Source organism: Schistocerca cancellata, chromosome 4 (assembly GCF_023864275.1).
Source record: "Schistocerca cancellata isolate TAMUIC-IGC-003103 chromosome 4, iqSchCanc2.1, whole genome shotgun sequence".
Taxonomy (NCBI): Eukaryota; Metazoa; Arthropoda; class Insecta; order Orthoptera; family Acrididae; genus Schistocerca; species Schistocerca cancellata.
Genome location: NC_064629.1, coordinates 280,390,496 through 280,462,584, shown reverse-complemented (window position 1 = coordinate 280,462,584; position 72,089 = coordinate 280,390,496). Strand labels below are relative to the sequence as shown.

The following is a 72,089-nucleotide window of genomic DNA, read 5'->3' as shown; positions in this document are numbered from 1 at the left end:
GACTGCATTTAGCCATGAAGTCATTAACATGTCGAACTACAAAAGAAATGGTATCGGACTCTTGAGTTGACTTTACAGCTCAGATGAAACAGATGATAATGAGAAACACCCAAACATACAAGAGAATGTGGTATCGAACACTTCAGTTTATATCACCTCAAATGAAGCATGTGATTCCCATCAACCCCTGAACAATGAAATAAAATGGTATTGTACACTTCAATTGACCTCTTATACACCTCAAATGAAACAGATGAGTCCAATCAACCCTCCGACATACAAAACAATACAAGGAAATATTACCGAACACATATTTTAACCTATAAAATACCGCTAAAAGACACAATACACCAAAAACCATCCACACATATCATCAACAACAATAGGAACTACACTACAAAAATCTTTTTTAACCTTGTTTGGCTCCTGAAATGGCATAGATGATGGGTGGTATCCCGTGCTTCAACTGACCCAGTTTTTAATACAGCTGAAAATTTATTTAACTATAAAACTACAGTGTAACTTACATTAATAGCATTACAACAGTTTCCAAACTGACTTTAGTTCATGGCTGCTGTAGCCTTCACGCCTTCTTACTTTACTCTTGCTATCAGTAGCAAGATGTCTGCCTTTCATGAACCAATAACGTACATAGTCCATAGGCTGGAACAACATTAGTGGAGGACCAACCAGCATCGTAAAAAAGTTACTTTGTCGAGGAAAAAGTTTAGGGGTACGCATCCCCCAGCGTTCCCCCAGAAAAACAGCACTGAACAATAACATCTCTCTCACTCGCGAATCACTCATCGTCTGTTTGGGAAGCAGTAGGCCAGTGTCCGGCGTCTTGCATGCGCGTGTCACACCGACTGAAAGGACGCACTCGTCATACGCGTCTCAATACGCGCAGGATCACGCGACACGTGTCGAACGCGCGCGTCGCGCGGCAAAATCGTGTCACTTCACACGTGTTATACGCGTCTCAGTTTGAGCCTAGCCTAAAAGACGTCCGACATCTGTAAAGAGGGGTGGCCGCCCAATCCCACGACGTCTGAACGTGGTTTCACCTCTGTTTCGCGACGTGTTGAAGATACTCACCACAGCATTCCTCGAAGATCCGACAAGTCGTGCAGTTTCTGAAATGCTCGTGCCGAGACTCCGGGCGATCGCAATCTGTCCTCGTTCAAACCCAGATAGATCGCGCGCCTTACCCATTCCACACAAGGACAACACGCTCACTAAATAATACTATATGCACCGTGCGTATGTCTGACTAGCAGTCATTACTCGGCAGGTGACGCTGCTATCACCTAGACCAGAGGCGTGTACAGATTCCGCTTTTAACCTGCCCGTGCTTGCCTCTTAGCCGACACGCAAGCTGCCGCACGTTATCAACAGAACGGACGGACTGCTCTACTCCCATCCAAGCCAAGCTGTGCCCAACCCAAGCAGACTAAAGAGTCTTGCTTTCCTACCTGTCTTCCCGCTGTGCTACGTTACGTAGCAGTTTATTCTGTACGGTTTAATGGTAGTGTTATAAGTACGGTTTGTAAGTCGATGAAAAGTTTTTTTTTCCGTCGAGTATCACAAGACGAAGCTCAACGAAGTGTATATTCATTTTTGGTCGTTGTATGCCAGGAAATGGTGGATTTTGTCTTTTTCTTCCTTTACAGTGGGGGTATTTATTTATTCCGATATTAACTGTTCCCTCCTCAACTTCACCCTCTTCCGAAATAGTACTGGCTATTCTCAATTCGAACCATCGTCAGGTCACCTCTGATACATGTTTTCTATAGTAAGTAGAACCATCTCTGAAAGTCGAGATCCTTTGCACCTAAGAACCTGGAGATATCTGTTATACTGCAACGCCACCTAAAGTAAAGTTTTGGTAGTCTAGTTCATTTAATTTCAGCCATATTGACGCCAGTTATACAAAATTTAACTTTTTTTTCCAAGACGTGTATTGCAGGTTCGCTGAATTTATTCTCAGTGGCTAAAATACTTTTTATTCTCAATTTCTCAAATGCATTTTAGCAAACACAAAGATCGTTTTTCATATTATGTTAATCTAAAAAGTACATGCAGGGAAGAACAAGCTTTTCTTTCATACTAAGCTTTCTTTGCACGACGTTACGTACCACCGGAATGTGGTTTTCGATGTCCACTGAGCCATGTTTTCTTCCTATTTCAGTTAATGTTCGGCCTAAATTTAGAAAACCTATATACTGCTAAATGGCTTCAAGTCCTTAGCACACATTTCTGTCTATACGATATTGTAGTGCCTGTATTATTCTGAATACGATGCAAAATTCCTTTTGACATGCCTGCATGTCCAAAGGAACTTTGCATTGTATTTGGAATAACACAGGCACTGCAATATTGTAAGTATTGGGGTAATGAGGGTTAGGCACCGATGCTGGCGCGATGACGCATATCTGTGGTGAGGGTCCAGCACAGAGAGAAAAATGTCACAATGCTTCCCAAAATAGCATTCCTCCTAGCATTCCAAACGGAGCAGCCCATCCGTCACCAAATTTACCCGTCAAACTGCTGCTGCTATTGGTGTGGGACGGTCCTATTAAATATACAGTTTTCGATCCACTGCAGAGGTCAGTTTAAGGTTTCATCAGCTGTACTGTAGAGGATGATCGTATCCTGCGGACTATATTGTAAATCGCAAGAGACACTCTCTGTGGCCCTGTCTTGTTGTTTGAAGCATTATTTTTTTCTGCTGTAGCACGCTTTGTACAGTCTTTGACATAAAACCCGACTGGCGGTCGGCCGCTGGACAGGCGAAGTCCGCGCCGATCGCAACATGGGAAAAATAAACTGACCAACTCGCTAATAGAGTTACTTAAGTCCGGCTATGTGCACAATCTGGCAGCACTGTAGAATCGGCACTTCCTGGAGGAAGTCTTGTCCCATGGTACAGAAACCACAGACTGTTTACGCCCGTGGTCTAGCGATGGTAGCTCAGCGTGTTCGGTCAGAGGGTTCGCTACCCTCTGCAATAAAAATAACTGAGTGAACAGATCAACGAAGAACTTGAATGGGATCATCGGACGTTCCCCCCGAACAAATTCAACGAACAATTTAAAACAAAATGAAGTTAAAAAAATAGCGGTAGCGTGCGTTGTTTGTGCGTGGATCGAGACCAGCTGGCACAAAAATATTTTATAGCATCTTCTGCCTGAATGCTGAAGACGTGAATATAATGGTAGCGCAGATTCAATCTATTTCACATTCTGACATACCGATAGAAAAATTTTATCCAGTAACAATTCAGTGGCAGATTTCTTGCAGACTGTCCTCCTCTGGACGCCGTACGCGGCAAAGCTCCGGGATTCCATTTGCTGGCTACCGGCAGTGGCTGTGGCGACAACAGCGGCGCTGCACTCCCCCGTTCTGTATCGAAAGCGCCTGCTACCGCTCATTGCTTTTGATAACGGAAAATCTTTATTATTATTATTAAATCTTGCTCCACAGAATATTTCTACGATTTCCATTCACGCTCGAAAGCAACGGAGACAGACGCCCTGATTAGTAGATGGGTACTGTATTACATTAATCGGCAAGAGCTGAGTATGGCCCGAAATTAATTTTATAGACTGGGACGAAATCAAACCACGTCACTACATTCGATGAATTTATAAATGCTTCATATCCCGCTTCCTTTCCGTTCAAAGTCAATTATTTGTGCAACTTTTGGCCAACATTCAGATGTTTTCGTCAAGCCAGAATGAGCGTCCGTCGTGTAAAGTGTATTACAATTCTTGTTTCATACCTTATGTAAGCCTATGCGATAAACTGTCAATACCTTGCAACGCATGCTCTGTAGCAGTGCAGGAACACTGCACATTTGGAGTTCCATGTATGGATTCATGAAGTATTTGACGTTGATCGGAAGTGATAGTTAAGGTCATCAGATTTAAACCACAAATATTTATCGTTTTTGAGGTTACAGAGAACAGAAAGGAATTCCTAACGCTGGTGTCAGAAAACGTCTACAGCCAAATGCTATTGCAAAAATTTAGAAGAGAGGAATTATATTAATCAACATGTTCACTTCATAAACAACCTCCTGACATGTTAGACCTATATGACGAACAAAGCTCAAATTCGTATCGTTGACAGTCGGTTTGAATTTTTTCAGAAACTATTTTACAGTGAAGCACCTTGGCATTTTCAAAGTAGACATTCATGATATTAACATAATTTACTAAGTCGAAATTGCACGAAGATTTATGTGTAAAGGCATTCTTCAGATTTCGTATAAGTAATTTTTACTAGCAGTTTGAAACTCTATTAATTAAAATGGGTCCGCAGCTCGTGGTCGTGCGGTAGCGTTCTCGCTTCCCGCGCCCGGGTTCCCGGGTTCGATTCCCGGCGGGGTCAGGGATTTTCTCTGCCTCGTGATGCCTGGGTGTTGTGTGCTGTCATTAGGTTAGTTAGGTTTAAGTAGTTCTAAATTCTAGGGGACTGATGACCACAGATGTTAAGTCCCATAGTGCTCAGAGCCATTTGAACCATTTGACTGTCCAATACGGTTCTTCAGAGGGGAGACGCGCGCGCACGTTTTGTTTTTATGCGGCGTTCTCCCCTGATAGTTTCTGATGTCGCCTTGTGGGCTATGCTATGAGACATTCAGTTATAATTAATCCAGAATGATACAATTTTCTGCTTCCGGTATGGAAGTAAGTTCAGATGGCTGTAAGCACTATGGTACTTAACATCTGATGTTATCAGTACCCTAGGCTTAGAACTTCTTAAACCTAACTAATCTCAGGACTTCACACACATCCATGCCCGCTACGGTCGCAGGTTCGAATCCTGCCTCGGGCATGGATGTGTGTGATATCCTTAGGTTAGTTAGGTTTAAGTAGTACTAAGTTCTAGGGGATGATAACCTTAGATGTTAAGTCCCATAGTGCTCAGAGCCATTTGAACCAGATGCAGTCAACAAATATTCGATTCCTCATGGCATTCATTTCATTTGAGATTTAAGAAGAGGTAAAGCGGGATATTACTTTCGCTAACACGAAAGATATGCCGTACATATGGATAACGAGGAAGTCTGAGTCTTCATACGTTTCCTCCTTGAAATCTGTATGTTATATTATATACGAAGTAGCCTGATCATTGTCTCCGTAATGTTACGCTTTTGTTTGGCCCTCAAATGATGAACAGATTCCAAATGCATGTCTCTGCATGAAAGTAGTTGTTCGAACCCTTCCTGCGTTGTTTTTTTGCTTGGAATTCATGAAGCAGACCGCTGTTCCTCCCCCCTCGATGGTTAGGCCTCAAAACTAAACCGTTTTTTATCTACTGGCGTAATTTATTCAGACAGCATCAGCACAAGACTATCAAACAAAGCCTTCCATTTACAGTTGCAACACTCTAACCAGCAGCTGACCCAAGGGTAATCCACGGTCATGGTCCGAAATTAGCAGCTCTCTGCTACTGTGGCAAAGTCCGTGCAACATTTTCGATTCCGCAGAACCAGTTTATTTGGAAACACTGTGTTCAGTCAACAGGAATAGTTGCAGAGTTGTGCCAGCATATCTGTCCTCCCATTGTCAACTTTATGTATCTCACTTCTCCTGTAGCGTTGATCACTAGGTGCCGAAGTAAATGAGTGTATTCTGCATGACGTAACGTTCAGTATTCCCTTCTTTCATAGCCACTCTTCGTGTGCATCGATACCAAATAGGGATGTGAAAACTCTTGCGAGTGAGAGAATGACAATAATAATCGTAACAAGAACAAGCAAATAATGAATGAAGTTTATTGCAATGCAGAACGAGAATGGCTGTGAAAATAAAAATCTATAAAAATAGGTTAATCGTTGAGTTGGCACAATGCAAACATCTTAGCATTTTGTTACTGAATTTAATTCTGGATGTTTGTAGAGAAAAAGGAAAATTCGTTACTTCTCCCTAGTGTAATATAATGTGAACCAGCAACTAGCCTTTCCTTAGAACACGACTCAAGTAGGTCCCTAAGTAGCTACCAAGGCACTGCTGCATTCTGTTCACTGACATTGCTCTGATGGTTAATGCAGATAGTTCGGATTATGAAATACAAAACGTATTGCAGGGTAGTTCCTAGGATTGTAGTATTAAATTTGCGGTGTAGATGGCACATGAACGTGACGACTATCCAGGTTACTCATCAATTCTAAAAGACAATATTACTTCAGCTTAGCAGGATTACTCAACATGAATTCTGAAATTGGGTGACTGACCGCACAGGTGCTAAACGTCGTTAAGATTATACGAAGTCCCAATCGCACTAACAATATGAAGATCGTCTTCGACAGCTCGCAACTTTCGCATTGCTATCTCCACCCTACTCCAGACAGCCCTCGGTGGAGCTGCACGAAGTTGCCGATGTAATGGAAGGCCTTCAAACCGACAACGGACCACACATTGAAAAATACAAGCGATATCTCTTGCAGCATAAGCTTATTTTAACTAAACTAAAAATGATTGGATAGCAACATTGTTCTATTCAAAAAACGTAAAATGTTACAAACTGTTGACGTCAAACGGACATTATCTACGTCCTGGCTTGTGTCCTACTCATCTATATTATCAGGTGTACTATCAAAATGATTAGATATAATGATGCTAATGTAATGCCTTGATACCCGATCGTGGGTTCATAACACTATTGACGCGAAAATAAAACAGAAGTTTGCAAACGTGCAGTTGTGTATTTTCATACGTTTTCACATCCAGATCTACCACAGATAATGCATACTAGCAAACTTGGTCATTGTCCCTGTAATTTTTCCCTTCTTATTTTAGACCGTGTTGATGAACAAAGTACTGATTCGTGAATCTTACAGATGCTTCGAATCGGTTCAGTAATTTTGTCAGTAGTTTTGATGTGACTTAAGATTAGTGAGGTCTTAGATCATGGCAACTCCTGCGAGTTTGCTAGGACACACTTACATGTGACAGGTATCACCTGATTTAAAACTTATCGAAAGGAATTAATAAGACACATCTTTTGCCGCAAATCTGGAACTGCTTTCAGAGGCAACTATCGTTTTATAACGTCACTACTTTGCAACTATGTTGACAATGGCGGCTGCAGTAGTTATCTGATAACTCGCAACGTGAAGGATGAGACAAAGAGTAGCTTCTGCATGAAATGACCTTGTACTCATAAAATATTACTAACTCAGTAAGATATCTTCAGAGGAAATATTCAGAATATTTCATACAGATGACAAGAAAATGCCCCGCGAATTTAGCAGGATAAATCGGTCCCACAGCTGCAAATCATTGTTATGCCAACAGCGTTGCCAAAGGATGCCTACAACGTTGCAGTCTGGACCACGCTGACAGTAAGGAGAACGTGTTTTCATAGGCTGAATATTTCATGATAGGATCCAGACATCCAATCTATCGCGAGAGATTCTGCTCTCCATATTTTAAATATGTAGTGTGGCCATGTGCCTACAATTTAGTAATAACCCTCTAATTGTTATTCCCATTTATGTTATTTGGATGACGAGAAAGCCCTGCCATGGGTTATCTATACGTCTACTGAAAGCAAGCGACATTACATAACAGCAGGAAGCCTGTCGTATACTTTCAGATAAGGTTTCCTGAACCTGAGATATATATGATATTAGCGTCCTTAGCCCATTAGAAAGGATTTCTTGTTATTGCATTTTGCATACATTTTACTACTGAAGGTCTAAGGTTTCTTGCTTCCCACATAGCAAACAATGGCTACCACTCTCACTGTCGCATATCATAACCTAATTCCTTCAACATCATCTGGTTTAATTTCGACTACAGTTCGTTATCCTTAAGCATATGCCTATACTTCAAAAACTACAAGTATCATCTCTACGTAATGTTCACTACAGGGTTACTCAAGAAGCTTTTCGAATAGAAGCGAAAATCGTTTAGCGACTGAGAATTTTATTTCGTGGTACACCTCAGAACGAAAGAAACGAAATAACAGTAACAGCAGTAGGATCATCATAATGAGCATGGGCACAGTCAACGCAGGGCCCTGAATTTGGCCATATTCCTCCGAATTTACTTCCTGGTAGCCCAAATGCGCTGTCACTACAAAAATATCAGCATATTCACACGGGAATTACTATCCACATGTAATTACTTGAATACTTTGCTACGTAGGTATCAGGTAGCTGCTATTAGACGCTCGATTTGAGCTGTTTATTTTTGTTGAACCAACCTGCTGTGTTTAGGAAATTGATCAGAGCAACTGGTTGAAACAAAATGGTTCCAGTGGCTCTGAGCACTATCGGACTTAACATCTGAGGTCATCAGTCCCCTTGAACTTAGAACTACTTAAAGCTAACTAACCTAAGGACATCACACACATCCATGCCCGAGGCAGGATTCGAACCTGTGACCGTAGCGGTCGCGCGGTTCCAGACTGAAGCGCCTAGAACCGCCCGGTCACATCGGCCGGTTAACTGGATGAGTTTATTATTTTGGTATAATGTATGAAAACCCACTTTTCCCACTTATCCTATCCTAAATAGTCCACAATTTGGTTGAGAGCAAGGTAAGTAATATGCATTGTGGATAGAATGGGAGTGAATATTGAAACGAAATTATTAGAATCATGGGAAGCAATGATTTATCGATATGCAGCGACATGAGAGTTTTCTGAGGTAAAGGTCTGTCTGACATTCGAGAGAAGCGGCCTAGGTTTGTCTGTATTCTTACGTTAAGCTCATTGAGTAGAAAAATGCGGGCAGATTACATTATGTGTTGGGGAGAAGAGAGCCGGGAGTTTCAAATGCTTGAAATTCTGGAGCCTTGATTGGCCAGGGTGCACACCACCTTCGCCGTAGGCAGGGAGAGAGCGATAGCGTGGTAAGATAAAGGCACTTGCCTGGGGACGACTGAAGCAGCCGGATGGACTGAGGAAGTGACGGAGCAAAATGCTCTCCGCAAAGGGAAACGAAATAAGTTATTTAAGGCTTTAATGTTCCACCTTACGTGGAAACCTTCTCTTTCAGGGTAGATTTAATTTAATATAATATTTTTGAGGGAACCAAATTGTTTATAGGCAGTGATATGAAGCTTCATGGCAGATTAAAACTGTGTGCCGGACCGAGACTCGAAATCGGGACCTTTGCCTTTCGCAGGCAAGTGCTCTACCAACTTTTTTTGTTGTTGATCTCATTTTGTTCTATATTGTTTGTTGAATTTGTTCGTGGTGGACGTCCAATGACACTCGTTCAGGTTGTTCGTTGATCCGTTTACTCAGTTTTTTTGTTTTTGTTTGTTTGTTACAGAGGGTAGCTAAACCCCCTGACTGAATACGCTGAGCTACCGTGCTGGCAACCAACTGAGTTATCCAAGGACGACTCACGACCCGTCCTCACAGCTTTAATCCCGCCAGTACCTCGTCTCCTACCTCTCAAACTTCGCAGAAGCTCTCCTGCATACCCCTATCTTCCAGGAGTGCTAGTTCTGCAGGGTATGTAGGAGAGCTTCTGCGAAGTTTGGAAGGTAGGAGACGTGGTACTGGCGGAATTAAAGCTGTGAGGAAGGATTGGGAGGCGTGCTTGGAAGGTAGGAGACGTGGTACTGGTGGAATTAAAGCTGTGAGGAAGGATTGGGAGGCGTGCTTGGGTAGCTCAGTTGGGCCAGTCTGCTTTCGGCCGGTGAGCGGCGAGGACGTCTTGTTCACGTCCCGTCCGCAGAGTCGCGAGCGCGCGTAGTTTGTTTACTTCCTCGCCGCAGCTAATACTCGCGTCCGTTGACATTGAGTCGCCATGGCTCATTCGTGCCATCAAGATCAGCTTCCAGCCCGACTACGCAAGACCACGAGCCTTTGATGTCTAACGATTCATCCGTGACGAAGTTCAAATACCAACACAGCACATCATCGGTATCCACCTATCCATCACAAGTAGCGTCGTTTACGCCAAGATGATCGATGACGAGTTATGTCGCGCAGTTGTGAACAGATGTGCGAACACTCTCAAGTTCAAACACTTCGATGGTCACATCAGAGAGGTAACTGTTGACCATACTGGACTGGGATTAGGCACACTAAGAGTCTTCGAACTCCCTTTCGAAGTGCCACCGGACGTAGTTACCTCAGCTTTCCGCCCTTATGGGACGGTATTTAGCCACGTGGCCGAAAAATGGAACACCTTCGAGACGTACCATGTCCTCAACGTCGTCCGACAAGTGAAAATTGAATTAAACATGTGCCATCCTACTTAGTCATAGGTGGCTGTCGAGCAATAGTAATGTACGACGGCCAACCTCGTACTTGTTCTGGTTGCGGCCAGGAGGGTCATGTGCGCTCGGCGTGTATTGAACGTCGGGTTACACAAATTCCATTACATGACACAGCAGCACTTCCTACGCTCACGGCCCTCCGCCTCAATTACGCAGGGGTGACACGATCGGCCGCCATGACAGACGACAAACCACTTGGCAGACAAGAAGCGTTAGAATGCACACCTGTCGCCAGTCCTGGATTGACCAACAACATTACCGTGTCTGCAGAGATTGAAGAACGCCGCCCATCGACTCCATATGAAGATTCGGACGAGAGAATGGAACTCGACGCTAGGGTTGTACCGAACATTTGCCTTTCTCCCTGAGTGGGATGCGATACGGGAACCACAAACTCTTTCGGACACAGAAACCCACGTCCGCAAACAAAGATCACCGAGAAAACATAAAAAGCGACGTCGCACGCCCTCAGACGATTGCCTCCAGCGGACGTCTTCTCCAGTTGACGACCGGACGGCCGACGAAATGACGAGGAAAATGGATGACACAGGATCGCCCTCACTTGTCACTTTGTCTGAGTTTGACACACCCGATTCCGCTCTCTCGGGCAAACAGATGGCAAGCACAGCGCCCGCCGTTGGTACACAACCAGACACACCTGCGGATTCACCCTTAGTCACTCAGCCTACAAGTGCTCTACCGCAGCCACCGTTAACTTACGGACCTTGGGAGGATGACATTGAAGACGTTTCTACGCCCGCTGTGGAGGATGAGGAGAGGGGTCTCTCAGCCCACACCTCGGCCCCTCCTGAGTAGCAACAGATGACGGCGCGGACGCGGCCTACAGATTACACACCCCACCTTTTACGGTGACACTGACGACGGCCCCAACCACAGGAGACGATCAGCAGACCTATCGCTTAACGACCATCAACATTAACACCATTCGTACACGTACGAAGTTGTCGCTGCTCCAAGACATGCTCAATGCAGCAGACGTTGACATTGTCTTTCTCCAAGAAGTCTTCGTCGCCGATTTCCCGGGTATGTACGGTTATACGGCTCATGTGTCCCACGCCTGGCCGACTAACAGCGGAGTCGCAGTTCTCCTCAGAGAGGGCCTCGAGGCGGACGAAGTCCGATATCTCCCCGACGCTAGAGGAATGGCCGTAACGGTGCAAGGCGTCCGGTTTATCAATGTGCACGCCACTTCCGGGACGAATCGCCGTCGCGACCGATTGCTCTTCTTCGCAGAAGGAATAGCACCGCTTGTTCAGGGCAGGCACGATGACTTGATGTTAGGGGGCGATTTCAATTGCACCCAAGCACCTAAAGATCAGTTTCCACGCCATTCGCCGTGCCCCGAACTTGGGACACTCATCGGCGATCTCCAGCTGGTAGATACATGGGAACATGTCCGAGGAAATAGACCGGGATACACCCATTTCACGAGTCACTCGTCTAGTCGCATCGATAGGATTTACGTCTCCCGTTCTCTCGCGGCAACGGTGAGTAACGCTGAGGTGTGGCCAGTAGCCTTTTCTGATCACGAGGCCTATGTATGTGCCATCACCCTTCGTCGCCAACGGGTGTGGCGCAGCCGACATCCCTGGAAATTAAATCTTGCTCATCTCGCTTCTCCGGATTGTCGACGCGCCATCGAAGGCACGTGGAGTTTGTGCGTCCACCGCCTCCCGACGTATCCTACGTCGATTAGTTGTTGGTTAAACTGCGCCAAGCCAGCCCTACGGAGAACCTTTATTACGTATGGTCGTGAGACTGCTGCTTGGAGGCGGCAGACCCACGACTTTTATTTCACCGTCCTTCGCGAATGCGCCTCCTTGCCACCCACACCGGAACGACAGTTGACAGTTCAGCGTGCGAAGGCACAGATCGTAGTCCATATGCGCCGACACCTCGAAGGGACGATCGTCCGAGCGCGAACACAAACAGACTCGCAACGGAACGACCCACCATGTACCACGTCATCCGAGAACGTACACTGTGAAGACGGGCGCTGATACATGCCATCACCACTGAGGACAGCCGTCGTCACACCACACAACCCGATATTGCTGCAGCCTTCTTCGACCATTACGCACGACTTTATTCTGCTCAATGTTCCGACCCGACGACGGTGACAGCAGTCTCACAACTGGTTTACGGCATTGTCCCACAAGATTTACAAACTGAATTATTGAACGACATTACGGAAGACGAAGTTATCGACGCCATAGGTAAAGGAGCGGCGAATAAGTCTCCTGGCCCCGACGGGCTCCATGTGGAGTTTTATAGAACTTTCCAGTATTTATTGGCTCCCAAGTTGACAGACATCTGTCGGGAGCTTATGTCCCCCGCAGTGCCGCTCCCTGCGACCTTCGTAGAAGGAATAATTATACCGGTTCACAAACCTAAAGGTGGGGCTCGAATACAAAATTACCGCCCGCTAACACTCGTCAACTGCGACATGAAGATATTCACCAGACTATTAGCAAACCGTCTACGACCGACCCTACCTTACGTCATCTCACCAGAGCAGACTTCCCTAGGGGGTATCAACAACATCCACACAGCACTGTGTCGATACCGTGACTTAATAGCCCTAGCCAGGGCACGCCGCATCCCGGGAGCGCTGGCATCACTAGATTTTAGCCAAGCTTTTGATCGAATGGATCACGCGTACCTAACGTCCGTTCTCCAGTACATGCAGTACCTACAGCAATTCACAGACGTCGTAATGCGCCTCCTCCGAGGGGCGACTTCCAAAGTCTCTCGCAGTCCCTCCCGATTTTCCGCTCCGTGCGTCAAGGCTGCCCCTTGTCGACGTTACTAAATGCTCTGGCACTGGAACCGCTCCTCTGTGGCCTCCGTCAACGCCTCACCGGTCTTCCCCTACGTGACGTCACATTTCGGTGTACAGCATATGCAGACGACCTGGTTCTTGTGTTCCGCAATCGCGACGATGTCATCAGAGCACTAGAATGGATTACCACGTACGGTATGGCTTCCGGCAGCTGTCTCAACGTCGCCAAATCGGTCGCCATGGCCATAGGACACGGGTTGACCCCAGCGTGTGTCGACCCCTACAGCTTCGTAGCACTATCAAATGTCTCTGAATAGAGTTTCACGACGACATACGGCGCACTGCGGCTCTTAACTACCGCCGCTTACTACAATAAATTCGAGTCCAAATCTTCAATCTTCGTCTGCGGACCCTCGACATTCTGCAAAGGACACACTTTGTCAATGTTTACCTCCCATAGCGCCTTCCACACACAACGCGTGTTCTTCCAATACCATTACTGATGGCTCGACGTCTATTAGCGGCATTCGGGGCCTACGTCAGCACAGTCATGCTCTTCAAAGTCAGTTATGAGTCGCTGACCCTTCCCCCAGAAATGGGAGGTCTTGGTCTAGTCCATGTCCACGACAGAGCTGTGGCCCTGTATGTCAGCTCACACATCAAGCTGTGGTGCCACCACCCGGAAAGTCTGACAGTTTGCTGTTGGAGTCCTTAGCTCCGCCCTCCCTTATGCCCCCACTGACGACGCAAGACATACCCCCACCCTTCTACTACTTAGGGAACTTTTACGTTGGACACAGCTATGTCCGTATCGCAGTACCACCGACGAAACAGGCGTCGGCGCGGGATATACACTCCTGGAAATTGAAATAAAAACACCGTGAATTCATTGTCCCAGGAAGGGGAAACTTTATTGACACATTCCTGGGGTCAGATACATCACATGATCACACTGACAGAACCACAGGCACATAGACACAGGCAACACAGCATGCACAATGTCGGCACTAGTACAGTGTATATCCACCTTTCGCAGCAATGCAGGCTGCTATTCTCCCATGGAGACGATCGTAGAGATGCTGGATGTAGTCCTGTGGAACGGCTTGCCATGCCATTTCCACCTGGCGCCTCAGTTGGACCAGCGTTCGTGCTGGACGTGCAGACCACGTGAGACGACGCTTCATCCAGTCCCAAACATGCTCAATGGGGGACAGATCCGGAGATCTTGCTGGCCAGGGTAGTTGACTTACACCTTCTAGAGCACGTTGGGTGGCACAGGATACATGCGGACGTGCATTGTCCTGTTGGAACAGCAAGTTCCCTTGCCGGTCTAGGAATGGTAGAACGATGGGTTCGATGACGGTTTGGATGTACCGTGCACTATTCAGTGTCCCCTCGACGATCACCAGTGGTGTACGGCCCGTGTAGGAGATCGCTCCCCACACCATGATGCCGGGTGTTGGCCCTGTGTGCCTCGGTCGTATGCAGTCCTGATTGTGGCGCTCACCTGCACGGCGCCAAACACGCATACGACCATCATTGACACCAAGGCAGAAGCGACTCTCATCGCTGAAGACGACACGTCTCCATTCGTCCCTCCATTCACGCCTGTCGCGACACCACTGGAGGTGGGCTGCACGATGTTGGGGCGTGAGCGGAAGACGGCCTAACGGTGTGCGGGACCGTAGCCCAGCTTCATGGAGACGGTTGCGAATGGTCTTCGCCGATACCCCAGGAGCAACAGTGTCTCTAATTTGCTGGGAAGTGGCGGTGCGGTCCCCTACGGCACTGCGTAGGATCCTACGGTCTTGGCGTGCATCCGTGCGTCGCTGCGGTCCGGTCCCAGGTCGACGGGCACGTGCACCTTCCGCCGACCACTGGCGACAACATCGATGTACTGTGGAGACCTCACGCCCCACATGTTGAGCAATTCGGCGGTACGTCCACCCGGCCTCCCGCATGCCCACTATACGCCCTCGCTCAAAGTCCGTCAACTGCACATACGGTTCACGTCCACGCTGTCGCGGCATGCTACCAGTGTTAAAGACTGCGATGGAGCTCCGTATGCCATGGCAAACTGGCTGACACTGACGGCGGCGGTGCACAAATGCTGCGCAGCTAGCGCCATTCGACGGCCAACACCGCGGTTCCTGGTGTGTCCGCTGTGCCGTGCGTGTGATCATTGCTTGTACAGCCCTCTCGCAGTGTCCGGAGCAAGTATGGTGGGTCTGACACACCGGTGTCAATGTGTTCTTTTTTTCCATTTCCAGGAGTGTATATCATATCCTACAGCAGAGGCGCCCACCAAACATCGTGGAGACCAAAAGCCCTCAGGTTAATTGGAAGGTGGTGTGGAAGACGATTCACGCGGTTACACTGGCGACAGACGTCCGATCCACATGGTACATCACAGTCAATGGTAAACAGATCACCCGATCACGCCTCCATATGATAAACATGGCGGAATCGCCTCTATGTTTAGACTGCGGGATGTCAGACACGAGCGAACACCGTCTCACATGTGGTGCGGCAGAAGACGTATGGCGCTTGGTGCGACAAATTTTGTCGTATTTTCTACGAGTGACTCCGGAACACATTACACCTCGGTTTCTACTATTTCCAGATCAGCAGTATTTCCCGCGCAACAAGACCAACGCTGTCACGTGGATCCGTACGTATGCGGTACACTACTTATTTCACGATGGACCTAAAGATGTATTCGACTTTTGGAACTACCTACAAGAACGTCATTGCAAGATCGTACGGAACCCAAAATACAGACAGTAATTTTCTAATTACTTAGGGAGTGCCCTACGCGACCCTCCACGCAGCTGGATCATCAACAGGTAGGAGAAGACACCCATTGAGTGAGCTGACAAGACTAAATTCGATTCTCGGTGGAAAAACATACGACATCCGTGAAGACGTACCTGGATGATGAAGCGTAAAGAGAGTAGCGGCACACCCTTCTGCATCATATACCCAGCACTTTTTTTTTCGTTTTCCCCATATACATTACCTCGGTGTAGGAACGTGCCGAGATATTGTTTTCTTTACTCAGAGCACGATGCTGTGCTAGGTACATTTATTTTTGTTGTGGTGTAAAGTAAAACCAAAATAAGAATATATTAAAAACAGTAAATAAAAATAAATAAATCAATAAAAATTGCCACAAAAGATTTTCTCTTACCATCCCTGATTCCTCGATTCATTGGGCGAGGGGGACACTGTGACCAGGCTTCGGGTTACGACCCCTGATCGCTCTGCCCTCCCCGCCCTCCTAAAAAAAAGGAAAAAAAAGTCAGTCGAGCACTTGCCCGCGAAAGGCAAAGGTCCCGAGTTCGAGTCTCGGTCCGACACACAGTTTTAATCTGCTAGGATGTCTCATAGCAGCGCACACTCTGCTCCATTTCATTTTGTTTATAGGCAGGTAAAAGAGAGGCGAATGTGAGAATACTACACTCCTGGAAATGGAAAAAAGAACACATTGACACCGGTGTGTCAGACCCACCATACTTGCTCCGGACACTGCGAGAGGGCTGTACAAGCAATGATCACACGCACGGCACAGCGGACACACCAGGAACCGCGGTGTTGGCCGTCGAATGGCGCTAGCTGCGCAGCATTTGTGCACCGCCGCCGTCAGTGTCAGCCAGTTTGCCATGGCATACGGAGCTCCATCGCAGTCTTTAACACTGGTAGCATGCCGCGACAGCGTGGACGTGAACCGTATGTGCAGTTGACGGACTTTGAGCGAGGGCGTATAGTGGGCATGCGGGAGGCCGGGTGGACGTACCGCCGAATTGCTCAACACGTGGGGCGTGAGGTCTCCACAGTACATCGATGTTGTCGCCAGTGGTCGGCGGAAGGTGCACGTGCCCGTCGACCTGGGACCGGACCGCAGCGACGCACGGATGCACGCCAAGACCGTAGGATCCTACACAGTGCCGTAGGGGACCGCACCGCCACTTCCCAGCAAATTAGGGACACTGTTGCTCCTGGGGTATCGGCGAGGACCATTCGCAACCGTCTCCATGAAGCTGGGCTACGGTCCCGCACACCGTTAGGCCGTCTTCCGCTCACGCCCCAACATCGTGCAGCCCGCCTCCAGTGGTGTCGCGACAGGCGTGAATGGAGGGACGAATGGAGACGTGTCGTCTTCAGCGATGAGAGTCGCTTCTGCCTTGGTGCCAATGATGGTCGTATGCGTGTTTGGCGCCGTGCAGGTGAGCGCCACAATCAGGACTGCATACGACCGAGGCACACAGGGCCAACACCCGGCATCATGGTGTGGGGAGCGATCTCCTACACTGGCCGTACACCACTGGTGATCGTCGAGGGGACACTGAATAGTGCACGGTACATCCAAACCGTCATCGAACCCATCGTTCTACCATTCCTAGACCGGCAAGGGAACTTGCTGTTCCAACAGGACAATGCACGTCCGCATGTATCCCGTGCCACCCAACGTGCTCTAGAAGGTGTAAGTCAACTACCCTGGCCAGCAAGATCTCCGGATCTGTCCCCCATTGAGCATGTTTGGGACTGGATGAAGCGTCGTCTCACGCGGTCTGCACGTCCAGCACGAACGCTGGTCCAACTGAGGCGCCAGGTGGAAATGGCATGGCAAGCCGTTCCACAGGATTACATCCAGCATCTCTACGATCGTCTCCATGGGAGAATAGTAGCCTGCATTGCTGCGAAAGGTGGATATACACTGTACTAGTGCCGACATTGTGCATGCTCTGTTGCCTGTGTCTATGTGCCTGTGGTTCTGTCAGTGTGATCATGTGATGTATCTGACCCCAGGAATGTGTCAATAAAGTTTCCCCTTCCTGGGACAATGAATTCACGGTGTTTTTATTTCAATTTCCAGGAGTGTATGTCGCGACCGCGAAGAGTAACTTGAAAGTTAACGAAATTTTATATTTCGTTTGAGTAATTCGGTGAACAGTAAAGTGTTACAATTCAATTGTAAAGCAGGTACGACACAAATAGGATGCATGTGACGAAGTATTATAGCCTACAAAAGACCTGGCACTTACCACATGGGGCATTAGTTTATAAGAAAGAATGTGTTGATTTACCATAATTCTTTTTAGTAATGGTCAATTTAAATTCATGATTTTGGTTAGTTTGTTGCAAAATATGACTGGAAGTGTAGGAAAATATTATCTCGTGGCTTTAACAAATCGAGCTACTAACAAATTCATGGTAAAAAGTAATGCTATTAATTTTGATCTGAAAGAATTAGTTTTCGAAGAAGCCATTTGCAGCTTGCGTGTGTTTCAGTTTGTAATTTGACGAGTTTCTGAAATTCATGGATGAAGGCAAGGTTGCTAATTTAATACGAAAGAATAAGAAGTCGCCTTTTGTGAAATGAGTCAGTAAAAATTTACGTGTGAAGCTGATTTTTAGAACAACGGGATTTGAAAGATACGTGGGGATCAGTGAGATCGCTTTCCTGAATTAAATAAAGGGGAAACAGCATAATAATAATTCGTGTAGTCATGCTATGCACGCTATAAACGAACCGTAAGTATCGTGAAAAGTTCTGTGTGTGTATTTATGTATCTTTTGGAGAGGAGGTTTTGGATGGTATATTATTCAATGGTGCCGAGATATAATTAGGTAATCAGTCTAGGTAACTTGTGGAGGGTTTTTTTCAGTTGCAATAACGTGCCGCGCACGAATATGAGGGGTACGTAAATTTCGGAATGGCGACCGCGCGAACCTTCCAACCACGCGAGACTTAGTTAACATCGAGGCACGTCAATAAATGTGAGGTGTTTTTGGGATCAGACAGTGAGTGAAGAAGTTACAGAATTTTTCTAGTACTGGTCCGCGTGGAGATACGATCATTGCTTTGCCCAATGGTAATAAGAGTGATAGTGTGTTTCTGTGACGTTATGAATCAAGCATTGTGGGTTATCCTTCATTCCTTCCCGTGAGTGAGAAAAAGGTTATCTTCGTAAGAGACCACAGGAAATAGAAATAGCTTTATTTGTGCTGTTACAAGATCAGTTGTTATGCAGTTTTATCCTGTATGTTACTGGTAATACCGTTATTATACTGTATTTTGAGAGATGAAAGTAAGACAGAATGAAAAGAAATAGCTTACAGAACGGAAGAGGACTTATTATGCAGGCCCAGTTGCGATTCCGGTTACTTACGCATTTTCTTTAAACCCTGTCGGGTGATTAACAGTGTAGCAAATTTGGGGTTAATACTACAAAATCAAACATTTATCCGTTGCGCATACATCTGTTTATTTATTTCTTTGAGTAAAGAATTTAATTAGTAGTTGCTATGTGTAAGAATCACGCAGTGGCACATATAATGAGAATACACAAGGACCATTTAGCTTTAGTAGGTTTCCGGATCACTTTAGGACCTCGCAACTGGTTTGGCTTTTATTTTTCTTTCAGTACCCTCCCCATCCTCCCTCGTTTTCTATAATTGCTCGAAGGCGTCAGGGAAGTGATAAGGCTAAATTTTTCGAGAGATTGTGAGGATTGTTTATCTCCCACCATGTATTCTCTAATTTTCCCATAGAGTTTCTGAATTCCTTGACCCATGTGGTAACGACCTCGTAACCTCCGCCCACATATTTTCAATGAGGTTGAGGTCTGGTGATTTTGGCACGAAAGGAAGAAGTTTTATTGCCTGCTAACCTTGGAACCAGTTCTGGATGGCTCTGCTATTATGAATCGGGCTATGGTCCTGTAAAGAAATGATCATCCATTAACTTAAAAATTAAATACTTCTGACTAATACTATGAATACTTAATTTCCATACCGAGAAAAAATTCGACAGCTGCAATGGCTGTGTAGTCTAAGCTACAGGTTTATAAATTATTCGGATGATTCCACATTCCAAAATACTTTGCTGACAGCTGTTGACAAAAACCTACATTGACAAGGGGAGGGTGCTGGGACGGAGATCAGAATACAGAGTGAATGGTAACATAATTTAAGGTGCCGGTTATAACACACAGGTAGGCCTTGTTTCAGAATATACCGTCCTCCTATGCTTTGGTAATGATGAGTTGGGGTGTAAGTGATTCAGTACAGAGCAATTCTTTTTTTCTATCTTTCCACCGACAAAGATATATAGAAGAAACAAATATGTTTTATAGCGGGATATTCTCTACGGACTATACAAGTACCCGTTCGCTCAGTGTGTTGCACTTACCGAAGGCGACCGTAGCCGCTGACGTCGCCTGTTCACACCTCGTGTCAACCCGGACCAGCGCTCGGAGTAAACGCCTACAGTTGAGATAAATAGCTGATTTCAGGAATGTTAATGAAATAAGTCTTCCCTTCATATTAGTGAGAACTAAATACCACTACGAGTACGTATCTTTATGTAATACCCATTGCTCAAGAACAATTCGTGTATGCAACGTTGCTGTTATGACTAAGATCATCAAATCTGTAAATCGTAACCCAATTCATATATTTGCATGCGCCTACGGAATATTAAACATGAAAAAATTTGTTTCCTTGTCATATAACTTTTAATCAAAGTAATGCTGATATCAAAATTGAATGTAAAGGAGGAAAAAAGAAATAGATATACGAGAAACAAATCTTGAACCCATGAACAACCGTGTACTATCCTGGAAACGTGCTGATGCGACTATCTCACAATTTCAAAGGATGAGAAAACCATCCTGTCCACTTTCCGAGGACGATATTTCCTGACAGAAAGCACATTAGGGTGAACGGCTTTAGGCTGAGACACCAGGAACCTCAGACTACGTCACCAGTACGTTCACTCTCCGTTTCCTAGCCCCGTCATTACGCACTTCCAATGACAAAGTGCCTCCCCCCATGAACCATGGACCTTGCCGTTGGTGGGGAGGCTTGTGTGCCTCAGCGATACAGATAGCTGTACCGTAGGTGCAACTACAACGGAGGGGTATCTGTTGAGAGGCCAGACAAACGTGTGGTTCCTGAAGAGGGGCAGCAGCCTTTTCAGTAGTTGCAAGGGCAACAGTCTGGATGATTGAGTGATCTGGCCTTGTAACAATAACCAAAACGGCCGTAATTTTTCCCGAGGGCATGCAGCTTTACTGTATGATTAAATGATGATGGCGTCCTCTTGGGTAAAATATTCCGGAGGTAAAATAGTCCCCCATTCGGATCTCCGGGCGGGGACTACTCAAGAGGACGTCGTTATCAGGAGAAAGAAAACTGGCGTTCTACGGATCGGAGCGTGGAATGTCAGATCACTTAATCGGGCAGGTAGGTTAGAAAATTTAAAAAGAAAATGGGTAGGTTAAAGCTAGATATAGTGGGAATTAGTGAAGTTCGGTGGCAGGAGGAACAAGACTTCGTCCGCAGCTCGTGGTCGTGCGGTAGCGTTCTCGCTTCCCACGCCCGGGTTCCCGGGTTCGATTCCCGGCGGGGTCAGGGATTTTCTCTGCCTCGTGATGACTGGGTGTTGTATGCTGTCTTTAGGTTAGTTAGGTTTAAGTAGTTCTAAGTTCTAGGGGACTGATGACCATAGATGTTAAGTCCCATAGTGCTCAGAGCCATTTTGAACAAGACTTCTGGTCAGGTGCCTACAGGGTTATAAACACAAAATCAAATAGGGGTAATGCAGGAGTAGGTTTAATAATGAATAGGAAAATAGGAATGCGGGTAAGCTACTACAAACAGCATAGTGAGCGCATTATTGTGGCCAAGATAGATACGAAGCCCACACCTACTACAGTAGTACAAGTTTATATGCCAACTAGCTCTGCAGATGAAGAAATTGAAGAAATGTACGATGAAATAAAAGAAATTATTCAGATAGTGAAGGGTGACAAAAATTTAATAGTCATGGGTGACTGGAATTCGGTAGGAGGAAAAGGGAGAGAAGGAAACGTAGTAGGTGAATATGGATTGGGGCTAAGAAATGAAAGAGGAAGCCGCCCGGTAGAATTTTGCACAGAGTACAACTTAATCATAGCTAACACTTGGTTTAAGAATCATGAAAGAAGGTTGTATACATGGAAGAACCCTGAAGATACTAAAAGGTATCAGATAGATTATATAATGGTAAGACAGAGATTTAGGAACCAGGTTTTAAATTGTAAGACATTTCCAGGGGCAGATGTGGACTCTGACCACAATCTATTGGTTATGACCTGTAGATTAAAACTGAAGAAACCGCAAAAAGGTGGGAATTTAAGGAGAAGGAGATGGGACCTGGATAAACCGAAAGAACCAGAGGTTGTACAGAGTTTCAGGGAGAGCATAAGGGAACAATTGACGGGAATGGGGGAAAGAAATACAGTAGAAGAAGAATGGGTAGCTTTGAGGGATGAAGTAGTGAAGGCAGCAGAGGAGCAAGTAGGTAAAAAGACGAGGGCTAGAAGAAATCCTTGGGTAACAGAAGAAATATTGAATTTAATTGATGAAAGGAGAAAATATAAAAATGCAGTAAATGAAGCAGGCAAAAAGGAATACAAACGTCTCAAAAATGAGATCGACAGGAAGTGCAAAATGGCTAAGCAGGGATGGCTAGAGGACAAATGTAAGGATGTAGGGGCTTATCTCACTAGGGGTAAGATAGATACTGCCTACAGGAAAATTAAAGAGACCTTTGGAGATAAGAGAACCACTTGTATGAACATAAAGAGCTCCGATGGAAACCCAGTTCTAAGCAAAGAAGGGAAAGCAGAAAGGTGGAAGGAGTATATAGAGGGTCTATACAAGGGCGATGTACTTGAGGACAATATTATGGAAATGGAAGAGGATGTAGATGAAGATGAAATGGGAGATACGATACTGCGTGAAGAGTTTGACAGAGCACTGAAAGACCTGAGTCGAAACAAGGCCCCCGGAGTAGACAACATTCCATTGGAACTACTGACGGCCTTGGGAGAGCCAGTCCTGACAAAACTCTACCGTTTGGTGAGCAAGATGTATGAAACAGGCGAAATACCCTCAGACTTCAAGAAGAATATAATAATTCCAATCCCAAAGAAAGCAGGTGATGACAGATGTGAAAATTACCGAACAATCAGTTTAATAAGCCACAGCTGCAAAATACTAACACGAATTCTTTACAGACGAATGGAAAAACTAGTAGAAGCCGACCTCGGGGAAGATCAGTTTGGATTCCGTAGAAATACTGAAACACGTGAGGCAATACTGACCTTACGACTTATCTTAGAAGAAAGATTAAGGAAAGGCAAACCTACGTTTCTAGCATTTGTAGACTTAGAGAAAGCTTTTGACAATGTTGACTGGGATACTATCTTTCAAATTCTAAAGGTGGCAGGAGTAAAATACAGGGAGCGAAAGGCTATTTATAATTTGTACAGATACCAGATGGCAGTTATAAGAGTCGAGGGACATGAAAGGGCAGCAGTTGTTGGAAAGGGAGTGAGACAGGGTTGTAGCCTCTCCCCGATGTTATTCAATCTGTATATTGAGTAAGCAGTAAAGGAAACAAAAGAAAAATTCGGAGTAGGTATGAAAATCCATGGAGAAGAAACAAAAACTTTGAGGTTCGCCGATAACATTGTAATTCTGTCAGAGACAGCAAAGGACTTGGAAGAGCAGTTGAATGGAATGGATAGCGTCTTGAAAGGAGGATATAAGATGAACATCAACAAAAGCAAAATGAGGATAATGGAATGTAGTCGAATTACGTCGGGTGATGCTGAGGGAATCAGATTAGGAAATGAGACACTTAACGTAGTAAAGGAGTTTTGCTATTTGGGGAGCAAAATAACTGATGATGCTCGAAGTAGAGAGGATATAAAATGTAGACTGGCAATGGAAAGGAAAGCGTTTCTGAAGAAGAGAAATTTGTTAACATCGAGTTTAGATTTAAGTGTCAGGAAGTCATTTCTGAAAGTATTTGTATGGAGTGTAGCCATGTATGGAAGTGAAACATGGACGATAAATAGTTTGGACAAGAAGAGAATAGAAGCTTTCGAAATGTGGTGCTACAGAAGAATGCTGAAGATTAGATGGGTAGATCACATAACTAATGAGGAAGTATTGAATAGGATTGGGGAGAAGAGAAGTTTGTGGCACAACTTGACCAGAAGAAGGGATCGGTTCTTAGGACATGCTCTGAGGCATCAAGGGATCACCAATTTAGTATTGGAGGGCAGCGTGGAGGGTAAAAATCGTAGAGGGAGACCAAGAGATGAATACACTAAGCAGATTCAGAAGGATGTAGGTTGCAGTAGGTACTGGGAGATGAAGAAGCTTGCACAGGATAGAGTAGCATGGAGAGCTGCATCAAACCAGTCTCAGTACTGAAGACTACAACAACAACAACATGTCAAAGTGCCTGGCAGAAACGAGCGCGAACGACCTGGGATTAGGTGATACAGACCTCACCTCTCCTGTTTGACAGATGTTTTATCATTCACCCATGCCAGGAGGTGAGGAAATATACTTACGAAACGTTGAACACATTTTAATTTTACATGTGGACATTACTGCGCAATTATATTCTAAGTTACGAGAAGTGACCTGGAGAAAAAGAGTGTATACCTTGGGGGTATGTTATAGATCATGATTGTAGTGTTAGTAAAGTACTGTAAAGTATATTTTATCTTGTGCTTAACTTTAGAAGAAAAATCAGCCAAGGCAGTCCACAGTGAAAAGTACAGCATGCCTTCAAGAAACGTACGAATATCGTTCAATTTTAATAAAAGGAAATATAGATCGGTTTATTGGGGCAGGCCTATTCGGGAACAAAGTAAGAACAACAAAATCAATTAAAGGTCTGTATGTGCTGCTAGTTAAAGGAGAAGAAATGAACCGATAAAGAAATAATTCCTTCCCTGATTTAGGAATGTTTCGAAATGGAAGGTGTAGTTCTACTATTTTAAAAAACTGGCCTGGATTGAGTTGATGAGTTCCAATTTTTGAATACATTAGAGCACAATATTCAGTACAAATGGTATAAAATAGGAATATAAAATCTGGAAATGAGTAAGCGTGGACGTCCTTTGTCTACATATCTGCTTCGAATATAGGGTATTAAAAACAAGTAATCCATATTTCGAGAGCTGATAAGATGGACAGAAACAAGACAAAAATATCCAGTAAACAAGAGCAATGAGTCTGAAATGAATATCTTAAGAGCAATGAGCACTTCTTCACCTTTACTACTGTGAATCACATCTGTTGTTCTACTTAAAGCACTTCTCTTGTACTGAAAAAGTGAGTGTAGCTCCTACGATATGCAGTTTGTCTTGTTTTAGTCCATACTACCGACTCGCAAAGTATGGAATGCCACTTTCCTTAACACCGTGTATATATATTACAGAAGCAATACGAACAACGGAACAGTTAACATTAAAAGTTAAATTCAACTGTGAAAAGATACGCTGCATCGCATTTGTTAACAGTTTCCTAATAGTTCCAGATTTAGAAACAAAATGAACAACATTTTGCAAGTATTATCCGAAAATCGAGAAAATAATAACACTGGAATATAAGAACAACAACAAATGGTAATGGCAACAAGAGAAAGTATAGCACTTCAGCCACGTCAGGACCAGAATGAGAGAGAAATAGATGTTTAACAAAAGTAAATCAAAGAACAGCGCTAGCAAACCATTTATGTTTACGAATAATATTCTTTCAAGTAAACATACAAGTGACAGAAATATAGAAACACACTGCAAAATGGATGATGTGGAGTACTCTTTTCTTTGGAAGTGAAAGATGGGATCTGAAAAAATAAAGTATGGTCCGCCCACAGGTAACAGGATACTGAATGTAGTGGAAAATGACCAAAACAAGGTAGAAGGACATAGAAACGAATCGCAGAGTCGTATAAGAAGTAACTGTGGAGAGAAGCTTAAGAAGAGAAAAGGTAAGTAGGAAAATGAAATTTATATATATCAGTTATTTATACACGGCTTCTTCCTTACACATACAATCAGCGCTTTTTTTGTTAAAAAGAGTTTGAGGGTGCTCTGACATTGGATATAATGCAGCAAAAATTACTTATAACTGAAGCATGGGATACCATCCATCTGCTTTTAGCCATGACGTCGACAACATGTCGAACTACAAAAATATGGTATCGGACTCTTCAGTTGACTTTAGTACAGCTCAAATGAAGCTGGCAATACCGAGAAACACCCAAACATACAAGAGAATGTGGTACAAACACTTCAGTTTACATCACCTGAAATAAAACATGCGATTCCCATCAACCCCTGAACAATAAAATAAAATGTTATCGTACACTTCAATTGAACTATAATACACCTCAAATGAAACAGGTGAGTCCAATCAATCCTCCGACATACAAAACAATACAAGGAAATATTACCGAACACATATTTTAACCTATAAAATACCACTAAAAGACACAATACAGCAAAATAAATCTTTGGCACTCTTCCAAGTTCTCAACATCGTAAAGAAAAATTACTTTGTCGACGAAAAAGTTTATGGGTACGCATCCCCCAGCGTTCCCCCAAAAAAACAGCACTGCATACAATTATGGAACGAGGCACTAAGGAAGAAACTAAGATGATGACCAGGAAAGCTATATTTCACGGCCATCAATATCAAAGCAAGGTGGAGAAATCAACATTATACGACTGAGAAAGTAGAGTAGTCGCTTCGATAGGAAGTAGAGCTTATCAAAGTAATGAATAAATCGTAGGAAAACCCGGAAATACTCTTAATTGTTTCACACGTCCACTGTTCATGCCTGCAGAAGATATATTTCACCGTGTGGGTACAGCATTTCAGCACTCGGCTTCATAATGGAATTCGGTATGTTAATGTAGCCCTCTCCGTTGAGAATTCCCTCTATTCTCCAGAGGGGATCTGCCCCATTAGCCGTCATACAGCTCCATACAGCTACAGAGAACCGCTCACTTCTTCGTCTTTCGTTAAGATACATGGGCTGGAAACGTTTTCCTTGTGGGCGGTATACCTAACGCAAAAAAAATTTGCGTGTTAATGCAAATATTCACAAATTCAGGGGTCACATTTATTTATCAGATGAGGGATGAACTACTAAATCATGATATAGGGAACTGTTTATATTTATTATTTTGTGCTTACTACAAATGTGAAGTCACTAACAGCATACACGAATTCCGTTATGGAGAAAATTTCGTGTCTCACCTGAACAGGGGCGTCGCTACAGGAAGAAAATATTTTTTCATCCGAAAAGATTACTCCAGTCAAAGTCGATATATTCTGCTGCAAAAGCCATGGAGTCAATCCTCTGATAGTTGGTCAATGGCTGCTTTATAGCAGCTCTTCGACAATATAATTCGGCGTCTTTCAGTCTCCTCGTAACAGTCTTTCCGCTGCCAGGAAACTGAGATATCTCTTTCGGGGCACGGCAACTGAGGACTGGATTAGCACGTATATTCTCCAAAACACGTTGACCATCTGCTGCAGTAGACACACGGGGCCGGAAACTTCCTCTTTTCCGCCCTATATAGCGGCTCTCCTGGTATTCTTTCCACCAGCGTCTAGCGGTTCTCGCCGGTACTCTACACTTTTCTCCAGCTTCTGATGCCGAGTAGTTGCCATGCTCAATCAGTGCAACCACACACATCCTACTCTCTCGATTGCACTGCGACTGCATTGCGATTGTCGCTCTTGTGACGTTACCACGCGTTTTATAAAGAGAACCATTTACTACTCAGTGGAGAAACGAAGACTGACAAAATAAAAGAATATCTTTTTTCAGTTATCTGACACACAAAAATATAAACTTCGTTAAAATGTTTTATCAAGAATCACTATTAAGAAAGAAACGACAATCATTAGACAAGATATTAAACGATGCTGTTGTTCATTTAAGTCAGACCACAAATAAGCAATAAAAGGTAAATTAAGGTTTCTGTCCCACATATAATATTCATGTAATCCATTTGACTTATTACTTGAGTAACATGTTGAGAAAACACTGCGCCCTCTTGACACTGCCACTCGTAGCGTGTGACATGGTGAGCAGTGTGCCCAGTCACGTGGTGTTTGTGTTGACGAAACAGGAACGCTGCGGCAGCCACTGTGATGTTGAAATGGCAGTCGGTCTTGACCATGATCACGTCACTCGACTACCCAAAAACTGACTCCCATTCTCAAATCCAACGGAACTAGTGAAATCTGTGTTACCCGACTTTTTTATCATCACAAAAACACTTGTAAGTAGACTGTTTATGTTTTCTTGTTGGCAACGTTACATAGCGCTCTGTACGAAAATCACTGGCTGTGCTGTGTGCAGTCTGTGGCCAGTTTGCATTGTTGTCAGCCATTGTAGTGTTGGGCAGCTGGATGTTAACAGCGCGTAGCGTTGGGCAGTTGGAGGTGAGCCGCCAGCAGTGGTGGATGTGGGGAGAGAAATGGCGGAGTTTCGAAATTTGTAAGACTGGATGTCAGGAACTGCTATGTATATTATGATTTTTCAACACTATTAAGGTAAATACATTGTTTGTTCTCTATCAAAATCTTTTTAAACTGACACACAATATTTTTTGCGCAACGCAATCTGACTTTCAAAAATCCCTACAAAAGAATGGCCCTGACTAACATTAACCTATACGTTTCACAAATCACTTACCTCACAAAAATCTTGGTTACTCGAACTACTGCAATACAGCGAGCGCCACTACTGCCAGCTAAATAAAAGATTCAAACTACGGAAGGCACTAACTACTGATAGGCATAGTTAGCAAATGAAAGATTTTGATAGAGAACAAACAATGTATTTACCTTAATAGTGTTGAAAAATCATAATATACATAGCAGTTCCTGACATCCAGTCTTACAAATTTCAAAACTCCGCCATTTCTCTCCCCACATCCACCACTGCTGGTGGCTCACCTCCAACTGCCCAACGCTACGCGCTGTTAACATCCAGCTGCCCAACACTACAATGGCTGACAACAATGCAAACTGGCCACAGACTGCACACAGCACAGCCAGTGATTTTCGTACAGAGCGCTATATAACGTTGCCAACAAGAAAACATAAACAGCCTACTTACACACTCTTCCGATACGCTACCAGACTCGAAAGCATTCATGAAATTAGTTTTTCGAAAAGCATAGAATTCACTTCTGCATCTTGTGACGTAAAACATGGGCATTGTTACTGCCCACAGTGTTGTATTCCAGGACTTGCTGCCAGCAGGCCCTTCTTCGGAAGTGGTCTTTTGTATTATCGAATCACTGCTCAAATGATTTGATGCTCTATGAAGTGTTGGCAGAAGAGCCAACACTGTGTTGCTAGAGGAGGCCGAAATGCACGCGTTTAATTACACGCTGACTGGCGTGAGGTCTGGAACAGTTAAGGGAATTAATAGTAGCAAATAAAGTACGTAGTTGATATAACACTTAACTTTAATCCACAATTGGTCTACATCGCTCTTGACGGTACATGTTATAATCTCAATATCCAATGCTATGGCGCCTTGCTAGGTCGTAGCAAATGACGTAGCTGAAGGCTATGCTAACTATCGTCTCGGCAAATGAGAGCGTAGTTGTCAGTGATCCATCTCTGGCTAAGTCGGCTGTACAACTGGGGCGAGTGCTAGTAAGTGTCTCTAGACCTGCCGTGTGGCGGCGCTCGGTCTGCAATCACTGACAGTGGCGACACGCGGGTCCGTCGTATACTAGCGGACCGCGGCCGATTTAAAAGCTACCACCTAGCAAGTGTGGTGTCTGGCGGTGACACCACACTCTACAGCAAGTCATAGCTTTATAGGTGTCTAACTTACTGTGTGTCTAACACACGATATAACGTTTTAGGAAATCTCTGAGGTAGGAAACAATGAGAAAAGTTCGAAAACATTTCAGTGCGTCATCAAGGAATGGACTGAAATTAACATCAGTGATGGCCTCAAGCGAAACGCTACCTAACGTGACCAGGTATTCTATCAGTTACACGTTGGAAGTAATTCCCATATGAGTACACTGATGCTTTTGTATCAAGATCACATTTTGGTCTATCAGGAACTAAATTCGACGGAAACTGGTCCAGCTTCACGGCACTACATCAAACTCTCCCCATGCTCACTATGGTCAATTTGCCCCTGTTAATATCATTTTCTTTCATTCGGTCTGGAGTGTGCTGCAAATTGAAAGGCTCGTTCAGCGGTTCTGAGCGCTTCTGTAAGCACAATTTCCTGATTGCATCACGATAAACATTACATGTAGATGTTATTTCCCTTTCCTTGTTGTATAGCCTTTAATAAAAGGGTAATGAGCAGTAGTAAAATTGAGTAAGGCTATGCAGAGGGTATCAGGTCAGGAAATGAGACGATGGTAGTCGTAGGCGTGGTTTCCTATGTGGGCAGCAAAATAACTGCTGCGGCAGAATTAAGAAGGATATGAAATGTTGTCTGGAAATAGAAACAATAGCTTTATGGAAGAAGAAAACTTGCTACATCCGAAAATGAATTCAAGTATCAAGGCGTCTACTCCTAAAGTATTTATCTCCGTTCCTGCTGTTATTTGATGATGTAGGTAATAGTCGGCAAGCATGAACAGTGGTAATAAATGGTCTTTAACCATGATACGAGTCACAGACGTGGGAATATTACTCAAAGGGTTAACAATTAGGTTTTCTGCCCTTTTTAGACACGTAGGTGATTTGCGGCTGTGGGACTGTGTTGTATCTGCTATATCCATTTAATATTTTCTTGTCATCTCGATCAAATATTGTGAATAATTACCACAGAAGAAGTGGTTTTGAGTTAGGAAACGTATTTCAGATGAAAATGGTCGCTTCATGCAAAAGGTGGCCGTACTCTCATGTTTCACGTTGCCAGCTGTATACGTCAGCTACGGTTATGGTATGGGCAGTATTTACTACTGCGAACAAGGCACTGCTGCAGTAAAGTGCTCACTTTATGGAACTATAGCTGTTTATTCTATTAGTTTCAGTTTTTCTGCAAAAGCTTTATCTTATCAATTCCTTCCGCTAGTGCTCTTTTTTAAGCTCTAATGCCTAAGGAACCAAACTGCTATGTTCATCAGTCCCTAGACGTAGAAACTACTTACACTAACTTAAACTAACTTATTCTAAGGACAACACACACATCCATGCTCGGGGGAGGACTAGAACTCGAGCGGTTCTAGGCGCTACAGTCTGGAACCGTGCGACCGCTACAGTCGCAGGTTCGAATCCTGCCTTGGGCATGGATGTGTGTGATGCCCTTAGGTTAGTTAGGTTTAAGTAGTTCTAAGATCTAGGGGGACTGATGACCTCATAAGTTAAGTCCCATAGTACTCAGAGCCATGTTTGACTAGAACCTCCAGCGGAAGCGGCCGCTAAATCTGACACGGCGCCCCGGACCCCGCAACCACCCAGTGCGGCAATTGCTATTGGTTCAAATGGCTCTGAGCACTATGGGACTTAGCTGCGTCATCAGTCGCCTAGAACTTAGAACTACTTAAACCTAACTAACCTAAGGACATCACACACATCCATGCCAGAGGCAGGATTCGAACCTGCGACCGTAACGGTCGCGCGGTTCCAGACTGTAGCGCCTAGAACCGCTCGGGCAAGTGCTATTCTAAAGTACACAACTAAGAGACTATTCTTAACCCTCTGTATCCTATGTGTTCTGGAAACCTGTTCACCTGTGTTCTGGAAATGTGTTCAGGATTTGCGACAGTAGTACTCTTCGCGAACACCAATTTACATCAACAACAAAACAAGACTAAGTACCTGAAGAGACTAAAATTAACTGTCAGTGACACGAATTTGTGTTGTTTACATCATCTTGGTGTCAAACAAGACGGCAACAGTTACTGAAGCAATAAACAAGGTTATTATTGATGTATTAACTACGGCAGTTATGAAGATGAAAATGCACATCAGTGCATTTTCCCATTGTTTCCTGTCTTCTTTAGTAGTCTCACCTTACATTTTTCTTTGTGAATTCACCATATGAGTTCGATGTGTTGGACTACTATCCATAATAACACCTGATATTGTAGTCATGTACAACAAATTTCATTGAATCTGATCAGCATAAGTACACAATTCATTCGTAGATTTCTGTGGTATATTGTGCTACCGGGTTTGCGTCTGGCAGCGCAGCTCCACTAGGGCTGACAGAACCAGACTGTGGAGAGCAGTGGGGCCTTTCTGATCTGTCCAATGCTTTCTTCATATTGCTACTGTTTTTGGTACTTGGCAGACGTTTTGAAAGTGTTTGGCACGCCTGTGGTCATTCACTCTCTTTCAGTATTGCTGCCGAGGGACCATGCTCAATTCCCATAATATTGCCTTCTTATATTGACGAGTCATCTGGATAGTCGTCACGTTCATGTGCCATCTACATCGCAAATTTAATATTACAATCCTGCAATACGTATTGTATTTCATAATCGGAACTAGCTGCATTAACCGTCATCAGAGCAATGTCAGGGAACAGAATGCAGCAGTGCCTTGGTAGTTACATGGAGACCTGCTTGAGTCGTGTTCCAAGGAAAGGGTAGTTGCTGTTTCACATTATATTACACCAGCGAGAAGTAACGAATTTTCCTTTTTCTCTGCAAACATCCAGAACTAAATTCAGTAACAAAATGCTAAGATGTTTGCATTGTGCCAACTCAACGATCAACCTATTTTTATAGATTTTTATTTTCACAGCCATTCTCGTTCTGCATTGCAATAAACTTCATTCATTATTTGCATGTTCTTGTTACGATTATTATTGTAATTCTCTCACTCGCAAGAGTTTTCACATCCCTATTTGGTATCGATGCACACGAAGAGTGGCTATGAAAGAAGGGAATACTGAACGTTACGTCACGCAGAATACACTTATTTACTTCGGCACCTAGTGATCAATGCTACAGGAGAAGTTAGATACATAAAGTTGACAATGGGAGGACAGATATGCTGGCACAACTCTGCAACTATTCCTGTTGATTGAACACATTGTTACCAGAAAAACTGGTGCTGCGGAATCGAAAATGATGCACGGATTTTGCCACAGTAGCAGAGAGCTGCTAATTTCGGACCATGACCGTGGATTACCCTTGGGTCAGCTGCTGGTTATAGTGTTGCAACTGTAAATGAAAGGCTTTGTTTGATAGTCTTGTGCTGATGCTGTCTGAATAAATTACGCCAGTAGATAAAAAACGGTTTAGTTTTGAGACCTAACCATCGAGGGGGGAGGAACAGCGGTCTGCTTCATGAATTCCAAGCAAAGAAACACAAAAAAAAAAAAAAAACGCAGGAATGGTTCGAACAACTACTTCAATGTAGAGACATGCATTTGGAATCTGTTCATCATTTAAGGGCCAAACAAAAGCGTAACATTACGGAGACAATGATCAGGCTACTTCGTGTATAATAGAGCATACAGATTTCAAGGAGGAACCGTGTGAAGACGCAGTCTTCCTCGTTATCCATATGTACGGCATATCTTTCGTGTTAACGAAAGTAATATCCCGCTTTACCTCTTCTTAAATCTCAAATGAAATGAATGCCATGAGGAATCGAATATTTGTTGACTGCATCTGGTTCAAATGGCTCTGAGCATTATGGGACTTAACATCTGAGGTCATCAGCCCCCTAGAACTTAGAACTACTTAAACCTAACTAACTTAAGGACACCACACACATCCATGCCCGAGCTACAGTCCGGAACCGCGCGACCGCTACGGTCGCAGGTTCGAATCCTGCCTTGAGCATGGATGTGTGTGGTGTCCTTAGGTTAGTTAGGTTTAAGTAGTTCTAAGTTCTAGGCGACTGATGATCTCAGAAGTTAAGGCACGCACATTCGCTCTTTTTCTTTTTACTTTCACTTTGTTCTGTATTGTTCGTTTAATTTGTTCAGGACGGACGTCTGATGACACCCGTTCATTTTGTTCGTTGATCTGTTCCCTCAGTTTTTTTATTGCAAAGGGTAGCTAACCCTCTTTTTTTTAATCTCAATTTTTTCGTTTTCGTTCGTTGTATCTGCTCGGGGCGGACGTCGCAAGACACCCGTTTCAGTTTGTCGTTGATCCATTAACTCAGTTCTTTTATTGCAGAGGGCAGCTAACCCTCTGACCGAACACGCTGAGTTACCGTGCCGGCGAGAAGACATACAGCATTTGTGACTTCCAGCAGTCGCTATGACGGATAAATCACAACATAAGAGACGGGAGTAGTTGTATTTCTCGTGTGAAACGCCTTTGGTGGACTCAAAAGCATTAACTGAAACCTTATATCACACCTCAAGAGGAAACCACTCACATTAATGAGTTGAAATAATACGATAATACTAAGTGAATTTAGCGTGATAGTTCTGTGCCTCGTCGGTCACGGAGTTGCCAAACATATTCTGTGCTGTTGCCAAGTTTCAGCTATACTGCCAGGAAGGATACGAGCTGATGTCTTCTGTGAGTGACCTTGGAAGTGACTATAGCTTCGCCTCAAAGTTGTGGGTGGCAAGGGCCGGAATATCCTTATTATATGTCAATGCGTCTTTTTCAGATTTCCGTAACTAAGTTTAGGGGATAGAGTGTAATTACTTGTAATAAATCGATGCACTGAGTGCAAATGAAACGTCATAAATTAATAACTGCGACAATTATTTGCGTTTTACTGTCTTAAGCGGACCGAAACCTTGAAAGCGTATTCACCAGACGCGATTCACAATTTTGGAGCTTCTCCAGTGGTTGAGTTGGCAACCTATCTTTGCTATTCAACATTGTTATTGAGATCACTGTCATTGGCACACCCGCCAGAAGACAGGCATAACCTGACTTCTTGTCAGCTTTTCTGACGGATATTCTGTCGTTGCTCGAAACGTGAAGACTTAAGGTGAATTCGAATACTCCATATGGCGAAAACCTGATGTTTCTATTCTTCCAGCTCTAACATTCAAAAAACAATTACAATAAGCGAGATAAAAGCGTCTGCGAACCAGCAATTAATAATGCAGTCATAATAGTGGAATCTGACAAGCCCCATCTGTCATCTGATACTTGTGAAAAATTACTTTTTTCATCTGCACAGCACCGCAGTATGAACTCAAGGGTTTCGTAGGATACCTGTACTTAATTTCGTTGTGATAGTTTTCAATGACAATAGAGGAGGAGCAAAACCATTTGACTTGAAATATACTTTCCCACCGGGATTTGAATCTTTGACTACAGCTATAGTGGCACATCCAGTGAGGTAACAAGAATGTGAGCATTCACTCATTGCTGTAGTATAGGCTAGGACAGAGAGAAGCAAGTTTCTCGCAAAGTAAACGATGAGAGACACTGTTGCTGTTCAAAAATGGTTCAAATGGCTCTGAGCACTATGGGACTTAACTACTGAGGTCATCAGTCCCCTAGAACTTAGAACTACTTAAACCTAACTAACCTAAGGACATCACACACATCCATGCCCGAGGCAGGATTCGAACCTGCGACCGTAGCGGTCACGCGGTTCCAAACTGACGCGCTTAGAACCGCACGGCCACACCGGCCGGCAACACTGTTGCTGTCACTTATTAAACAGTAGTTGTTCAGAACATTACTACTGTATCTAGTGAAATGAGTAGGTTAATGCAACTCCAGCCATTCACTGTCATTGAGTTGCCAAACATTTTCCGAATAGCACTTAAGATTGTGTGTGTGTGTGTGTGTGTGTGTGTGTGTGTGTGTGTGCGTGCGAACATGTCCGAAAGAACAGACACTACGAATCGTAATAGACAGCCTTGTTAATCGATTAAATATCGATGGATGTCCAGGCTGTCACAGGGCGTTAAAATACAGCTACGGCGGCAGATGAAAATTTGTGCCTGACCAGGTTCGAACTCGGATTCGTGGTGTCCTTTCTTTCGGACATGTCCAAAAGAACAGACACCGCACATATCTGCATCTACAGTGTTTCAGGAGGAACAGTATATATTTTAGCAGGTGGAAGTACAGACGAATTGCATAAAAAAATTTCATATAAATGTGTCCACTTTTTATTGAGTACAGAGATACAGCTGTTAGTAGATAACGCTAACAAACTCAAAGCAAAGGCAAATGAGGACGTTCAAAGTTGATTTTCAAAAATTCCCCTTCCATCTTCAATGAATTTTTGACTTTTCTTGATAACACCATGTGTAGCTCTTCTGAGGTCGTCTTTGCGTTCTTTTATGAGGGCTGCACTATTCATAATCCAAACGATCAAATCGGCTCTTGGGTTTACTTTTTCTTCGTAGACTTCGCCTTTCAACCATCCCCGCAGGCAAAAATCAAAACAGATAAGGTCCGCGGACCTTGGTGGCCAAGGAATGTGCCAATGTCTATTGAGCCACCTTCCGAGAAAAGTTGGGTTTGGATGATGTGTCACCTGACGACTAGAATGTTCAGGAGCCCCGCCATGTCGGAGGAACATACGCATTCTTGTAGCCAAAGTAACCTCTTCCAATAATGCTGGAAGCTCATTTTCAAGGAAGTGTAGACAACAGGGTCCTGTAGGGACCAACAAACGAAACGAAATGCATTGAACCCAGGTGTATGCACTCAATAAAAATTGGACACACGTTATATGGAATTTTGTCTACAATTTGTCTATACTACCACCTCCTACAATATTTACTATTTCTCCTGAAACATTCTGTATAATTATTCAGGTCTCGAAGGGCCATAGAAAGTTTTCAGTGCTAGACGCACGTCATCGTCCTCGTCGGAACCCTCGCTGGAATACAGTGTGGCTGCGAGCGAGTGGCACAATGGATGGTGGGTGGGCAGGGGGGGGTGGATTCCACGTATGTGGTATGCGGCAAAGATGTGAATTTGCGTGTGACGAGGAGCGTGTGTAGATAGGTTCTGCAGGGAGGTTGGCTGGTGTACCCCGATATAGCAATGGTCGGTGCGTATGCCTAATAAGCAGGCGGTCCAGTTTCGAGCCTCGATCGGCGACAAATTTTCATCTGCCGTCGTTGCTGTATTTCAACGCCCTGTGACAGTGTGGACATCTGTACTTCGATATTTAACATGCAATTGTTTTTTGAGGCAATACAGGTGATTTGCGAACATTTGTCTTGCCATCAATGTAACTGGACTTCACCGTCATCCATTCAGTAGTCATTGCTTTGACTTTGCGCTAACCCAAGTCATATACATGCAAATCAGATTGTAGCGCGTATTTAGTCAAATAACGAATGGTCAGTTGAAAGGTATGTGCTGAGATTCGATCAGGAAAGAGCCAGTGAAAAATGTCGATAGTTCCCAACCGCAAGGTTGGACGAGTAGTACATCTACGAGTAGTAAGATCTTTGACATCTAACAGAGCTAGGTGCACGCGGTAAAAGTTTGAGTAGTGGTGAGGAAATGCGCAGAGACAGCAGACGTGTTTCGAGTCGGAGCTAGATGCCTGCAGGAGGCAGCCGGGTCGTGACAGCATCAAAGTAAGAATTGGCGCTACGCACATAATAAGCTATATATTGAGCGAAACTCGGCACATATCTAGGGAAACTAGAAAGAATAATTAATAAAATAGGTTTTCTTTGGTTAAATAATGTCTATAAAAGCTAGATAGAAATCCCATTGTTGATGCAATAAGTGTCTTGTGAAACTTTCTCGTAAATCCATGCTATATAAGTTTTTTTTAGTTTTTCACATGTGCCTTAAAAGTTTGAACAATAAATATTTTTTAGATAAAATTAGAGTTTCATCTCACACCTTATGTCGTTCTCCGCATCCTGTGCTTGCATTGAACCAAAAGGTACATTAAAGTAAAGTTCCCATGAGTAAAGCTAATAATTTCATTTACAGAGTAAAATAATCTATATGCCATTGCACAGTTGGCATATTATTCAGATCAGGACAGAATTTTTATTAAGTAACAAACAGGGCCAAAATGAGTAAAGTTATCTAGAATGACAATTTTATGCCATTGCACAACGGCTGAGTTGAATATATGTTTTATTATCGGCTAAACAGGAAGGAGTGCACGAGCTAAGTCCACAGACGCAGTCAGATGCAGGTTGGTGACTTTCATTTATTTTTACCACTAAACTTTCATGCAGTCAGATGTGTATTTTGAGTATTAATTTTCCAACAATATTTTCATGCAGTCAGATAAAGTTCAGTTCAGTTAAATACGCAGTCAGATGCAAGTTTTATTACAGACTACAGCAGCCACATGCAGTTCAGTCTAGTTTAAATAGAGAAGTTTTATTAACAACACTTTCACAGTATACAAGTACTTACGAACAGTAGAAGCAGGTATGCAGCGAGCTGATCACTTAACCAAGTGCAACATAAAGTACCTGTGTAGTGAGTCATTTGAGGTGCATAGCTGACGGTAATATTTGTCAAGCAATTCACTGCAGAATTAATGTAATACCGGCACGATTATCTCTGTAGTAATACTGTATCATCAGCAACTCGTGAATGGAGTACTAAGTTAGTTAAATCAGATTACTCAAGGTGATGCCAAATAAAGGGGAGCGACGACGCCACCACACTATCTTTACTTACGTAGGTAATCAGCGCTAGATTATGTGCGCCTTGCCTCTACTATTATCATCACACAGTTGTTACTCGCAGTGGTTACAAGCTGCTGATGTTTCTCAAGAATAGCGGAAAGCGACTTATGAATGTGAAATTTCACTTGCATTACGCCTAGGACACAGAGAATCCTAAATAACAGTAAGAATTACCCAGCGAAGAGAAGAGTCCACGTAATGTCTCGAGTTGTTGCAGTTTCATATTAATGTAGTTCCCAATGGTTTCACACTAACGGGTTCTCTTGGCTATCGGAATACTCATATGGAAATTATCAAATTGTAATTGCTAGAAAGCTCAACTACCTTAATAACCTCATTTTGGATTGAATATGACTCGGAAAGCGACGTGAATTTGACGTTTCCGTCCGTCTCCTGACGACTTACTGAATCAAGTCTGAAGTGCACACACAGTTGCGTTGCCTGCCGCATGAATTCTGTAAAGTGTTGCGGCAGCTGGGAGTCACTGCTGAATACAGACATCTGCAAATAACTTCACTGCACTAGGGGAACTTGTCTTTGTTACATTTTTTCCGTACCGTAATTAGCACAATAACGTAAGGCTCATTCTGTTGAAGAACTTAATGCCAAAAATAAGAATCTGCGAGCAGTAGTAATGCATGAAAGGAAACAGACTGTTGGACAGAAGAATGGAGAGCTCGCTATTTTTGCGTTTCCGATAGAGCCTGCGATGAGAATCTGGTGTCACATTATGCTTCAGAATTTTTTCACTTCATGCTAAAACAAAAGCCATATGAGAAGAGGAAATGACTTATACGCTTCTCAGAAACTATAGTTTTTTGTGTTTATTTTCTCACTTCATACTAAACCAAGGCCCTTGATATGAGAGGAGAAAATGAAATATACGCTTCCAAGACATATTTCCTTTTGTGCTACTACTGCGTGCATGAAAGCTCTGCTGTTAATATTTGTGTTTTGAATAAATTTTGATATCACCTCACACTGCTTTGCGGGAAGGTTTCTATTTTCTTGGGATTCAAATAGAGAGGTCATTTCATCACTGGTTAGTGTTCTGAAGACTAATGACATGATACCCATTCCAATTGCTCCATGGCACCTGTGAGTAGTCTCACGTTGGTTACTATAAGAGAATGTAGGCAGTGATGTCCACTCACTGCAGTAAGAGCCCAGGTGATTTCTTTCTTTTTATGGCGACACGTCAGCTGCTGTGTCCACGCTCAGCCAACATAAACAAATCCCGGTGGCACTGGGCACTGCTAATCGCTGCACTTTTCGCGAGCCGTGACAACAAGAGCGCACTGTCTCTGCTAACGATATTATGGAGTTCATACATCTTACTTACTTAACGTAATATGCAGGACATGGGTTGGGTAAAAATTCAGTTTGTAACTTTCAATCGCATTAAAATATTTACAGTTATATTTGATGCAATATTTATTGTTGCTTGTCTCTCTAATGTTAACAGTATTGATTCAGATTGTGCGTGAACACGAAAACACACACACACAGTCATTGATTCTAGGGAGAGTGACGACTGCTGTTGAACAACAACATGCGCCAATCAATTCCTCAGTTGGCGTCGAGTGGATGAGATTTTTCAGTTACCTTGCGTTGCCCGCCCGGTTGGCCGTGCGGTCTTAACGCACTGCTTTCCGGACGGAAAGGAACGCCGGTCCCCGGCACGAATCCGCCCGGCGGATTTGTGTCGATGTCCGGTGAACCGGCCAGTATGTGGATGGTTTTTAGGCGGTTTTCCATCTGCCTCGGCGAATGCGTACGGGTTCCCCTTATTCCGCCTCAGCTACACTATTTCGGCGATTGCTGCGCAAACAAGTTCTCCACGTACGCGTACACCACCATTATTGTACCACGCAAACATAGGGGTTACACTCGTCTGGTGTGAGACGTTCCCTGGGGGGTCCACCGGGGGCCGAACCGCACAATAACCCTGGGTTCGGCGTGGGGCGGCGGAGGGGTGAAGTGGACTGCGGTAGACGTCGTGGGGATGTGGACCACTGCGGCTGCGGCGGGGAAGGAGCCTCTCCGTCGTTTCTAGGTCCTCGGTTAATATAACATAACGTAACATACCATAACATATCTTGCATTTCAAGAATTGTGAGGAAGACACTGAAAGTAAATGGACTTGTTTGCTAAAGAGTTGCGACAAAGCAAAGCTTGACCGATTATCAGATAATTGTCCACCTGGGTTTTGTGGACGAGTATACTTCTGGTAACCAACCCACCCACCATCATTACGTAAGATTTCTCGAAGGCGTCGGGGCGATTCCACTATGATCCTCGATAGTGTAGCGTGATGGTTGACTTCCCACCATACTTTTTCTATATTCACTTAAAGGTCATCTGCATTTGTAGGTCCCCATGGCAATGACCTCGTTACCTTTGCCCAGATATTCTCTATCGTTCTGCTCTGATGGATGGGGCTGTATTTAATTGCTATCTCGTTACTCCATATATCTATATTTAAATAACGTATTTGTGATAAGCAAATAGTATTAATACTATCCATAGTGTTTAAGAATTCACGCCCTGTCATAGATAAGTGACCTAGATTCAACAATCCGATTAGGAATGTGGTTTACCGAGTCTGTAGTATGATGAGAGTCGTAGTCGGAAATCCACATTAAGAGTGGCTGGCTGGATACAATTAGAAAAATCTGGTATCGAACTAAAATTACAGAAATCGGATAATTTGAAACTCTGTACTGCAACAATGCTGCGCACCTAAATTCATTTCATGGAATAACAGGTAGCAACTGCCTAAGAAAAAGTGAGGAATATCTCTACTAGCAGCAATGTAACGTAATTATAACCTATATTGATATGATGCAAATATTGAATGGAACAATACACAACTATTTCAAAAAATGGTTCAAATGGCTCTGAGCACTACGGGACTTAACATCTGACGTCATCAGTCACCTAAAACTTAGAACTACTTAAACCTAACTGACCTAAGGACATCACACACATCCATGCCCGAGGCAGGATTCGAACCTGCGACCATAGCGGTCGCGCGGTTCCAGACTGTAGCGCCTAGATCCGCCCGGCCACACCGGCCGGCACATCTATTTCAGTGGTGGAAAGATACACCGTATCGGATTTGCTGATGACAATAATAATAATAATAATAATAATAATAATAATAATCCCGTGTGAGGTTGTTAGATCCTCCATCGAGCGCCTTCCCAGGTGGCGGATAGGAGAAGATTCCTAGATATGGGTGATACCGAGGAAATCAAATACTTGGGGTGGACCAAATGCTACCACAATCCTCAACGGCTATTCAACCCGTTAGTATTGTAACAAGGCCGGTCCCATTCCATTGCCGGTACCATTCCAAAGTACCGTTATCCATGATGGCGGCCTTGACGTCAGAGACACACCCCCCCGCCTACATATACGCGCTAGGCATGAAATGTTTTCATAACACCGCCACCATTCCAAAGCACCGTTATTCGACAACAACAAGGTCGCACCCAGTGTATCCACCACGTGGTGCGTGTCTAGTCCCTATTGCCGTGGCGCGGTGCGAGAGAGAGATAGCGTCATCTCTCTATGTCACAACCCCGCGCCTACATACACGCGCTAGGCAGGACCTATATAAATCAGTGCACGGCCCATCTCACTCTCACTCTGCTCGTATACTTCCTTCGTCCAGTACTTGTCACGTCTTCATAATTAAACGTGCAAAAATGAAGCGTTCGCGATCTGCCAGTGGCAGCAGCAGCAAACGTTCTCATGTGGACGAAGTTCCCTCGTGGTTCTCGTCTGCTGTCCCGCTCGTCGTCAGCTGGCCAGTCACCGCCACAAAGTGTAACTGCACTCACTAAGAATACGATATTTTATACGTGATTACTTATTGCCTAAGCCACTTCCTCTTACATCATCACGTACAATACATTATAATTATTTTACAGAAATACATTTCTTAAACAAAATTTTCATAACAAAATTATAAAAACAAACATGATGGTCTGTTCCTGTGGATAAAATAAACGTTTATTAATTTAGTCATCCCATCACCACATGGTCTCTAACTAATAATTTCTCTATTTCTACTTTCTACAGTTGACGTCAACATGCTACTACTACATGCCGTGACCTTTTATAGTAAACTCCTTTCCCTGGCGTCGCTCAGTTGCTGCTATTATCTGTGAACAATTAAAAACATTTGTTGCACATTATTGTAGGTTACTGTAACTCCGAATTTCTCCGATACCCCTTTGATGTTGTGCTTGTTTGACTGGTTATCGCATTGGTCTTCCGCTCCTAGTCTGCTTCTGTCTGTAACGGTAGGCTCAATTCAACGTCATGCTTATCTGTTGAACAAAACAAGAGTTAGTTTTGCACGTTACAGCAAGTAAAAATCAGTGACAGTGGTCAAGGTTCATAGCTAGACTTGAGAGCATCTATCTTTTGTGGTGACCTTCATTATCATCCTTTAAACTGACTGGCGTGTTGTTTTAGCGTCTCTGCTTAACTCGAATAGTTAAGCCCAGACTCGGCTAGCGTCGTTAATACGTCTCTACAACACTCCTACGGCCCAAGTCATCAATAAGCTCTGTCGATCACGCTATTGCGTGCGACCAGCCACCTGATTTACGTCTTTCTATGACGGCTCAAAACTCGCCTTTTCACACAACATCCTCATCGCACCCATTACGAATTATCCATGTTTCGATTGACTGGCAACCGGATAATCGTTTTGATCACCGTACTCACACTATCAACACAATTGAGATAACAGGTGCGTCTCTAACACTACTGCGTCGGACAGACCACCTCATAATTATCACCCGAAACACCCACAATCGCCATATGCCGATAACGCAACGGGTGGGTCCTGAACACTACCGCGTCGGACATCATATCCTGCACTCGTCTCAAGAAACGCAACACATTCGGTGGGACGCAATATCCACCTACCACATCACAACACGCTCAACACACCCCAAATTCATCCACCACAGATCCAGATTTTGTCCTGAAAGTTCTCCTGTCCAATAACCTTGCCATAAAATTTTGTATAGGAAGTTATCTACATAAGATAACCCCTTCTATAATTAATCTAATACTTCTAAATATTGTTTGTGTCATAGCTGAAGCAAATTTTCTATACTAAGCGACCCAGTGGTCCCCATACAACAAAATTTAACATCAAACACATTATATACACACAATCCATACCAAAATAAGACAAGCACATGAAAAATAGGAAAATAAATACACACAACATAAAACAAATAATCACAAAACACAAATAAAACACTGCCTGTACTAATACAAATAAACATCGCCAACAAATCACAAAAATCTAATCTAATTATACACTACTTTGTTCCCTGCCGCGTTCTTCCGCTGCCGAGTGTGCCGCCCTAATCATTCTTGTCTGTTTTGCGCAGTTTGCGTACGGCCAGGGTTCGCCGGACGTATTTCGATTATTTGTGCAGGTTCTGGATTACGGTCTTCACTCGCTCTCCAGTTCTGCACTGGTTGATCCCTTCCATTTTGATTGGCTGGGTTCCAGTTATTATTACCCTGATTCCACCTACGTTCCTGTGGCGGAAAATTTTTGTCCTCTATTATCGCGCCACTGTGGGTTGTTTCCCCTATTGTTACCGTTACCGGCATAGTTATTCCTCATCTGGCTTCTGTTTCTCTCTATATTCGCGTCTTGGCCTTCCTCATGCGGTTCCATTTGCTTCTTCTTCTCACGCACCTGCTGCTCGTTATAGGCAAACTCCTGTTCCCTAAGAATGCCCTTAAATGCTTCTACTTCATTTACGCATCTGCCAGCTAGCGTCTGCTGATATGTAAGTGGCAACTTCATATAGCATACGCGTATAATCTCCCCAGGGCTGTACGGTTCGTCCAGATACTGATTCTTTTTCAGCATGTTCTCAAAAAATTTCACAACACTTCGGAAACCTGGGCTCTCGAAGTCGCGTGTCATAAGGATTTCTTGTTTAATTCTGTTTTGGGTCTCCTTTGACCAATATCTGTTCATAAATGCGTCGCGGAGCTCTTGGTATGTTCTGCAACCTTTAGCAACACTACGCATATTTTCCGCTGATGCACCTTCCAAGTGCGCACACACAAAGTCAAGTTTGTACATTAACGGCCACTGTGGTGGTAACGTTAGATCAAACTGTCCAATGAACGTTTTTGGATGTGACGTATTATTATCATCCTTATAGTGCTGGAACTTGTGTACCGATAGAAAGTGTTTATAATCAAACTGCCTAGTTTCATCTTTCTGCGGTGGCGTTTCGATGTTTTCATGAACTACCTCCGTGTGCGCCTCCTGGATATCCTGTGGCTCTTGCAAGTGCGAGGTGGATCGTCTAAGCGGATAGCAATTGCTTGCGCCAGTTGTTCTGCTACTGAACTCCGCCTCCGGCAAATCACTTTCTACACGCGGTACCTCCGCACGTGTAACTCGCGGTTCATAGCTGCCCTGACGTTCTAACGGTCTGGTTTCCAGCATGCGTGCTTCATTATCACGTCGGTACACAACTCCTGTGACAGATACTGTGTCCCGTTGCCGTACTTCCGAGGTTACCTCTTCCGTGGATACCGTCTGAATATCGGCTCAAGTTTGTCCTGTATTTGTAGAAGTTCTGTCGACTGACAGTGCCTCTACCCTGCTCTCGATTTGTCGTTTAAATTCGGCAAATTCTGCCATCAGTGGTGCCTCTCCAGCTTCCGCCTTCCTGCTCGAAGCGGTTTCTTTAATCTTTTTCACTCGTGTCTGCAGCTTATTTATAACAGTTTTGCGACCTTGGTCTTGTTCTCTGTGACCTCCTTCGTTTCTCTCGCTATTCTCTTGGCTCTCCGCGCAACTAATTTCGCCTCATTGGCAGTTCTTTTCGCTTCGGCTATCTCTCGCTCTAACTTCTAGCCCAACGCTTTTACTTCATCCTTCACACCGCATGTTTCACGCTTTATGATGGCAAGCTGCGCCCGGGTTTCCTTTCTACACTCCTGTATGCTGCTGTGTGTTTCTCCGCTGATTCTTTCCAGACTAGCTTGCCTCTACTTTCTACACGTTTCAATTCTTTCCTGCATCACTTTCGTACTAGCGTCTATCTTCTGCATCATACATTCCAAGAATCCAGCGACACCTGAACCGTCTACCGCCAGGTCTCCCCTTTCCGCATGATAACTACTGTCATGACTTGCAGGTGATCCCCTGCTCATTCTTCCGTCTCCTGTCGAGTAAGGTCCAAACCCTGCTCGGTACGACAGTGTCGGACTATTCCGTTCCGATCCTCCTGTACATAACCCATTCATGCTTCTCGTGGGCGACGTTTGCCCCCGAGGTGACACACTGCCGAACTCGCGCGTAAGTATCACCAGTTCAATGGGCCTGATTGCACCTCTCGGACTCGCCAATGGCTCACCAATGGCTCACCAATCCCTGCATCATGCTCCATGTTGTCCGGTGACGTCATGCGCTCTGTTCGTTCCCGAAAATAGCTGTTTTCTCTTTCGAATTCCGCTGCCGCTAATTCGTGTAAGCTGTCGCTGCTTCCTCTCATGACTGCCATTCTGTCAACCCCTGTTGCGCCCTGAACTGTCTCTATTAAGCGCGCCTTAGCCCTCGTAATCATCAATGTTTCCATACCCACTAACGTTATACACTAACAAAACTTTACACACACAAAATACACACTATAATCATTAACTCCCAATACCTCTACAATATTCACAAACAGGTTACCCAACAAATCTCACAAATCTTCCCGATCTCTGCGGATCCTATTCCTAACCAATTACTCTCATTATTTCCCTAATCCAAAATATTTATTCAATCTGTGACAAAACAGAGAACATGAAACAACACATTTGTAACGTCCCCTTAGAAAAATTAATGAATTACTGTGCTGATAAACCTCTCACATTATTTGCTTTTCAAACAACTGAGCGAAACTGAACGTACTTAGACATTCACTAAAGTGACACACAATATTTTTAGCGCAACGCAATCTGACTTTCAGTAATCCCTACAAAAGAATGGCACAGACTAACATTAACCTATACCTTTCACAAATCACTTACCTCACAAAAATCTTCGTTACTCGAACTACTGCAGTACAACAAGCGCCACTACTGCTAGCTAAATAATTCAAACTACTGAAGGCACTAACTACTGATAGGCATAGTTAGCAAATGAAAGATTTTGATAGAGAACAAACAATGTATTAACCTTAGCAGTGTTCAAAAGTCATAATATGTATAGCAGTTCATGACATCCAGTCTTACAAATTTACTGTCTCTGATGAACACACGTCCAGATCATCCGCTCTCAAAACTCCGCCGTCACCCGGACAACGAAATACATCATTAAAACAAATGTAGCGGGCCCCACTTGACCGGGCCGTGCAAGGGGAAATTCAACGGGCCGGGGCCGGGCCGGGCGGGATTCGCCGTGTTTAATTTTTCACGTGACGGACACGGCCTGACGGTAGAATTGTCTTGTGAGCTGTGCAACTGCGCAAGACTGTTCTGCGTACAAAACACGAATGTGGAACGACTAATAGAAGAAGTTCGTAACTTTCCTGTTCTTTACGATCAGGGAAGTGAAAACTACAGGAATATCGAGTACAAAGACAGAGTTTGGAAGACAATTGCAACAGATCTACAAGCCAAAGGTAAGATAAAAACTGTACAAGTTTTAATACCCGAAAGATATTTATTTACTTTTTATTTTACAAACAGATGTTTGGTTCATGTCATCGTTATATTGCCAAGGCGACATGTTCTTGCCATTCCACAGTCCCTTGTGGAGAATTCAGGAATTTTTTGACTTGTTCTCGTACAGCAAATGCAGCATCTGTTGATCTCCCACGAATTCGAGGTAGGTTTCGAAGATTTTATGATCTTCCGGATCCCTCAGCAGTTTCCTTTTGATCCATCCTCTGTTCGGGCATCCTATAACCTTCCATTTTTCGAATAAAGTTGTACAGGACACACGCAACCGTCACAATCATTGTAGGGTTATTAGGATCTCCTTGAAGGATTCTTCTAAATAATCGAAATTTCTGTTGCAATATACCGAATGCATTTTGGGATATTCTTCTTGCCCGACTCAAACGATAATTAAATATAGCCCTATCATTTGTTAAGTTCCTTCCAGGATATGGTCGCATCAAGTATGTTTTGAGAGGAAAAGCTTCATCGCCTACAATTACCATTGGAAGTTCAACATCAGTTCCGGGCAAAGTTTTACTCTTTGGGACGCTAAGAATATTGTTTTCCAATGACTTTCCAAGGTTTAAATGTACTAGAATGCCTCCATCAGAGTTTTTTCCCTACGCTCCCACGTCTATTGCAATAAAATTATAACATGGGTCAACCAGAGCAAGAAGCACAATGAAATATGTTTTCTTGTAATTCCAATAGAGACTTCCTGAGTTGTTTGGAGCCTGTATTGTTGCGTGCTTTCCATCTAAAGATGAGATGAGAAAATAATATTCGAAACTCTCCCTGTACTGGTCTTGTTTGCCTGGCACTGTGGTCCATAAATCTCTTCTTCTTGTTTGCCTTCGTTCTTTTTCCTCTTCGTCTAAAGAAAGTGCTACAAGTCCTAATTCACTATTATGAAAATTAGTGAACATGTTTTACAGCTTTCGCATAGAGAAACACAGATCACCGCGTCCGAGTCACTACAAGGAACAACAAAGACACGGACGTGCCCCGGTCATGTGTGGCCCCTGCAGGAACGGACCGGAGCACGGTCGTCACTCGTCCGACGCTCGGCCCTGCACGGCCCGGAGGTGTGTGTCCCGACCTTAAGGCGCCAGCTCATCTCGACATAGTGGCGTCGGCGTGACGTCCAGCGCCAGCGAGGCGCCGTCCCTCGAAGCCCTGCCTGTGTTGTCCGCGCAATGGGTGCCTACCTCCTCCGGCGGCGCGTCTCCCCCAGTGGGACGCTTGCGCATGCCGACTCGTAATGGTCGGTTGTAAACTTCCGTACCCCTCTGCCATGCCTTTGAGCAGTGCCGCTCGTCCGCTCCAGCCAAACTCCGTGAAAATATTACCTGAACCCCAACTTCATGCAACATGCGAATTTCTTGAAGTTAATACGCATCTTATGCCGTCTGATACTCCCTATATTAGATTCAATAGGCTGACTGCCTGATAAACAACATTATAACCGGTATCTAACTCGTCTTTGCAACAATTATTATATTACAGTAGGGTGCAAAATACTGCTACCTTACAATACCACAGTGCCCTGTGTGGTTAGCCGCTACGATTTCCCACCCATCCTTTTCCTTTCCTCTCTCTTCCTACATTTCACTTTTGCAAATTTGGTAATCACTTCAGCGTAGTACCGATAATCTGCTCTTCAAACACTTTGGCACTGTTTGTTTGGGAAGCATCTGAGTGCTTACTCCAGAGAAATTTTTGATCTACGTTTGGCGAAAAAGCAGCTCAGCCGTTTGTTCTAAGAACTACCGCGAAACTCAGTCTGAAAGCAAATTCAACTTTGTTGCTAATTCATTAACAAATCTCAGAAAGAGAGCATTGCCAGCTGCGTAAGAGCCACTTCTTGCCACTGCGATCTCACTTTTTCGCTATTCTCGAAAGAGTTATATAATATAATATTGAATCTATAGGTCGTTGTTATTGTACCTCTGCTACCCGCGGTTGCTGCTTCTGACGAAACCGGCACGAGCTACAGGCAGTGCGTTCGAATCGATATCGAACCGAACCGTGCCTTGCGCTGCAAGGTACGATCCAGTCGATTGGACTATACACGGCACAGTCGGTGCGAGCTGTCGCTGGCGAAACACCGCATTTGTGCGGCGCATTCGCGTAACGTCGTTTCAGTTTTGATAGTGGTAACCGTCACATAAATAAAGGTAAGGCAAATAATGTTGTGTCGTTCGTGGGTAAATATTTTTTTTCGTGTCAACTTCAGTAGTAAACATCAGGTTACATTGTTATGAAACAGACATAAACACACAGATTGGTTAGAAGGCAGCAAAGCTTGTTAAATTCGATTTTTTTAAACATAGGCTATACGAAGCGTTACCATATGTGGCAGCCACGTTAACTGCTACAAAACAATTGTAGTACGAAGTGCATTAATTTTGTTTCCTTTCATGAATAGGGTTTTTGCGTATTATCGTCACCAGCACACGTACCGATAACTGTGTTACAATGACATGTTAACACTACTCCTAGAAAACTAATCCATGGAATTTTCATACTAGTTTTCCCAAAGATGGTAGGTGATTTCTCGTAGGATCTACCATTTTAAGATTTTTGCGAAACAACCTCCGACTCAAAATTGCATGTGACCCATTTGCGGTGCGCAGGGGTGGTCAACTTTGATGTGATCGATGATCTACATCTACCATTTGGCGCATGGCGGAGGGTAGCTTTATGGGGATGTCAACCAGCGAAATGTGGATGTGTCATAAACTACAGTCTTTCACACCAGTAACATTTTTGTTCTTCCTCAAGGTGCGAGATCATGTGTATCCCCCCTGGAGTTACTTTCAGGGTTGCCAAGCTAGCGGAATTTTCGCTAAATTTGACGGATTTTACACACTGCCAGCAGGCGAAATTTTGCATTTAGCGGTCAACGGATATTTAAACGGATTTGTGGATTGATTTCTGCAACAATATTTTTCCGTTTAATTCAGTCTTTCCATTACACAATTTGAAATTATATTTAGCGTGAAAAATCTTAAACTGGCAACAGCTAACTCTTAATAATCAAATTCGATGTAGTGTTTCCCCTGCCTCAACACAACAGAAGTCCTTTCCACTCTTAGTTCTTTGCTTTTAGCATTGCAATTACAAGTTACCGTGGACGGCGTGGACCGAAGTCGGCACAGTGCATTGAGTTGAATTGTTAATGTTTATGGTGCAGTTAATCGCGTTGTAATCAGTGATTTTATTTCCTTTTTTATTATTTGTCTCATCAAAATGTCGAAGCAAAAGGACAAAAAACACATCCAAAAATTTAGAAAAGAGTGGCTTAACAACAGACAGTTGAGACTGCCTTCTTGAGATCCCCGCCGAGCCTTCGAGTGTGCGATGTCGATTTTGCCAGTGCAGTTTAAATTCGCGTCTGTCGGATTTATTGAATCTTTCAAAAAGCATGTAAAGGCTGCGGCACCCTTTTCTTAACAGGGCAGTTGAAACTAGATGCACATGTAGTTAGGCGGTCCAATGAAGTTTCTGCTGCAAAAGCTCATTATGTTTATTTGTGGCTAACATTGCGCAATAAGACCTGTGGATCACCTCTGCAGCCTTTCAAAAAGGTGTTTTATAGGTACTGACCATGTCTTTCGTTTGCAAAGAAGCAAGTCTAGTGATGTGATTAATAACATTCTTTACCCACATTTCAAGACCAGTCTGAAAAAGGACATAGGAGACGGATATTTCAGTGTACTTTTGGATGAATCTACAGACATTAGTGTCAGTAAATTGTTAGCTGTATGTGTGATATGCTTTTCTGAGGCCCAAGGTCGCACTGTTTCCACATTCTTGGGAATGGTTGAGTTAGAGGAAGGCAATGCAGTGGCAGTAGCAAATGGTTTGAAATCTTAGCTCAACGAGTACTGCTTGAACATTCATTTAATGCACAGTGTGGGTACTGACAATGGAGCAGTTATGGTGGCCGTCAATAATGGTGTGTATAGGGATTTGAAAAGAGAAGTTCCTCATCTTGTCTTAATTCCTCATGTCTGCCATTCCGTGCGGCAGGCCGCAGCTGAAACTTTGCCCCGGAATTTGGAATTTTTGTTGTCAGAAACGTATCCTTGGTTCTCCAAGTCTTCATCTCGTCAAATTGCTTATAGAAAGTTATTCAGTGCAATAAATGACGGAGCTAATCCATTGAAAACAGTTCAGAAGTGCAATACGCTTTGGATGTCTATTTTAGAGGCTGTTTCTCGTGCTTTGTCTCAATGATTTGAACTAGAAACCCACTTTGAGATAACAGCGCTTCATGAGAAGTGTTATCCTGCCTGAGTCCTCCATAATATGTACAGTGATGACGTAAACAAAATTTCTTACTTTTCTGAAACCTTATTTGGAAGAATGTCAGCTTGTAAATAGGGAATTTCAGTCAAATTCTGCATACCAATCACAGCTCCTAAACGCTGTTGTGTTTCTAAACAGTGGGCTCGTAAGGAGAATTGTACTAGGGTGTAGAGGCGATCTTTTAAGTGCATATGTTCGCAAATATAAGTCGCCAAGAATATACTTAGGTCATGAAGTCGAAGTCTTATTGCAGGATACGAATACTTCCAACAAAATTTCATCTGAGATTGAGACTGCCATAAGGAAAAGATGTGAACATTTTCTTGTTTCCCTTGTTTCTGAGCTCCAACGCCGCTTGCCCCAAAACGTAATAGTGTTGCGAAAAGTATCCTTAGTTGCTGCAAGAGAATGCTCGAGAGTGATAAAAGAACGAATACTATCGCTGGCTAATGACTTGTCAGACAGCACAGTAACAAAAATTGATTTTCAGTGGTCCAAGCTCACCACTGTCCAATGGAAACAAATCAATAACATTGCGGCGTTCTGGAATGAAATTAGGTCATACTGAGATACCAGCGGCTTAAATCGTTTCCAAGAACTCTCAGATCTGGCTATTATGCCTTCGGTTTTACCATGGTCCAATGCAGAGATGGAAAGGACCTTTAGCTAACTAAATTTAATAAAAAACAGACTAACTACTATTATGGTGAACGCCATAATTACAATAAGAGCTGGTCTTAACCGTGTTGGTAAGTGCTGTCACGATTCACTGCTGGAGAAAGTTCTTAAAGAAATCGCCCACGTGAGACAGGATGGTTACCCATCCAAGTGCCTGCCAAATGTGTTTCTGTTGTACTTGTGATATTAATGAAGCAGTATAACTGTATTCCGTGGTATTAGAGTTCCATTAAGTACATTTCTCGCGTGGAAGACTTGCACCTTCTACTGCTACTAATCATTTTCTTTCATGTTCCAGTTGCAAACAGAGCGAGGGAAAAACAACTATCTACATGCCTATGTACGAGCCCTAATTTGCCTTATCTTATGTACATGGTCCTCACACGAAATGTACGTTGGCGGCAGTTTAATCGTCTGCAGCCAGCTTCAAATGCCGGTTCTCTAAATTTTATCGATAGTGTTCCACGAAACAACGTCTTAAGTTTATGAAGCGTCTTGTAATTACAAAGCTAGCAACCCGCCCATGAATTACTTCAGTGTCTTCCTTTAATCCGACCTGGTGGGTATCGCAAACACTCAAGCAATACTCAAGTATGGTTCATAACTACTGTTGTATACGTAGTATCATTTACAGATGGACCACACATTCCCTAGATTCTCTGAGCAATAAACCAAAGTCGACCATTTGCATTCCCTACTACAATCATTACGTGCTTGTTCATTTTCATATCACTTTGCACCATTATGCCTAGACATTTAATCGATGCGGCTATCTAGCGGCACACTTCTAATGCTGAATTTGAACTTTACGGGATTGTTTTTCTTACTCACCTGCATTAACTTACATTTTTTTTTTGCATTTAGAGCAAGCTCCCACTCATCACACCAACTACAAATTTTGCCTAAGTCATCTTGTATCCTATTACAGTCACTCAACAACAATACTTTCCCATACACCTCATGATCAGCATGCATCTGCAGATTATTGATCCAGGTACAATTCATAACTGCTTACAATATATAATTATGAGCTGATGGACAATGCCTGACTAATGTTGATGGCACATGTTGTCCAACAGACAAAATAGTCAAATACCAATGATTATCACTTAGTGAGAAACCTGGCAGCTGACAACACATGCTAATGTGTGTAATGCATGGAAATCAGCAGCAAGTCGTAACATTGATTGACCATGTAATTGACAATGAATCTTTTGAATCAACTACAACTGTCAAAAATATATTGACATTCAATCAGATTGCAATGAATACATAAATCTAGTACAGAATAATGTCCCATAGATTTGTTAGAAAACCCAACTGAGGCATAATGCATCTACAGAGTATGTCTCCCCAAAACGTTATTCCAAGTGATTTTTTTAACCAGAATGTAACAAATACTCAACAGCCTTCAGTGTGAGATACTACAAAAATGATGTTGTGTTTCATCATGAAAAGCTTATTCACAGCATTCAGAGAGCAAACTTTCCAAGATAAGTCACAAAATATTATATATATGAAGATGGTATCTGTTCTTTTGGACGTGTATACATAGTTAAGGCTCACCAGCCATTTGACCATCTTCTTCTGTGCAGATGCACAAACAGTGCCCAAACTCTTGGCAGTAAAGCCGCGACTAATGAGTATGATGGGCAGGGTCTACATCTACATCCATACTCTGCAAGCCACCTGACTGTGTGTGGCGGAGGGTACCCTGAGTACCTCTATCAGTTCTCCCTTCTATTCCAGTCTCGTATTGTTCGTGGAAAGAAGGATTGTCGGTATGCTTCTGTGTGGGCTCTAATCTCTCTGATTTTATCCTCATGGTCTCTTCGCGAGATATACGTAGGAGGGAGCAATATATTTCTTGACTCCTCGGTGAATGTATGTTCTCGAAACTTCAACAAAAGCCCGTACCGAGCTACTGAGCGTCTCTCCTGCAGAGTCTTCCACTGGAGTTTATCTATCATCTCCGTAACGCTTTCGCGATTACTAAATTATCCTGTAACGAATCACGCTGCTCCCTGTTGGATCTTCTCTATCTCTTCTATCAACCCTATCTGGTACAGATCCCACACTGCTGAGCAGTATTCAAGCAGTGGGTGAACAAGTGTACTGTAACCTATTTCCTTTGTTTTCAGATTGCATTTCCTTAGGATTCTTCCAATGAATCTGTCTGGCATCTGCTTTACTGACGATCAACTTTATATGATCATTCCATTTTAAATCACTCCTAATGCCTACTCACAGATAATTTATGGAATTAACTGCTTCCAGTTGCTGACCTGCTGTTTTGTAGCTAAATGATAAGGGATCTATCTTTCTATGTATTCGCAGCACATTACACTTGTCTACATTGAGATTGAATTGCCATTCCCTGCACCATGCGTCAATTCGCTGCAGATCCTCCTGCATTTCAGTACAATTTTCCACTATGAATATAGTGTGGGACAACAAGTTGCGAATGTGGGTCTCACGGGAGATACCAGAGATGAGTCCCTGCAGTCCTTAGTGGCTCAGATGGATAGTGTCTGCCATGTAAGCAGGAGATCCAGGGCTCAAGTCCCGGTCGGGGCACACATTTTCAACTGTCCCTGTTCACTTATATCAATGCCTGTATGCAGCTAAGGGTATTCATTTCATTGTAATTTTATACAAAATATTATCTCTACATATGTCTCTTGTACTCAGAAAGGTAGCAAAATTTGATACAGCTGGACTAAAATGCATGCAGATTTCTTCAAAGAGTGCTAGTCCTGCACAGTATGCGTGACTTCTGTGCAGCTTGGAAGCTAGGTGAGGCATGTTGAAGGAAATGAAGCTGTGAGGGGGTTAGTGAGTTGTGCTTGGACAGCCAAGTCAGTAAAGCACTTGCTTGCACAAGAACAGGGCCCAAGTTCCATTCCAAGTCCAGCACACACAGTTTTCATCTGCCAGTAAGTTTCAAATAAGTGTACACACTGCTGCACGGACAGCACCTCCAGTTAACTATGATACTACCAGAGTTCTCAATTTTTTGCCAGAAATAACTGGCCAAGTGAAACTCAAGTTCATCTGCCAGTAAGTTTCAAATAAGTGTACACACTGCTGCACGGACAGCACCTCCAGTTAACTATGATACTACCAGAGTTCTCAATTTTTTGCCAGAAATAACTGGCCAAGTGAAACTCAAGTGTAGCCTGCCGGAGTGGCCGAGTGGTTCTAGGCGCTTCAGTCTGGAAATGCACGACCGCTATGGTCGCAGGTTCGAATCCTGCCTTGGGCATGGATGTGTGTGTTGTCCTTAGGTTAGTTAGCTTTAAGTAGTTCTAAGTTCTAGGGGACTGATGACCTAAGGTGTTAAGTCCCATAGTGGTCAGAGCCAAGCCAAACTCAAATGTCGGCTTACAGTGAGTGCAGTTGGTCTAACCTAATATGGTTGCCATGCCCTCAAGCATTATTACTGTATAAGTATATGCCAATTCCTGTGTGAATTAACTAGTTTTTCCCATTATCCTGCAAATGAGCCAAAGGTTGCTTTCTGTTGCCACAACTGAATGTTGTGGTTGTTGAGTTAAATATGCTTGCATGTTGTTACTCCTCAATATTGAGGCAACGCTGCTCCACATACTATTAATTTATCATATAGTCAGATATCACTGCATTTTTACTTTTCATGAAGTTCACAAATTTATATTTCTGTACAATTAGATCCACAGAAAACCTACAATGTCTTAATGGAGATTTGAACCTCAGTCTTCTGAATACTTAGCCACGGTGCCACCATGCTCGCAGAAAATTTTTTATATCTCCCTTTATCATTGATATCCGTGCCATATGATAACAGCCTAAAATTGAAAATGCTGTTATGCTCTAACTTGTTCATATGTAACACAAACAGCAGTTCACACTTCTTCAAGCCACATTAATAGGAGAAGAATGCCATGATAAATCACACAGCAGTGAAATCTTATTATTGCAAAACATTACTGGCATAAATCAACATTCAATATTCCATGTGCAAGTAACATTGACTCACATAGTTCCATGGAAACTGAAAATTTATGTGTATAAAACATGTGAGCTGCTAACAGAATTAAGTAGATAAGTCTGGAAACCAGTAATTTGCAGTAGTATTTACATATAAATGACACAATAGTGTGGAATTCTCTGAACTACTTAGAGGAGTAACTGTAGGGCCTACATAGTAAAACAAGTGTGTCGTAATGACTGCTTTCAACTTTGGTTCATTGTTTAGCCATGTGAAACTTGTGGTTTTTAAATAGGTGATATTAGAGCACTTGTAATAAAACTGCTACTATCAATCAGGGTGACTTTTTACTTTTACGAATTATGGTATATTAGTACCACTTATCATTTTTGTTTAAAATGGTTGCTGTTCCACCTACTTGCATTACTTTTTACAAAAATTTATAGTTTTATACCTCTGTGCTTTCTAGGTCGTGTTTCAGTTGTTCCTCCACCTTTTTACAAGTTCTCAGGCTTGTGATTATGCTTTAATTACACTGCCTGTGAAGAGAGCCTCTGGTGATTTAAGCTGAACAATGTCAGATCTATACAAATATCTTGATATTACAAAGTAAACCTGCAGTACTGAATCAACACTGTTATTACTTCTTATTAACAGTATTACTTCTTATTAACACCTGATTTTCTCCTGGCATGATCGAAATTTACCCAGGGAATTAGATATAGGAAAAATACTATGTTTTTTAAGACTGGTCTAAAGTTACCCTACATGACAGTGTAACTTTGTAATAAAAACTGATAGGGCATAGTCAGTGGACATTTTTCACTTTCCTAAGCACTCAGTAACTGTAGATGTAAAATGTTATAATGTCTGATGTTTAACTTATTTTTGTCCAGTATTTTCAGAAAATGGTATAAAGTTACTCCAGTGGACTGTACAGTTTGAGGAAAGCTAAAGGTTGCTGTGCTCAATTTCCAAAATAATCATTTTTGAAAGCATGTTAAACACTAAATGTTACCAACAGTAAGTGTTTCGACCTATACCTTCACTGACAAACTGGAAGTCAAGAGCTCAAGGACAAGAGGGCAGATAATACAGCTACCGCTAACTCATATTGGTGCTACAAGACATGTAACTTCAAAATTTCCCATGAATATATACCATATTACATACTATCTCTTCCCCAAGTGGAAATTGATCCAGTATTTCCTTCTCTGTTCAAAAGCAACTTTCCAGGCATGTGAAGTCATTGCAATTGTGATGTGTGCTCCAAGCAACACATTCTGAATGTGCTTAATAAAACAGAAGAAAGTAACATTTTCTGTGCCTGGAAACTTGAATGACGCAGGAGATTGTCTATTCTAAGAGAAAATGTACCTAATTACCATTTTTATTAACCTTGTTTTGAGTGTTATATTTGCTACTAATGCCATTGTTCAGAATGGGTTTCATTAATTGTTCTGCATTTTCATATATGCGCAGTAATGTGAGGGAAATAAATGGGCAGTAGTGTGAAGGAAAGATCTGGAAAAACTCATAGGTGATTTGGTAGTGCCTCATGAACCAAGAAGAGAAGCAGTAACCATATTCTGCTTCACTATTACTGGTGAATATTTGGCCACCCATCTAAATAAGATCTCCAGAATGTGTTCTGTGTCACAAAATTGGTTCCATCATGAACAAAAAGCATGTAAAAGAGTGTACAATTAATACAGACTTCAAACAACATTGTATTAGGAAGCAAGCAGCCAAATGACAATAAGTCAAGTGCCAGAAGATTAAGATGATAGTAATATTCTTGAAGTGGTTAGAATGAGATTGGCAAAATAACTCATTAGTAAAAAAAAGTGAGACTAGTTATTGACCTCTTTTGTGGACAAAGTTGACTTAAATTCTCCCACAAAAATTTGAACACTGATACAAATCATAAATTTATTCCTTTATAAATGACATGAAACTTTATCCCTTACTAAATAACTGAGAACAAAATCAACTCATCGTAACTTCTCAACTAGAACCAATTTTTAAAGAGTATGTGAACATATGCCCCAAAACTACCTTGCTAAAGTAACTGAGTCACTTATGTTAGCTCAGATAATAGCTATTTTAATGAGTGTAATATATTCTTCAGCAGTCAATTTAGTTTCCTAGATGGCCGTAAAAATACTACTACTACTGCTGCTGCTGTCTTTTGCATTGCCACAGTCCAGAATAATGATACAGTTGTCTTTTGTTCTCTGGTCTCTTAGTAAGTAGGCATATGTTTATCATATTCTTCCTACAAACCATGAATTTTATTTCTCTATTCAAAAGATCTTGAGCTATAATTAAATCTTAAGAATGCAGTTCATCTGAGTTAAAAATAGATTTACTTCTTCAAAGGTAGTAGTGCTGGTATGCAGACTGTCTCTGGACCTTTCCTTTCTCATATTTGTAATTACCATGATGTTTTACCTGACTCTGTATGAATCAGTATGGTATCTGTTATGCACATGGCGCAATACTGCTTAATACATACTCAAACACAGCGTAGTTAACAGAATGGATTTTTCACTCCCTGGAAAAATATGAATAACTTTTAAAACTTCCTTACTATTATAGCTGTGTGCCAAACAAGGACTCCAACCCACACCATAGCTTCTTATGAGCAGTGACCTATAGACGTCTATCATATCCACATCGCTGCTACAAATCTGCCATTACCTCTCTCTTCCCTTACTCGCTGGACTGGTAAGACTGAGAAGAATAAGGCAGAGAAAAAGTTTAGTCATGACTAAGTGTCATTTACAGAATGAACCTTTCACTCTGGAGTGCTTATGCAGTTTTTGAAATTTCATGACTGATTAAAACTGTGTACCTCATCAGGAGTCATGCCCACAGCCTGAGAGATTTAAGAGGATGAATGTATACTGTGAGTTTTGACTGGATATCTCAGTTGGTAAGAGCATTGCCCACTGAAAGCTAGGGTCCAGGTTCAAATCCTGCTCCATCACACATTTTTAAATTTTCAGAATGTTTCACAACATTCTTCCACAAGTGTAAGATTCATCACAAAAACAGCCCATAGGCTGTGCCTAAACTTTGATCCATCACTTCCTTTCTCCCAGGGCTGCTATAGCTCTTGATTAACAGAGTTGTTAGAGATTGGAACTGTGTTGTGGGTTTGTACACAGGATGCATGGGATCATGTGGCCAATATTATTCACCCTATGTTTCACTCTCCCCCCATTCATCCCATGAAAACACTAGATTCAGTAACAAACTGGATTGCAACAAATCAGAAAATCTTTTAGAGATTCACAGAGATTCAAAAGTACAATGAGATGAACATGCTAATTGTACTGCAAGGGAATAGCATGGATGTGCTGTTAAATGTAGAAACTGGTAAATGCAGCAACTAGTGACTACCTAAGTATGACGTATCTGCACTTTGATCTTCCAGTCACATATTTATAATGGTATAATGTTGTAGACATATTCTCTTTACATCAGTTACATTCAGAAAATACAAGAAAATGTGGTCAGAATAACACAAAATATTAATTCTAAGAAACACTGTCTTATCTTTTTTATTAAGGTGAAGACTGAAAGATAATTCTGGCTATAATTTCTGATCTGGTTGTACCATTTTCCATGTTCTTTATGTAAGGATCAAAATTTATTGTTCTCCTTCTGCTGTGTTACAATTTTATTTACAGGGAAATCACTCTTCTGTGACTCACCCATATATCTTTTTGAAAGTCAGATATCAGTTGCTTCTTAGTCCCATATACAGGGTGTTTCAAAAATGACCGGTATATTTGAAACGGCAATAAAAACTAAACGAGCTGCGATAGAAATACACCGTTTGTTGCAATATGCTTGGGACAACAGTACATTTTCAGGCAGACAAACTTTCGAAATTACAGTAGTTACAATTTTCAACAACAGATGGCGCTGCGGTCTGGGAAACTCTATAGTACGATATTTTCCACATATCCACCATGCGTAGCAATAATATGGCGTAGTCTCTGAATGAAATTACCCGAAACCTTTGACAACGTGTCTGGCGGAATGGCTTCACATGCAGATGAGATGTACTGCTTCAGCTGTTCAATTGTTTCTGGATTCTGGCGGTACACCTGGTCTTTCAAGTGTCCCCACAGAAAGAAGTCACAGGGGTTCATGTCTGGCGAATAGGGAGGCCAATCCACGCCGTCTCCTGTATGTTTCAGATAGCCCAAAGCAATCACACGATCATCGAAATATTCATTCAGGAAATTAAAGACGTCGGCCGTGCGATGTGGCCGGGCACCATCTTGCATAAACCACGAGGTGTTCGCAGTGTCGTCTAAGGCAGTTTGTACCGCCACAAATTCACGAAGAATGTCCAGGTAGCGTGATGCAGTAATCGTTTCGGATCTGAAAAATGGGACAATGATTCCTTTGGAAGAAATGGCGGCCCAGACCAGTACCTTTTGAGGATGCAGGGACGATGGGACTGCAACATGGGGCTTTTCGGTTCCCCATATGCGCCAGTTCTGTTTATTGACAAAGCCGTCCAGGTAAAAATAAGCTTCGTCAGTAAACCAAATGCTGCCCACATGCATATCGCCGCCATCAATCCTGTGCACTATATCGTTAGCGAATGTCTCTCGTGGAGCAATGGTAGCGGCACTGAGGGGTTGCCGCGTTTGAATTTTGTATGGATAGAGGTGTAAACTCTGGCGCATGAGATGATACGTGGACATTGGCGTCATTTGGACCGCAGCTGCAACACGGCAAACTGAAACCCGAGGCTGCTGTTGGATCACCTGCTGCACTAGCTGCGCGTTGCCCTCTGTGGTTGCCGTACGTGGTCGCCCTACCTTTCCAGCACGTTCATCCGTCACATTCCCAGTCCGTTGAAATTTTTCAAACAGATCCTTTATTGTATCGCTTTTCGGTCCTTTGGTTACATTAAACCTCCGTTGAAAACTTCGTCTTGTTGCAACAACACTGTGTTCTAGGCGGTGGAATTCCAACACCAGAAAAATCCTCTATTCTAAGGAATAAACCATGTTGTCTACAGCACACTTGCACGTTGTGAACAGCACACGCTTACAGCAGAAAGACGACGTACAGAATGGCGCACCCACAGACTGCGTTGTAGTCTATATCTTTCACATCACTTTCAGCGCCATCTGTTGTTGAAAATTGTAACTACTGTAATTTCGAAAGTTTGTCCGCCTGAAAATGTACTGTTGTCCCAAGCATATTGCAACAAACGGTGTATTTCTATCGCTGCTCGTTTAGTTTTTATTGCCGTTTCAAATATACCGGTCATTTTTGAAACACCCTGTAAGATACCTGCAATTATCAAAGTCATACTAAACTACACCATTCACTACACCTTGCGTTTTACACTCTAATAGATTTTGAGCCTTCATATCGAGGTGACTGCATATAATTATGAGACCTCTAATAGAATCTAATATATTTGAGCATGAAGAAAGATATATTAAAATGGAAGTAACTGTAAATAATACTTAAGAGTAAGACACATTTAACCACTGCATCTCAAATGTCAGAAATAGACAAAAATTTGTTCACTGATTTCAGGTATGTGCTTCTCTCATAACAGTACATTGGTAATTAGGGGCCAAATACACTAGTAGTTCTTTGCGATGTAGAGGTCAAAGACATACATTTAACTGAATTTAATTTTAATCCAAAGAACTGACTTAACATTACTCGGGACTACCATATTACAATGCTAAACCAAAATATTAAATTCAAGAGTTCCTGTGAAGATGCTCTTCAAAAGCATAGAAAGAATTGCCCATCAGAAAGTTCTTTAATTCAGTCTTAAACTCCACCACATTATCAGCATGACATTTAATGTTCTGACAGGTTGCTGAACAAGTGTGTAACCACCATGTATCTGTCTCCTTTCCATAATGTTACTCCTTCGAAGTCTGTAGACTTTACATTATTGTCTGCTGAATGTACTATATGTAGTTTGTAACGTGATGATAGGGGCCGACTAACTGAAAATTTTACAGCATGTCTACATATCAGTTGGCTCCACGACGCCCTTTCAACATTGAACAGGTGATAAAAATTCTCCATGAGGTCATGGAGACCCACCTATCCACAGTAAAGTATGAGCCTGCTGCCTGTCCACAGCTCTGTGCCCACATCACAAGGAATGTCAGGGAGAAAGTGAAGGCCATGAATTTTGACAGGTAATTACATTCTTGAAAGCTATTACACCTTATCTTAAGCTTAACTGAGCATCATAGGTGTTCACAGATCAAGTAGAGAAATCACAGCTATGCATTGATTGAGTGGGTGGATGATAAGTAATACAACAGGCAAATCTTTAAAGAAAGAGCACTTCAGAAGGATATGTATTGCACCAGTGCAAAGATTCAATAATTTTAATTTTTCGTATTATTTCACAAACTGTTTACTGTGTAACATTTGAAATCTGCAAATGTTAGGTGGTATGACCATGCTCAACAGAGAGGTAAATCCTGAGGGTGAAGAAATTTTCATTAGCTGATTTTGATTGGCAAAAGAATAAGAGGAGGAGGCATATAGTTCATGTTCACTGCATTGTACTGCAGTACACCATATAAAATTTTAATTTTTCGTATTATTTCACAAACTGCAGAGAGCTTAAGAAAGCTCTCTGCAGAGGCTCTTGGAATGTGTGCAGAGGGCACTTGCTGGTGGTCCAGTTTTCAACTAGTGTCCTTTTGTGGCTGTGTAAGAGAAGCAGACTTTCCTATGGTACTGAGATGTTTCTTCTCCTATCACCTCGATTGACTAATGTGGTTCATTTTATTTGGTCCTGTTTGATTACATTATGTAGAACTTGTGTACTTGTAATACTGTATACTACAAGCCAGCTTACTCCAGTGTCTTGATATTTAGCCTACAAATTAAAAACAAAAAATTGGAAAATATGATAACTAGCAAAGTTATGTACTTTTATTCGTTGCTACACATTCACGTCTTAAAAGTTTTTTTAGACATTATCTCCATAGGTGACTATAGGACATATGTACAATACATTGCTTTATGTAGGACACATGTACAATACTTCGCTTCATAATTATCTGCAGTTTTACACTAGGTCTTAATGTTATTTACAGATATCATTTGACAATGATGCCTACAACTGGTATATACATATCATAGAACATATAACTTCTTTATATACTCGTCTAAAATGCAAAATTCTTGTGACACTAAATAATCACTGGGAATTTTCTACGAGGTCTGCACACTGGTACTGCCCAATAGACATGTCAACAGAAATTTTATTAGGTTAACACTAGAGTATCAAGGACCTTTTTCACTAACTCTCAAACTGTGTATCATATTTCTCAACTGGTTTGGATTTTGAAACTCCACCTCTGCAAAATGCAATGTACTTCTCTTTCTGTTTACCTAAACATGTTTCGATACCTTCTGTGTCTGCCAGTTTATTACTGTAAAATATCATACAACATTAATGTTTGTTTTTCTATTTTAGACCTAAACACAATTAAATGTGCATTTATTTATTTTGTTTCCATTGCCCCCCTGGAATTACATTACTTCTGAAAACTGAATTTTGACTGGTTGGCTTGTTTCTATGCTTGTTGTTATCACTTCACAACATGTCATCAGCTGGTCTTTACTTCAAGTGCCATGTAAATGGCACAGGGAGTTCTTTTTTCCATCCAATACTGTTCCCATACTCCTAAATTATTTACATTATACAATAACTTTCCATTACCACATTGACAGAGAAGCTTGTCTGTTCTAAATATATAGATTGAAAATTAGTTTTCTGTCATTTGACCCATGTTTTAGGGTCTGCTAAAATTGTTACAAAACTCATAGTGTAAAATTGTTACAAAACTCATAGTGTAGCCTTCATTCCATATAAACTTGATTTTGAGCATATGATACAGTTAAAGCTGGTTGAGAGTTTGAATTAAGTTTAAAGCTGTAGCAACCATATGCTGTTAAAATGTAAAGCTGAGGAGAAACGCGTGAAAAATTTTCTATTTAAGACTTCATCTAAATAATGAAAGGAGCAGAGGTAACAAGTCACCATGTAGTTGAGCTATTGAGTCATCAGTAGGTGCATAAAGACGCGAACATTGCTAAGTTTTTGGATAGTGCCCTTCTTTGTAGTTACACACACACACACACACACACACACACACACACACACACACACACACACACACACACACCTGTGTGGCTTGGCTACTTTGTACAGGCACTGCAGCTCAACTGGGTTGAGGGGCTAGATCAGGTGGCTTGGGTAAGGCCAGAAGAAAATTTGGGCGGGGGAGAGAATTCTGAGAGAGAGCTGGGAGTGAGATGCAGCAACACTGCAGGATAGGAATGTGGCACTAGAGAGCTCATTGTTGTGCAGGCAGGGGGAGTTGTGTGTCACACACAGTGACATGTATAAGTGGACTGGGAGGGTGTGATAGAACAGAGGAAGAGAGACATTGGTAACAGTAGAGTTCTAGTGTATAATGAGTGAAGTGCAAGTGATGGTGGGTATGAGGCAACCAAAAATTTGGAGCATTCTACCCTGTGTAATGATTTTTGTTCGTGTGCTACACCAGTTGTTGGTATGACTCTATCTGTTGTACAGAACTGAATGTAGTGTCTTTTGTCAAAATGAAGAGAAATGCCATTATCATGTAACCACTTAATAATTATTTGAAAAGCATCATTAACAATTTCTTCTGTTGCTTTTTCTCTAATGAGATTTATTATAACACTAGTATCGCCTGGAAAAAGCACTAATTCTGGTTGAGAAATGTTAAGTGGAGAGTCATTCACATATACAGGGTGATTTAAAGGTCATGTGAATGATAGTAGATAAAGTCTACATTGTTGTTTTGAGTCTTGGCCCATAGGACAGTCATAATTAGTGGAGGTAGTGAAAATACAAAGAGACGAATGTGTGCTACAGATATGCTTTATTTATACATGATGATCTGAAACTTAAAAGTACAATGCAGCTTCCATCCCTGGTCAGCTGCTCTTACATACCTCTAATGCACAAGGTGTTAAAATTGAACAGCCATTCTGCAAATGACACATCTGGCAGACACTGCCGGTGACCGTAATGTTGCTGTTGGTATTTCTGTACAGGCTCTGGTGATATTCCCCTGCAGATCAATTAATGTTTGTGGTATGTTAGTGTATGTTGTGGTCTTGAGGTGCCCCAAAGGAAAAAGTCTACTGACACCAAGTCTGGTGACCTAGGCGGCATTTCACTGGACACCATGTACCAATCCAGTGCCTGGGAAAAACCTCATCCAGGAATCAGTAGATGTTTAACCTGAAATGTGGAGATGGTCATCCTACTGGGAGAAAAACATACATATTTGTTTGATTCGAGAGGTAGATTGTCCAAATAGAGTAGTAATGTTTGCTCAAGATGATGTAGCATGTAAAGCATGCAGCATTGAGTGTTCTGTTAGAAAATATGGGACAAATGAGAATATCGCCATGTATGTTACACCACACATGTAACCAAGGTTTCAACACAGGCTCCAGCATAGCAAACCAAGGGGTAGCCTATGAGTGACAGCAAGATGTGGATTGTTGTTTGTCCAATAGATAATGTCATGTCTATTCACCCTCTCATTCAAATGGAAACTAGCACTGCCAGTGAAGAGGTCCATTAATGTGTGCATGTTTCTTCAACCTTTTACAGAATTACCTGTCAGTATATTTATCATGGAGTTCTTTGACAAAGTGGATTCAATAGTGATGGAAATGATTAGAGGACAATATCCTGGACATGGAGGCTTGGCTGATCCTGCATTCCTGTGCCACTTTCTTTGATGACTGAGTTGGATTCGCTATTAAATTAACTAGTGCAACTGATAATTGTGTACCCTTGTTGCTGTGTGTGGTCCTCCAGGAGGTCCTTCATTGTGAACATTGCCCATAGACTTGAACCATTTCATTAAAAGTTCAATGATTGTGTGATTAGACTTACGTCAGTTTTGATGTCACCTGTGGTATCCTGCTGCTGCCTCCCTTCGTCTCATGCCTGCCGCGTGGATGAGGACCATTTCTGCCATCTCCTGATGTGTGTACCTTGTTGTATGATTCACTACACTGCAGAACAGCACCACATGATGCAGCTATGGTAACTGGTGTCTATTTAATATTCTTCTGTCAAACTATGTTCATCAGTGGCCTTACAGACAACTGACCATTTGATACTGCACATTGCATGCAGCTAATCATTTCAGCGATGTAGTGGTGGTGGGCCATTCCTCCATTAATACCAAACTTGTGCTATTACACGTGACTTTTGAAACACCCTGTGAAAGTGATAGGACTTGACCCAAAATTGAATCTTGTGGGACTCCTTTTGTGATTTTTTCCCCAGTCACTAAAATTGTCTCTTTTTTCTACATTGTTTGAATTATTCAACACGGCTTTTTGCATTCTGTTTAAGTATGACTCAAACCAGTTGTGTGTAAAGCCACCAGTTCCAGAAAACTTAAATTTTTCTAAGAGAGTAATATGATGTATATAATCAAATATCTTGGAAATATCACAAAAAATGCCAACTGCTGATATTTTATTACTTAAGGCTTGTAACATTTTCTGAGTGAATGTAGGGAAGATTTCAGTACCTGGCAGATGATGTATGTAGAAACAGATGATGTTTCTTGGTTGGTCTTTCAATATAGTGACCAATTTTAGAATCATATGAAGGAACATACACAAGAGTGCCATAATCAGCTTCCATCATTTTCTACTGCTTTGCTGCTGTGAGAAATGAGGTTGTTCCTTGTGAAACATTTGTAAATATTATGAGCTCTACATATTTAAGTGCTGCATAATGTATTAAAGCTATTTTGAGGAGTTAGAGTTTTATGGCGTGTAAAATTCTGTTTTTTAAACTAGTTAATAATGTATGAACAATTAAGCCATACTTCATTATCCGTGTACCATCTTGGACCTTGAAACAGAAGATCTCTCTACCTTAGCACACAAGACATTTGCAAATTAGCTGAGTTCTGTCTCCAAAATTTTGTGTTAGCTGTTAGTAACTTCCATTACAAAATGTTTTAACTTGTAACTCGTTTTCGATAATACTTCTTCTTAATTTGATTTCAGTTACTGATTATTGGTATGTAGTAAATTAATAATGAAACTCACATACTATTAAATATAATACTGACAAGATATCTTGACTGAAACACTTTTCAACTTGAATAGAATATCTGCCCCTAGGTATATGACTATTTTGTGCCTTGAAACAGGTTTTCACATTTGGAAAAATCTTACATTTCCAGAGTTATATTTGTAATTTCAGAAAAAAGAGTGCACCACACATAAAGTGAATGCTGTAATTTTAAAATGGAATAAGAACATATATTAAACTTTTATTACAGGGCAGGGATCTAGTGTTCACCTTAGTGTTGAATCTGTCCATGGTGTTAAACACAAATATCTTGAGGATGTACTGGGTGATAGAGCTAGAATTCTGTGATAAATGAACAACAGACTGCACAAAGATCTCGAACTGATGGTATAGATAACTTACGGGTGAAGGATAATTTTAATACTTGCACTGAATTCCTCCAAAATATGATGTCATAAAGACAATACCATGAAATTACACAAAGCAGATAAGCTTTTATGTTTCAGTGTCAGTGATAATGGAGAGTATTATTCAAGTGAAGACCAGAGCATTCAGTTTCTGTATACAATTTTGATGAAAGCCTTTCATCTGTCATTATTCTTAGCAGTTTAAAATGTTTTTACCATTAATAATTTTAGAATATTTCTAATAAAATTTTGATACACAATTATTTGCTGAGTAGAAACCATTAACAGCTAAGTTTCTCATCATTTAAATTACTTTTTTTAAGTTTTATGAGATTAGTTAAATTTGAAACTGTCCATATACAAATACAAAATGGAATTAAATTTCTTGGCATAACTGACAAAATATTATACACAATTCTTTTAATCCCACCAGATGTGTTAATGGACCATACAATATAATTATTTGTATGTCTGGTGAGGCAGTGTGGAACTCTACCTCTGGCAGTGCCAGGTCACCTGACAAAATACCCACATATGACTTAAGGACTGCTGCAGACAGCCATGGCCTCTTTTGTCAACCAGTAGATATTTACAACAGAATTTCCAGCATATGTATTGATGATAACCCTGCGCTACATGGTTTCCTCCTTCACTGTGATGTGGACTTTGTTGTTATCTACCAATAGCATTTGGCAAATGTATAGATTTGCTTGACTGCCTAATGCAGGACTGTCTTCACTCATTATTCAACCGACTGTGGTGCTTTCAGTGTACAAATTGATGGTATATGGAAGCACCAAGAGTGTGACTTATATCCGAGTGTTTCCCAGTCAAACCTACAAACAATGTTCTCCACCACTGACATTTGAGTTATTCAATGAACATTCAGATTACTGTACTGACTGTGTGGTATCCACCTCAAGAAGTCTTTTGTTTTGTGTATTCCCAGAAGAGTAGGGAACTATTACTTTCTGTGCCTTAAATGTGAATCAGGTGTGCTCAATAAAATATTTGTTGTCAAAGAAGCAGACTTACAATAACAATACGTGTTCAATGTTAACAAACATCCATTTATGCATTCACTGTGTTTTTTGAAGATAAAAACTCCAGGTTTTTTTTAAATAAATATTCCAGTTTTACAAAGAAAACCATTTCTTTTCCCCTGGTGTCAACCTTCTCCAATGCTCCAGTCCATCTTGGATAATTTTAACTTAAAGCAAAAGGTAATGTATTAAATATTGTCTTTTTTATAGCCTGATGTATCATCACATGCTTGTGGTCACAAGAAACTCTTTAAAAGCAGACACTATTAGTGAAAGTGGGAAAACATGCATTTCCTAGAATTTTACTAAATGAAAAGAGAGTTTAACTGCAAATTATGCAGCTACATTAAAATACCTGTCTAGAAAAAAATGTTTAAGTGCATTAAGATGCATCCATAACAAAGATCTGAACTTTCTGCCTCATTACAGTTGTATTTATAACATTTTAATACTGTACTTACATGAGTTCATTTAGCGAACAGCCTGATTACAAATACTGCTGCACATTGTTTTACTTTAAACTCAAATACTGTTTTATTACAAAGAATTTCTACTTGCCAATATTTTTATAATGTGTTGCTTGTGTGCTGTAATATGACCTTTTTGTTGGTAACATTTAAATGCATTAATTAGCAGGGCTGGCTAAAGGCCAAAGTGACACAAGCCATCTTTTGAGTGCCAGTTTGAGTGGGGCACCAGAGGCATTCAAGTGCAAAATTTGTATGTAGCACGTGTCACAATTAGTACCAAAAACTGGCACGGGTGAAAGTGTATGAGGGAAAATGGGAGGGGGAGGGAAGGCACTAAATGATGTCACTCATGTGGAAAAATGTTCTGGAACCAGACCTGTTAGTCAGTATATGTTCTAAGGAATCCATTTTATGTTTCAAATGATAATGTATGCTTCATTTCCAATTGCTTATAAATATGGTAACGAATAATGTATATTTCATTTCCACTTGCTTATAAATATGATAATGAATTTGTATTCTACTCACTTTTAAGTAATTTGTTCACAGGTATAAAATAGTTGTAACATGCAGCATCTTCCAAAAGGAAAATCAAGGCCTGCATGTTGGACTTCGATGCTTATGGGATCCACAGCATGACAACTATGTTTCTGAATCATATGAAACAACACAGTTCATTGCTTTGACATGTGTGTATGGCATCTACCATGATTAATGCTTTCCATAGCTGTGGAAGTGATGAGCAGTAACATACCATTAATGGAAGCAAACTATAACATCAAATGAATGTGCAAAAGTTTACTGGATGTGATATTCAATTCTCTCCATGATGGGAATAAAAGGCTGTAACAGTTATGTTAATATATCAATAGGAGATTACATTATGCAAGGAACTTGTATAAAAAGGCTTCCAAAAAGACTGTTATGTAGTTTTTTAAACCTTCAGAATTAAAATAATTTTTAAGAAACTTTTTTCTTGCAGTTTACTTCCTGACAAAGCTAACTGTCATCCCAGCACCACCATCTCTACGTCAGAGAGAGGGGGTGAGGATAGACCACTTACATTCTGGTGTTGTTAGAAGTTGAACACTTATCATGGGCCACATGAGTAAATGTTCACTGAACTGACTCTTGAGTTGCTTCAAGAATACAGAGAGATCTTCCCATTTATCTATGCTGCTCATAACATGCAGCCAACAGTATATTTGCAGTTATGTTCTATGGAGCTGTGACTCTGGAACTGTTGGATTGGGTTGTTTTGGAGGAGACCAGACAGCGAGGTCATCTGTCTCATCGGATTAGGGAAGGATGGGGAAGGAAGTCAGCCATGACCTTTCAAGGAATCATCCCGGCATTTGCCTGGAGTGATTTAGGGAAATCATGGAAACCTAAATCAGGATGGCCGGATGCGGGATTGAACCATCATCCTCCGGAATGCGAGTCCAGTGTGCTAACCACTGCACCACCTCGCTTGGTCTCTGGAACTGTATTTTCCTGATTTAACCACATTTGATAATGAATATTCTTCACTTCTGTGTTTGCCATCCGACATTCTAATATCTACAGATAGAGTGTCCTCATAGGCTTTTTTGTAGCATGTTTCATCACTTTTTCCAGATATCTGTTGTAACAAAACAAAAAATATTACTACTAATTTTGTAGCCCTGAAATGCTACACATTGTGACCACAAATTTAACTGTTTGTAAAATTCAGACTAAATTCACTAGGATTTCATTATGGATGATAAGTCAATAGCCCTAGGGATTTAAAACATTTTCTGTTGCGAAGTCCGTGTACTGAAGAAGAAAAAACCTTGTCTTCTTTGATTGATATATGAATTTCTGGTTTTCTTTAATCAGTTTCAAGGGAAGTAGTGATGTAGAGGTTGGAAGTAATTTTTTCTATTTGAGACATGAAGCATTAGTGAAGGTGCAATACTTCTATGTAACCTTCCAAAGATATATTTAACCTTGATTTAGTATCACCCATTTCTGGATTATCCTAAGCTGTACTTTCACTATGAAACCCATGTCAGTGGCTGGATGCACAACCATTAAATGTGGAATAGTCTGCTGGGCTGTACCACTGTACAGTAACACTTTATCAGAAATGATTTCCTCATGCATTGTGTGTCAATTCTCATGTTATTTAAATAAACCATTCCTACGTGAAGTGTCCTCATTATGTTCCTCTCTGGAGTAGAATATTAAAATTCCCCTCACCATCATCTCATTTCCTTTCTTCTATGACGTGTACTGCTGTCTTAAAATACTTTAATGCCTTGAAAGCTCATTTTGTTCCCTGTTCCTTCAGAACTACAACTTATCTCTCGTGCTTGTCATTGAATGTAAATTTGTTAACAGCAAATACCTCTCCTCTATGTGAAGGCATCTTTGAATATGCTCTATCACTACACTAAAAAAAAGTGGCATGTTGTATGTAGCACTTGAAAGTTCCTGTACCTTGTCCTGTGATCAAGAATAGTTCCTGGCTTGACTAGGCCTACATTTGGCATTGTCAATCAGTATAATGTAATTAACACTTAAAATAAATAAAAGCACTCAGCAACTATTGTGATATGTTGTGTTAGCACATTATTTTTGAGATGATCTGCAAATGCCTAACAACTAAAATACTTACTTGAATCATAACATAGATCAGATCTACTGCATTTACTTTATAGTTGATCTTGCTATAAAATTACAAACAACAGGTAGAACAAACTAGTTGATACTTTTCTTCATATTTCTGCTGTTTAATCATTTCAGTCTCTTTACCCCAGTTTACATGTCTTACTCTACTGATATTCTGCAATGTGCTTTTCTGTCTCTATGGCATATGCATTATTATA

At 42.1% G+C, this 72,089-nt stretch overlaps 1 protein-coding gene across 1 annotated transcript; it reads left to right on the top strand.

Moving 5' to 3' along the window:
- Positions 1-49,266: 49,266 nt before the first annotated feature.
- LOC126184993 (dynein light chain Tctex-type 5-B-like) lies at positions 49,267-70,121 on the top strand. Its single transcript, XM_049927705.1, has 3 exons — positions 49,267-49,377; positions 62,186-62,368; positions 69,787-70,121. Exons 2-3 carry the CDS (start codon positions 62,187-62,189, stop codon positions 69,950-69,952), a joined length of 348 nt encoding a protein of 115 aa, XP_049783662.1. The 5' UTR covers positions 49,267-49,377; position 62,186; the 3' UTR covers positions 69,953-70,121.
- The last annotated feature ends 1,968 nt before the right edge of the window (positions 70,122-72,089 follow it).

Coding starts and splice junctions, on each gene's coding strand:
- LOC126184993 (XM_049927705.1), top strand. CDS start 62,187: ATGTCTACATATCAGTTGGCTCCACGACGCCCTTTCAACATTGAACAG. Junction 62,369..69,786: donor AAGGCCATGAATTTTGACAG/GTAATTACATTC, acceptor ATTTGTTCACAG/GTATAAAATAGTTGTAACAT.